The sequence below is a fragment of the Hibiscus syriacus genome, unplaced genomic scaffold (assembly GCF_006381635.1).
Source record: "Hibiscus syriacus cultivar Baekdansim isolate YM2019G1 unplaced genomic scaffold, ASM638163v2 tig00111543_pilon, whole genome shotgun sequence".
Taxonomy (NCBI): domain Eukaryota; kingdom Viridiplantae; phylum Streptophyta; class Magnoliopsida; order Malvales; family Malvaceae; genus Hibiscus; species Hibiscus syriacus.
The window spans coordinates 671,924-744,012 of NW_024063116.1; the positions used below are offsets into that span (position 1 = coordinate 671,924).

General features: G+C 33.8%; 2 protein-coding genes across 2 annotated transcripts; one reads left to right on the forward strand and one right to left on the reverse strand.

The window, feature by feature from the left end:
• Window positions 1-31,914: 31,914 nt before the first annotated feature.
• LOC120164815 (indole-3-acetic acid-induced protein ARG7-like) lies at window positions 31,915-32,444 on the forward strand. Its single transcript, XM_039174465.1, has one exon. It carries the CDS (start codon window positions 31,973-31,975, stop codon window positions 32,423-32,425), a length of 453 nt encoding a protein of 150 aa, XP_039030396.1. The 5' UTR covers window positions 31,915-31,972; the 3' UTR covers window positions 32,426-32,444.
• A 31,498-nt stretch (window positions 32,445-63,942) lies between these two features.
• On the reverse strand, window positions 63,943-64,378 carry LOC120164837 (auxin-responsive protein SAUR50-like). Its single transcript, XM_039174485.1, has one exon. The coding sequence runs from the start codon at window positions 64,336-64,338 to the stop codon at window positions 64,021-64,023; it is 318 nt and encodes a 105-aa protein (XP_039030416.1). The 5' UTR covers window positions 64,339-64,378; the 3' UTR covers window positions 63,943-64,020.
• Between the last annotated feature and the right edge of the window lie 7,711 nt (window positions 64,379-72,089).

Genomic DNA, 72,089 nt, shown 5'->3' on the forward strand with positions numbered 1-72,089 from the left:
TAGTTGTCAGCAGCTATGTGCCCTACAATTCGATCCAACTTGTTCACTGGTATATCCTCAGGCACAAACGTTTGATTTAGCACTCTCAGTAAAGCATTCCGATGTACCTCTGAATTTATTAACAAATCCAGAATCGAAATCCGTGCTTGTTGCTTGTGTAGCTGCTCAACTACACTATACTCACTATGTTTTAGAAACTTCAAGAATTCTTGAGCTTGTGTTTCTGTTACCGGCTTATTGATCATTGGTGGGAGTTCATCATCAAATATCTTTTGCGGTACCACCACAGTTTTTCCTTTTGCCTTCACTTTGTCCATTTCTTTTGACATCTCAGGAGAATAACACCTCCCACTTCTTGTGAAGTGCCCGACTTTATTCACTATTCCAGTCATCAAGTTGCCTACTGGTGCTTCACCTTCAACTACCTTTATTTTCTCTAGCGAACCAGATTCTCTTATTAATGAAACATTGGCAGTGTAATTCCAAGGCACCTTGCGGGTGTCTTTAAACGAAAATGGTGAAGGAGCTGTGATTACAACTTTTGGCGTTGACGACCCAGAATTCATTGCTGATGATTTCACAGTGATGACTACTGGCTTGTTTGTTTTGTGAACGGGCTCAGAATTTTCTGTCATGAAGACGTCTTTTTCTCTTTTTTCCTTATCTTCCTCAAAGAACTCTACCTCCTTATTATCCATCAATCTTTGTAGTAACCCCCTAAATTCAGGGAAAAGCTGAATTTCATGCCCTTCTTCTTGGTGATATTCACAATAGTGTTCACACTTATTGGTCTTTGGCTTAAGATCTTGTCGAATCATGCCAGCCTGATAGAGTTGTTGGAATACCCAACTGAAGGGAGATTTGATTTCATGAATGTTTGTCTTTGCTTTCCTCCTATTCTCCTCATGGATGGTATTTATCCCTTTACCTCCATGATTCGGTAGTGGGTGTGTTGATGCATCTGGTGAATCAAATTGTAATCCTCCTGTGTTAATCAGATTCTGCACTATCTTTTTGAATGCATAACAATTCTCTATAGAATGGCCAGCAATTCCATCGTGGTAATCACAATGCGCATTTGCGTCATACCAATGAGGGTATGGTGGTTGAAGAGGGGTCAAACGGTAGGGGCGTACCACATCTGCCTTGAATAACGAGGCGTATATCTCTGAATAGGGTACGGGTAATGGTGTGAAGGACACCTTCTCTCTCTCCTTACGAGGTCCCCTGAAATCATTTCTGGTGGTGTTCATGTCATTCCTCTCAGCCCTTGATTGGGTTATTGTGACACTATTTGCAGTATTCTTATGGTAGACATTTGCACTGTTAACTTCATTTTCCTTTTTTCGGTATACAGGTTTTTTTGAGCTAGACCCTTCAACTACTTCAATCTTGCCACTTCTTATAGCATTTTCGATGAGCTCACCAGAGATGATCAAATCAGCAAAATTTTTGGTGGCATTTCCAAGCAAATGCCCCAAATACGGAGCTCTCAAAGTATTGACAAAAATTACAGTAGCCTCCTTTTCGAGTAAAGGGGGTTTGACCTGTGCAGCAACATCACGCCACCTTTGAGCATATTGTCGGAAAGTTTCATTGCTTCTTTTTTCCATATTTTGAAGAGTCCACCGATCAGGAATTATATCTGTAACATGGCGATACTGTTCTAGGAATGCTTTTGCCAAGTCCTTCCATGATTTGATATGAGCCCTAGTTAATTGGTTATACCACTTAGCGGCAGAACCTGTCAAACTGTCTTGAAAACAGTGAATCAACAGTTTTTCATCGTTCACATGGCCAGCCATCCTCCGGCAAAACATGGTTATATGAGATGAAGGACAAGTGGTTCCATTGTATTTTTCAAACTCGGGAACCTTGAACTTTATAGGGATAATCAGATCTGGGACCAAACTCAGCTCTCTGGCGTCAGACCCATAGAACGGTTCAATCATTTCTACTGATTTTACCATTTCTTCCAATTTCTTCAACTGTTGAGTTATTTGTTCATTGGCTTTTTCCTTTTCAACTAACTCATTTAGATCTGGAGTTAAGTGTTCAGTAACAGGCTGATAATTGTTTGGGAATGCAGATCCCATGTGGTGTTGCTGATTCTCATTGCTGACATATACATGAGGTCGTGCTTCTTGAGGTACCGAAGGGTGAGCAGAGATGTGTACAGGTGTGAAACCAGGAGGAGGACCAGATTCTGGTGTAAACCTTGGTAGGTGCTGGGGATCAGAAGTAAACCCCGCAGGATGTGATGCCCCTGGTTCAAACCCTGGAGGATATGATAAATCTTGCTCGGATGACGTTATTTGGCCATCCGTGATCCTTCTACCTATAGCATGTTTCTTAAACATTTCTTCCATCCTTTGTAGTAGACCAGTTTGCGAATTTGTTATCTCTGCTTCCATCTTATTTAATCTCTCTCTCATTTCTTCTTGAGCTTGTTTTTGTTCTTGCTCAAGTTGAATCATTCTAGCTTCCATTTTCTTAGTTGTATTCCGAGTACCGTACGGGTGTGAGTTGAGTGCCAGAATAACTACAATGATTGAAAATTATATTTTACATTATTTTGGGTGTTTTAATGAATGAATGCATGTATTAATGCAAAATATTTAAAATAAATGCAATGCAGAATGAATGTATGTAAAAGGTATTGATCTCAAAAAGTTAATTATCATAGAACAACTTCCATTGGAACACAAAGTTTTTATTACACAATAGTTCACTTCTACAGATACGGCCTAGCCATCCGATTAAGTTCGACAACTTCTTTAATCAACCAAGACATCTTCTTCCCAAACTCAGAAACCGGATTGATGTGATGCTCGATGACCTTTGCTTCGACAGCTAATTCCCCAATGTATCTGGCAACTTCACTCATCTGTATTATAGCCTCGACTACCATGTTGCTTCTATCTGCACTCTGTTCTTCATAAAAATCATTCGATGTTTGCCACTGTTCAATAGTTCCTTGGAGATTTCCTTCTAGCTCAGTGATTCGTACTTGACAACTTTGCAGTGTGCTTTCCAGGCTTCGAATTCGATTTCGCAGTAAGGCATTCTCTTCATAACTTTCCTGAAGGTTACTTGGTCCCATGATAATCCTTCCTCGGAACAAGGATTCTTCGAGTTGCAGGATATAATCACTGGATTTTGTGATTTTAGCCCGACATTGAGCCAGATCCTCTTCAAGTCTTGTTTTTGTTTCCTGCATCCTTCGATTAAGACTCTGTATTTGTACATTTTTATCTCCACACCTTTTTATCCAGCTGTTGATTGACTCTTGTCTTGCTTCGAGCCTAGTATTGAAGTGTTTCTTTTGTAGTTCCCACCTATTTCTTTTAATATCAAATTCTTTGATTTTTTGTCCTCTAATATCAAGTTCGACAAGCATATTATTTATTTCAGTTTCAAATCCCCTGATCGTGATAGTCTTCTTAGCTTCTAGCTCTTTGACTCGATCTTTCTCCCTTTTTAGTTCTTCCATAGCTTTGCGACTCTCGGCCTTGTATCTTATGATCCGCTCCCTCTTATCAAGCTCAAGCTCTTCTATTTTTTCTTTTCCTTTCTCCAAGCTCTTGAGTAGACGATCATTTTTTTCCTTCAGATCTCTATTTCGATGTTTCTCTGCGTTTAACTTTTTGGTTAACTGGGCTGATGCTCTACTTAACCCAATTGTTATCCTAGATTTTTGCAGCTTGTAGTAACCCTTCTTCAGATTTTTCAACTCCGAATCTACTTTTTCTTTTCTCTTTCTTAGCATTGCAAATTGTGCGGCATGAAAGTCAACATCAATACTCAACATGAATTTGTCTTGTCGAATCTCTTCTAGTTCTTTCGACCAACCTTCTTTCTCAGCTTCGAATTCTGCTCTTAACATCTCTATCTCCGATGGGACTATCTGAATTCGTTCCTCCATAGTTATATCCTTACTTTGGTCAGGTAGAGGAATATTTTCATTCTTTCTTATAGACCTCCATTCCTCATAATTTGGCGTCAACATTACCTTGGCTGCATCGGCTCTAGTACAGAAAGTCTTCTTCCATCCTCTAACTGCATTCGAGATGTTTTTCTTGTAATTGTTCCCGTAGAATACAAACTCAGATGAGTGCAATCCAGCAGTGACTGGGATAAATTGATGGCCACCATATTGCCTCATAACCAAAAGTGGTGCGTACCCAATTGCTCCCCATAAACCGAGCAACATCACCCAATTATAGTCACCGCACTTATATAGGAACTCACTTTGTATTTGCCAAGGGGCACGCCAAACGATATCCTTGTCTTGTATATTCTTAAGGGCATCTATCCACATGTCTTTAGTGACTCCTTTTGGCCAATCTTTCTCTATAAATTCTCTCAAAGGCGAGTAACTTGTACTAAACCGATGATATGAAATTTTTTCAATTTTCCAGAAGTGGCTACGGATCCAGACATATAGTAATTGCGCGCATCCTGAAAATCGACCACCTCCAAGCCTTCGACAAGCATTCAAGGATCGAAAAGTCTCTGCTAAAATTACAGGAGCAGGGTTGACCTTTTTTTGTAATTGCTCGAATAAATCCACAACTGCAGCCTCAATAAATCCCAAGGCCTTCGGGAAAATGACTAAGCCATAAATACCCAGTGCAAAGAGGTCAAATCACACCTTCTCGTCAGGATGACTTTGAATGATTCCTTTAATAACAATCCAAGAAATGCCTTCACTTTCACCTTTTTGTTTGGTACGAGCAACCACCCATTCCTCACGCACTCCTGCGATTTTGGCTAATTTGATTCTGAAGGGTTGAGTTTTGATGGACTTGGAATAAATCCGATTCTCTTGAGCATCCTCTATGCGCAACAAGGCAATATATTCTTCGATGGTAGGAACCATGTCTTCTTTATTGAAAGTGAAACAGTTGTACCCTGGATTCCAAAATTGAATCAAGGCTCGGACCAACTCATCATCTATATCAATATATAACAGATAGGAAATATCCCCATAACACTGGTAAAACTGTCGCTTCTTACTCGACTCCCATTTTTCCCAAATGTCTCGTAAGTCCTGGATGTCATTTCTTTTAAGAGAAACGGAAGCATAACCCGCTAAATCTGACATGTGATCAGCTAGCAAACTGTCCCCTTCCAATCTTTGCAATGCTTCAGCCCACTGTCGTACCTCAGAGTTTTGAACTACTTGATTTAAATACTTTTCGTCCATTATTGAAAGCTTTCCAATTTGACGATTAACTAAAGATCAACACCCTTAATCTTGAATGATGCAATGCAGATAACAAAAAAACACAAAAAAATGAAAATGAATTAGTACAAGTAAGAAAATTGAATACAAATAAAAATGTCATTTAAAGATGAATATAACATCTACCCCGTCATGATATCTACCCAAACATGTTATATACCCACAATGATTTTTCAAGAAATTAATCCTAACCACATGGTATCTAGTTCGCATGCTGTTATTAAACAATATTTAAAGCAAAAAAGAAAAAGTTCAGAAACGCTCCTCCTTTGTGTACACCTATTTTGGGTACCTACTGACAGACATAGGTTCGATATATCTATACCTCAGGTGATCGTTCTACGGTTCACTATATGCGTGGTTGCGTTTCTAACAGAAAAAGGTACTCGAATTGTCCTTGATGTTAGTGCCCCCTTGGGCTACCAAACCCTCAATCCTCACCCATTATAGGCTTAAACGGATTGAGTTCAATTCGAGAGGATACATTCCCTTATGTCTATGCGGAGAATAAATTCTCACGAAAACATAAGGTATATGAATCCCGAAGGTTACTTGCTAGGCCTGCACGGAGAATAAATTCTCACGAAGGCGTCGCTTTCGCCCCCACTTAGAAAGGTTCGGAGCTCGGGTATAGAGCTTATGTTATGCAAATGCTCGTGACGTGTGTGAGGAGGAACATTCAACCCTTTGACTCAATAGGAAAATGACACCATTCGACAAAACTTTGGACAAATCTGAAAACCAAGATAAAAATGTTAGTAAGACAATAATAAAATGAAGCAATTAAAAACTTCAATAAAAGGATCATAAGTTAACTAAAGACTTGAACTCATAATTTTCACCACAACAACAATGAGTAAGTGACTTACAGACTGACTCTCTAAAAAATCCCCAGCAGAGTCGCCAAGCTGTCGTAACCGTTTCCCGGCGGGACAATCGTTAAATTGTTTTAAAAACAGTTACGACTTTTAATTTTGGAAAATGGGGTGATTTTGGATTAATTTGAATTAAATTGAAAAGAGTCGCCATCAACCTTTGGGTTAGGTAGGTCGAATACCTAAAAACGTCTTTTAAAAATAATTTTAAGAAAAATCATTTTTTTAAGACAAAAGTTGGTATGCGTTTTCCAAAGATTCGATTAAAATGGGTTCGGGAGTCGGTTACGTGTGGGGAAGGATTAGCACCCCCACAGCGCCCAAAATTGGTACTGTGTCGCTTACACGTTGTCGTAAATGGTGGAAATTCTGAATCAAATATCAAGTTAAAATATGATCCATTTATTGGAATTTAATTAATTTACTTCAAATTAATAACTTAAAGAAAAAAATAAAATAAGTAGTTAAACTTATAAGAATTAAAATGCAACAAATCAAAAACTTGAAGTCTAAATTGCAATTAAACGAAATTAAAACAATGACTAAAACATGTAATAATGTCGAGTTATGCACATAAAGATATCATACAAAAATTAATTAAATAAAACAAATGATTATTTAACTCATGAAAATTACCATGACATTCTAAAAATTATATACATTTATTTAGATATAAACTATATCTTATATATGATTACTATAAATAAGTTTTAAACGTTTGAACCATAACTAATACTCAATATTAAAATATAAAGATTTAATTCGATGTAGAATACACAAGTATATGTAAGTTACTATATGAATTTATATTAACTATCTTACAAATATGTACGCATATTATGAATAAGTAATGGAACATTATACTTATTAAATAAATGATAACTATACTTATTAAATAAATGATATAAAGAATATAAAAGTAAATACAAGTATACATCTAATATAATAAAAATATATTAAAATTGATCATGCATGGGCTAATTAAATATATACTCTAATAATTTAATATATATATATATATATATATATCCAGCTAAGCTATACGTTAAACAAATAAAATATGCCTATTCTTCCTAAGACATGTTAAACAAATATATATATATATATGAACAAAAAAAAAATCAGTTTCCAAGACACATTAAATAAATATATATATATATATGAACAAAAATCAGTTTCCAAGACACATTAAATAAAAATATATATATACGTTTAACAAATATCCAACTAAGCTATATGTTAAACAAATAAATAATGGCTATTCTTCCTAAGACACATTAAACAAATATATATGTATATGAACAAAGAATCAGTTTCCAAGACATGTTAAACAAATATATATATATGAACAAAAAATCAGTTTCCAAGACATGTTAAACAAATATATATATATGAACAAAAAATCAGTTTCCAAGACATGTTAAACAAATATATATATATGAACAAAAAATCAGTTTCCAAGACACATTATAATATATATATATATATATATATATATATAGTTTAACAAATATCCAACTAAACTATATGTTAAACAAATAAATAATGGCTATTCTTCCTAAAACACATTAAACAAATATATATGTATATGAACAAAGAATCTAAACAAGCAAAACCAAACAAGCAAATACATCCAAAATGGAATGAATGCTTTCAAAATAATGGTGGACCTCGTATAGTGGTGAAATTAAATAATTGATTCTTGATATCAAGTATTTAAAAATGTGTGCCACTAAAACTAAAAAAATAGCCTAGGTGCTCATCTCAAGGTTTTAAAAATTAAATATGCACAACATAGATGAAATTTAAATATTGATGAAAAATATACCGATTATATTAAAAAAATATGTATAATATAATATGGTCGAATTGAAACAAATAATATTTTAATAATAACATGACTAAAATAGGATATTTAAAATTTAGTGGTTAAATTGAACATAACCAAAAATATTATAACAATATAAATCAATGACTAAGATACAATAATTACGAACATTATAACTAAAGTCAATAATAATATAACATATAATAGTGTGACTAAAATATAAATATTAAAAATAAAATACTTAAAACAAAATAAACATAACTTTAATTTATGACTTGAAAATAAGGATACAAATGCATAAGGACTAAAAAGAAACATGCAGAAAATTAAAAATCAAATGTATAAACAAACAGAAACTAATTACATTACCAGTTAGGACTGAAATTGAATTCAGATAAAGCATGGAGAAAAAATTAGAAATACAAAAATATTGATCTAAGGACTATAATATATAAAACTGAAATGTTAAAACTCAAAATAAGATAAATAAGACTTCCTTTAATGACTATAAGGTATGGATACAAATCAACAGGGATTAAACGTGTGGTTATTCCATAAGCTAGGTGTATGGAACCTTACTATCCAAAACAGTACAGTATCCTTGTGTATTTTCCCATTTGCTAAATCCCTAGGCCACATTCTTTTTCCTCTTTACTTCCCCTCTTGCCGTTTTACACTCTAGCTCATCACTTTACCTTTCTTTCTCTTTCTAGCAGACAAGGCACAAGATGGAATTCACCATGGCCTTTGTCATAGGATCCGTTGAGGAGTTAAACGACACTCCCTACTCCCTACTCTTTCGGGGTTTTTCTTTTCGATTTAAGGTAAGCTTTTCGAATGGATTTTTTTCAGTATTTTCTCACAGTTTTTTTCTTCTTTTTTTTTCCTTGTACTCTCCCCTCTCTAATTATTTTTCATATTATTTTCTGTTATTTGTGGGCAACTAAGTTATATTCGAAAACAATAAAAATGTATATCTATGTTGGTTTTTTTTAATATATATATATATTTCCATACCCTAAGAGAATCGAAAAGAAATTTTACTCAACCTAATCGAACATGCAAGGATTTAAAGTGAACAAATCAAAAGAAAAATGCATTAAAAATGATGAAAATAATAGGAAAAATAGTAAATAATTGATACCCTTGTTATTGCTTGAATATAGAGTTTACAGTGTGTCGTTTGCCAGGATTTTCCCCAATCCCTCTTTCAATCTTTTTTTTTATTCGAATGCTCTCTGATATCTCCCCCTCCTTCTTCCTTTTCCTTTTTTTTTCTAATCCTCTGCCTATTTTATGGTTGATATCTCCACCTAATCTTAATGGATGCATCTGCATTTTCTTCGTTTATGGTAGGATATTGACAGGTTAGGTATGATTTAGGTGATATGCTTTTGACTTTGCTGATATTATTTGTTTGTTTTTGCTGTTCAGTGGCCAACATGGTGATGATGATGTTTCAACTTGCTCAGAGGTGACTAGCCTTAGTGACTCGTCGGTGGAGAGGCTTGGTACTGTTATTGATCTGGGTCTGTTGGGTTGCTTATAATTGGACCACATTTGGCCTGCACAACAATATAAATACACTTAATAATACTAATAATAATAATAATAATAATAATAATTTAATAATATTTTTTAACTTTGATAAAAAAAATGGGTGTCTACACAAACTTACAATTCTTTGAATATCATTTGAATTAAGAAACTCTATGAATGGTTCAAAGTTACGGATCTTTGACAAAGTAACATGTTTTAAAACAAGGACCTTGACCTTACCCAGAATATACCCTCAAACACCGTACTCTGCTCTTACAATTAACCAATACAACATTTTCCTTTCATAAGGTACGAACAACATGGGGCATCATTTGCATATGACAATTACTATGTTTTTTATTTCAGATGTTCAATGACGACGATGATCTTTACAAATGAAAGAGTCGAGTGGTGAATCTAGTTTAGGTCAATTGCTTGAAAATTGAACTCTAAAGATGAACTTTTTGACTTTCAACAAACACCTAGGCTATAACAGGTTCTTCTTGACAATCTTAAGAAATTAAATCCGTAAAGCTGAGCTATTCCATTAAGGCAATTGGTTATAGAGGAAACTTGAAAGCCCTGGTCTTATGAGTAGATTACGTTCAAACCATGACATTGCTCGGACACTTGGCAATTCGGTGTTTGCTCCACTGCTCTTGTCAGGTTGAAGACTCTGTGATGAAATGAACCCTTCAGTGGACTTGATAAAACTGATTATAATGTTAAGTGGTCCCTCTAAAGCAATTTGCTAAACGCCCCGGCTTTATGGATCCAGCTTGCCAGATAACGGAAAATTAAATCAAATTTATCTAAGCAAGAAATTTTTGGTAATGTTGGACTAAGGGAGTTAAGGAACACCTATTATAGTCGACTACACACGAGCACTCAAGAATTTCATTTTTTAGATCGATATTTTTTGCACTGCCTACAAAGCTTGAACAAATGGAAGATTTCAGAGGACCGAAATAAAAGGTATAGTAATTGATCATGCTAGTTGTGTCATTTTGTCCGCACCCAAATGAAATGCCAAAGCATATTTCGATATTTAAAAAAATGACATTTTGGGTTACCAAAACCTTAGAAAGGAGGCCAACCTAAAGCCAACTCATCCATTTGAACATTTGTCAAAGATTTGTAACTCTGAAAGCATTAAAAGAGCTCTTGATTCCTTTGATATTTTTTGAACTCACATTTACAATTTGATTCAATTGCGAACAATATTTTACAACATTTTTATCATTTCTCTCTCCTAAAACAAGAAAAAAGAGAAAAACATTTTCAAGCAGAACAGTCTCATATATGAAAGGTCTGTAAAGCCAAAGCTCGGGAAGCAAAAGCACGATCCATTCCAAGGACCAGATTGACAGGCCAAACATGAGACTCCGTCCAAGAAATAACACATAATTCATTCATGTTGCATGCATCTTAGACATACTTAGGTGCATCACATTCGTCATTTTGGCATACATGATTTTTTGCAGCTTTTAGAATCAGGTTTCAACTTTAGGATGAAGGATACTCGATTCACAAGCGCCTTTGAAGAATGATGGTGGTTGCTTAACTCAGCAGTGAGAAGCTACACCTCAACCGACTTGACATATCTACAGATCTCAGAACCAATTTCAGATAGGTTCGAGAATCAATTCAGACCAAATCCAGTTCAACAACTCAACAAAGAACAACATATTTCAAGTTAATGTCTTCAAGCCAGATTTCAATTCCACGACGGAAGATATTCGGCTGACAGAATTCATCAGTGGGCTTTCCCGTAAAAGGGGAGTCATTCAAAGATTGTCTCATTTGGTTCAGACTCGCTCAGAGGAACCACATGAAGAACTACGACCGGCGTAGACCTGTGAAGGGAATCCATTTTCTTAGACAACATTTACAGCATAACTCAAGACTAGAAGGGTTATATGCCAACATAGACCTTCGAGTTTGACTACGCTCAGCTCCAAGGCATATCATTTGCAGCATAACTTAAGTCGAGAAGGGTTATCTGCCAACCAAAGACCTTCGAGTTCGACCACGCTCAGCTCCAAGGCATATCATTTGCAGTACAACTTAAGTCTAGAAGGGTTGTCTGCCAATAAAAGACCTTTGAGTTTGACTACGCTCAGCTCCGAGGCACATCATTTGCAGCATAGCTTAAGTCGAGAAGGGCTATCTGCCAAAGACCTTCGAGTTCGATTACACTCAGCTTCGAGGGCATATCATTTGCAGCATAACTTAAGTCTAGAAGGGTTGTCAGCCAACAAAAGACCTTTGAGTTCGACTACGCTCAGCTCCGAGGCACATCATTTGCAGCATAGCTTAAGTCGAGAAGGGCTATCTGCCAAAGACCTTCAAGTTTTTTACACTTAGCTTCGAGGGCATATCATTTGCAGCATAACTTAAGTCTAGAAGGGTTGTCTGCCAACAAAAGACCTTCGAGTTCGATTACACTCAGCTTCGAGGGCACATCATTTGCAACATAACTTAAGTCGAGAAGGGTTATCTGCCAACCAAAGACCTTCGAGTTTGACTACGCTCAGCACCAAGGCATATCATTTGCAGTACAACTTAAGTCTAGAAGGGTTGTCTGCCAACAAAAGACCTTCGAGTTCGACTACGCTCAGCTCCAAGGCATATCATTTACAGTACAACTTAAGTCTAGAAGGGTTGTCTGCCAACAAAAGACCTTTGAGTTCGACTAGGCTCAGCTCCGAGGCACATCATTTGCAGCATAGCTTAAGTCGAGAAGGGCTATCTGCTAAAAGAGTTCGATTACACTCAGCTCTGAGGCACATCATTTGCAGCATAGCTTAAGTCGAGAAGGGCTACCTGCCAAAGACTCTCGAGTTCGATTACACTCAGCTTCGAGGGCACATCATTTACAGCATAACTCAAGGCTAGAAGGGTTATCTGTGACCAAAAGACCTTCGAGTTCGACTACGCTCAGCTCCAAGGCATATCATTTGCAACATAACTTAAGTCGAGAAGGGTTACCTACCAACCGAAGACCTTCGAGTTCGATTACATTCAGCTCAAAGGCAAAACAAATTTGTAGCATAGCTTAAGTCGAGAAGGGCTATCTGCCAACCGAAGACCTTCGAGTTCGATTACACTCAGCTCAGAGGCAAACCAAGTTTACAGAATAGCTCAAGGCAAGAAGGGCTATCTGTCAAAAAAATTGTCGAGTTCGATTCCAATCAGCTTGATGACACCTCAATCACATTGATGTTCGGCTGCAATCGAGGTTTTCAAAGTCAAGAAGAACACCTGGGTTAACCATGCCTTAGTGACAAAAAACCGCTTTCCGACAGCATAGCTTAAGTCGAGAAAAGCCATATGTCGACGAGGACCTTTCGAGTTCGATTTCATTCAGCTAAGGGCCTATCAATCACATGGTGGAGTCAAAGAACTACTTTACAGTCGAATTTTTTAACCAAGGTCTTTAAACCGAGAAGAAGACCGAAATTGACTACAATTGGGCAACAAGAAGCCGCATCCTGATTCAAATTCCGAACTACGGCTTCAATTCCATATCATTTCAAGATGGACTCGACTTCGCGACGAATGAGCCATCCGCAACTCAATTCGACAATGAGTCATTCTTCAACTCCACCGAACGAAAATTTGTGTCTTTTTATCTTTGTCCTATTTTTCGTTCCACGAAAAATGACAAAGAGAGGCAGTTGTAGACACTCATTTTCGTCCATATTTATTTTTATTTTATTTTTTGTCATTTTTATTGTATTTTATTTAGATATATATATATATATATATATATATATATATATATATATAATTTTGAAAACATTTTGAAAAATATATAGTATATAGTTTTTAAAACATTTTTGAAAACATATATATATTATATAGTTTTTAAAACATTTTGAAAAAAATATATTATATAGTTTTTAAAACATTTTGAAAACATATATATATTATATAATTTTTAAAACATTTTAAAAACATATATATGTTATATAATTTTTAAAACGTGTTTGAAAATATAAATATAATATATGGTTTTTAAAACAATTTTTGAAAATATATATAATATATAGTTTTAAAAATTATTTTTTTAACATATATATTATATAGTTTTAAAAATATTTTTCATTGTATTTATTTATTTATTATTATTATTTCATTTTTTTTATATTTATTACTTATTATTATTTTTTCTCCTTTTTCTCGTTTAGGTCCAGGGTCCAATCCAACATGTCCAAAGCGTCCGAGTCCAGCATCAGCTAGGCGGGCCTGAGCCAGCCCAAGACCATTAGGGTTTGAAAAACCCTAACATAACCAGTCAATAGGTCAACGGCGCCACAAGGGAGCAAACCAACGGCCAACGCGTTTTTCGGCCGCACCAACGGGACTAAACCATCCCGAGGCGACCGATGTAACATGCACGAGATCTCGGTCAACAAACAATACGATCCCGAGATCGTCGGGACTCACAACGGTTGGTGGGGGTTATAAAAACCCACGACCAACACAGTACAAGGGACAGAGAGAACGCAGGAAAATTACCAACGAGCCAAACATAAAACCCATCACAACATCACAACCGGAGATCAGTGAATCAACGAGAACAGAAACAGCAAACCAAACGGCCAGAAGTCGAAACACAAACAACCCAAAAACAGAGCCAACACAAACCACAAGCAAAGCACGAAAACAAGAACACGGGAAGGCGAAGAGTTTTCTCCAAAGAGGGTGAGAACCGAAGTTCTTTCTTCATATCTACATCTATCGGGGCTAATTTTGGTGATTTGGGGTTTAGTTTTGGGTTCAAGGGGTCACGGGGTCATTTGGTGAGGTTTTGGCATTTTCCAGCCGCCACGGGTGGCAGCCGGAGCGATTTCCGGCCTTCGGGGAGGGGAGAAGAGCTTGAGAGCGTTTCTCTCGTTTTGAGAGATAAGATTTCTGGAAAATGAGAGAAATGAAATGAAAATGGGTGTTTTAGGCTATTTATATACCAGGGACTGTCTTGTAATTAGAGTATAGTTTAATCATCTCCGCCGTCCCCCAAGGTTTGAAGTGCATTTCATTTCAGTCATCGTATGCAATTTGGCCACGAAATTTTCAATTGATTCAATTTGGTCCCCATTCATATTTTACATTATTTGCAATTTAACCCCTAATTTCTTATTTTACTTTATTATCATCATTTTTTTATTATTAGTATTATTTATTTTTACTTCATATCGTTTCCATTTTATTACTGTTAAAATATTTTTTTGGCCTTTTATTTTTATTAACTTATTTTTCCATCTAACATTATTTTCTTTTTTTAGTAGTAATCTCAATCGGTCAAAGGTAAGTAATCTGAATCGATTTTTAAATTTTAATTTAAGTTTCTAATTTTTCACAATTAAAGACAACCGACGAATTAATTGGTACCGAAAGGGCGGTTCAAGGGTGCTAATCCTTCATTGACCGTAACCGACTCCCGAACCCGACATTTTTCTGGTAAAATACAGATCAGGTAAGATGGTGTCCGACCTATCTAAATTCGTTTTAAAATGGTCGGTGGCGACCCTAATTCATTTAATCCAAGTCGAAGTCCAATTCTGGGGCCCAACCGAAAGACGGTTCAGACACGAACAAAAAACAAGTTCACTTCAACATGCTTAAACTTAGAGTGCACAACAGAATTAGATGAAACAATCACAAAACTAGAGTTTTCACACCATAGCACAGGTCAACCTTCAGGAACAACATGAAGTTCCTTTAGCAAGGACTCAAGCCAAATAACCTCTATAGTAGAACAAGTCACACTCCTATACTCAGACTCTATTGTGGACCGAGAAACGGCATGCTACTTCCTAGAGGCCCATGAGACAAGATTACAACCTAAATAAACATAAAACCCTAAAGTAGATTGGTGATCATCCACATCACACCCAAGTCAGCATCTATAAAACCTGTGATATCCAAACGAGTATTATTAGCAAAATATAAACCCTAATTCAGTATCCCTCGAAGGTACCTCAATATCCTCCTAACAGATTAAAAATGAGCATCAAGAGGCTTCTGCGAAAATTGACACACCATGTTAACAGCAAACGCAATGTCAGAACATGTAATAATAATATATTGCAAAGCCTCAACTATACTACAATACTCGGTAGGATTCAGAATAAGATCCCCACTAGTTTTAGAAAGTTTGTAACTAGACACCATTAAAGTAGGGAGACTATTGGCCTTGTCTGTACCACACTTGTACAACAGATCTTTAATATACTTCATATGACTAATAAAAATTCCATCATAAGTATACTCAACCTGAATACCCAAAAAAATAGCTTAATGTTCCAAGTTCTTTCAGTGGAAAAACTTTGCTCAAATCAGAAATCATAGCTTGAACTTTATCACTATTGCTACTAGCGACAATAATGTTATCCACATACACCAAATGATAAACAAGTTAACTACTTATCTTCTGAACAAACAAAGAAGAGTCAAACATAGATAAAATAAAACACTAGAAACAAGATAACCACAAAGCTTTTCAAACCAATCTCTAGGAGCTTTCTTAAGCCCATAGATGACATTGTTTAGCTTACTGACAACAATCCTCTTGTCACCTTGCTCGTAACCGGAAGGTTGTGTCATGTACAACTCTTCAGTTAGATCCCCATTAAGAAAAGCATTATTAATGTCTACCTGTTGTAGATCCCACTTCCTCGTCACAACAATTGACAACATAGTCCAGATTGTGGCTAGCTTCACCACAGGACTAAAAGTCTCATGATAGTCGCATCATATCTACTGTAAGTACCTTTTAGCTACTAGACGAGCCTTGTAACAAGCAATTGTTCCATCAGGATTCTTCTTAACTTTAAAAATCCATTTGTACCCAACAGACATTCGGTGAGCAGTTAATTCAAAAAGGGTCTATATACCATTCTTGACAAGGACATCATACTCTCCTTGAGCAATCTCCTTCCATAGAGGCGACTGAAAAGCTTCATCAATGGTACTCGGTTCACAAACATCACATGGATGCTTGGTGGTAATAAACACTTTTCACTTTCTGATGTCATTCTTACTCCTGGTGACCATAGAATGATGATTCACCAATGCTTCATCAGGAACATCACCAAAGGTAGATGGAAGTAACTCATCCTGGCTTAGATAAATACCAACAAAGCCCTCAAGGTTGTTTGATTTATCCTTTTACAAACGACTTCTGCCACCACAAAACTCCTTTAAAACACATGGTAAACAGTCAGGTGAACCAAGTAACAAAGACAAGTTATCACTCACATTGGGTAACCCTTCAGGAGAAACAACGACACCATCAAAGCCACTAACACAACACTGCATATCATCCACATGAAGTTCGGGCAACTCTTCATGAGATTCAGGAAGATTCTCTAGAAAAGCACCAGCATGCATTATAGGGGAAGACTCTTCAACCACTACCGAAGACACTATATTATCCTGATATGTAGGAAGAGAAGAAACAACACCAAGGGGAAAGACAACCGAGGCACCTTCAACAGCAGCCTTGAAAACTCTAAAATTTCCAGCATTGGGAAAAACACCATCAAAAACCACATGCCTAGAAATAAAAATAAACCTTGTATCATCAAGGAGCTTATATCCCTTATAAGACATTGTAACCAAGAAAAACATACATCTTTAACCAAAATTCCAACTTGTGTTGGTTAAAAGTCTACAAATATGGATAACACGCACATATAAACACTTTGTTAAATGAATAGTCAGGTGTGAAACCAAACAAAACTTCATGAGGAGACTTAGAACCAAGAACAGCAGTAGGTAACCAATTGATGAGAAATTCAACTGTAATAAACACATGGCTCCAAAAAGAAATAGAAAGCTTAAGCCAACAACGTAAGCCCCATTTCCATAATGTGTCTATGTTTGTGCTCAACCTTACCATTCTAATTAGAAGTATGCGAACATGACAGATGATGTTGAATACCTGATGCTACAAAATTATTACAAATGTAAGAGCACATGTCGTAAACTAAGTAATAAAGTGGAAACTTCAAAAGTTTCGAGTGTAGAACCCATAAAGAGAAAGGAATTATAGTTTAGAATTTATGATTCTTTGCAAAAGATAATTTTGGAATGAAATAGTGATAGGTTTATAACAAAGATAAAAATTCATAATATTAAAGATAAGAAATGCAGTAGCAATCAGAAGAGCAAACAGACCACTGGACCAATGAATATTGTTGTCATCTAGCAGTTTCTAATATGATTATGTTGTGGCAATACAGTTATGTGTCGTGCAAAGATTAATACATTAATCCCCTTTCAGGAATTAAACACTTAACCAATAGAAATTAATTTTCACTAACTTCATTAATCAAGCCATTAACAAAGCAACGACAATTGATAGCATTCATCTCCGTATACTCCGTATACTTAAACTTACTTTCGCAAATATTGATGTTGTATATAAGAAGCATGCAACTTCAATGATTTGTATATCTAAATTAAACCAAGATTGACATACATAAAGATATTTCTATTTATAAAAACATCAAGTTCAAGCACATAAAAGTATCATTTCAAGCAAAGATCATAAAACAAACATTTCATCCAACACTTTATGTTCAAAATCAAACAACACTACAAAAATTAAAACATTCAAATTAAATAAAGTTTCTTCCATCTTTCAAGTAAAGACTCTAAGAATCTTGAACCCAAATGGTCATTGTTGCTATACAACGTTGCTGCTGCTACACTCCTCGATGAATTCAAACCTCCATGGTTGATGGAGGAAAGAAGAAAATAAAATGGAAAATGAAGAAAGTTTAAAGACGGTTTGTGAAAAGTGTGACGGTTGCCTTATTTATAATCCACAAAGGTCAAAGCATCTACTAATAGGAAAAATATATATTTTTTCCTATATTTTCCAGCCATTTTACAATTGTATTGAATAATTGTCTGATTCTAGAATTTTCTTATAATTTTCCACTGAGTCATCAATTACTGTATATTCATCTCAGCAATCCAATACAACATTGTCTCATAGAAATGTCTACAACATCGATAATATCACATTATCAATGTACCAAATTACAACAAAATATCATAAAATAACCCAAAAGATATAAAATCAATCCCAATGTGCAAATGATGCAAAATATGATAAAATAAACCTAAAATGATCCTAAAGTTCAAGCTTAACCTAGGTAAAAAGATCCTAAAATATAGCTCTTTTAGAGAGTTACAAATACCCTTCGAAATAAGAAAGGACATCTAAGAAAACTCTCCACCTCCATCAGTTTGCAAGACTTTAATCTGATAACCAAACTGAACTTCAACCAACTTAGAAAAATTCACAAAACACTAAAATACCTCAAACTTACGCTTAAGTAAATATAACCATGTATGCCTATTATACACATCAATGAATGAAACATAATAACAATACCCATTAGAAGCAAACAGGGCAGGTCCCCACACATCAGACACAATTAAGTTAAAACGGATGAGTATACTGAGTTTTTGAAATACTAAAATATAGCTTATGAGATTTACCCTATAAACAAGAATGATCAACAAGAGGCATCTTATTATCAGAAATAGAAACATTACAAGAATTTAGAAGTTTTAAAGTCACTTAAGGTAGGGTAACCTAGATGCTGATGCCACAAAGCAAGGAACCCTTGAGTTTGAGACACAACGTTGCTATCAATAGAACCTCCACCAGCCAACACATTTAGAAGCTGAACATGAAAAACATACAAACCATCAAAAGTGCGCTTCCCCTAGAGCAAAATAACTTGAGTGCGAGAATCCTTCACAAAGCACTCATGAAAGTGAAACTCAAAAACTATAGCATTGTAACGAGTCAATTGAGACATAGAAAGCAAATTTTTCTTAATAGAAGGAACAAAAAGTAAATTGCCTAACCTCAAATCCCTAGAACCAGTGGGTAAAGACCCATAATCAATATGAGAAATACATACCTCTTCGTCATAACCCATGAGAAGAGAATTATTACATGTATACAGAGATTTATATTAAAAAATCGAATGATCATTGGTGAAATAATGAGTGTCCATAGTCAGGGTACATATAAACTTCATTATTCATGGATGAAATCATGGTCGTAGGAAACTCAAACAAAGGCAACTGAGAAGAACCATCAAAGAATTGAGGAGTTTGAGAATAAGAAACAATAGGATGAGAAAATGAAACAGTAGAAAAATGAGGTAACCCTGGTGTGGCATAAAAGGACCTCAGAGAAGACACCGTATTAAAAGATGTTTTTTTAGTATTTGGAACACCATTAATGAAACCATGAGAAGTGGAAAGCCATTGAAGGAAGGTTGTTCAAACGATGCCATCGGTTGTTGAAAATACAAATGACTATCAGTGGAGAAAGGCATAGTATAAGCTGAATGAACACCAAGCCCATAACCACCAACCAGAGACAACCCACTGGAACCAAAAGAATTAAACACATGGGTTAAGGCTTAAGGAGAAAGTGACTGGGTTGTAAACGAAAAATTGGAGACCAACTGACTAGATCCACAACCACGACTGCCACTACCAGTACGAGAACCAACACCATTGTTCCCTAAGTCATCATATTTTGATGAAGCCCCTTGAAAATATGATCAAATTAGTAGTAACACTTCAGCACAAGATGCCCATATTTCTCATAGAGTTGACATTGGGGATGATTATTGAAGTTGTCTCGTCCCATACCATGACCATAGTTTCCACCACCATGAGAACTCTGAGAGGAATATTGAGAATTAGAGGAAAACGATGACTAATCCTCAACCAGAGAATCCTCAATCGACTTTGCTGTGTTACTCTGAGCAATATTCAACTGAATCAAGAGATTCTTAGTGAAAAACTGCTAATGTCGAGCCTCGTAGTCCAACAACATTTCTATCAAACTCGAAAGAGTTGCTTACTTATTCGAAGAAAAGGCTACAACTGACTCGAATTCAACGTGTAACCTAACAAGAACAATGATGATTTGCTCTTGCTCAGAGATAATTATGACTACCGTAGCTAAATTATCACAGATCTTCTTGAACTTAACCAGATACTCATTCACGGTTAATTCACGCTTTTTTGAGAATGAAGAGTACAATGAAATGTAAAAACCTTCGCTGAGGACTGGGCACCAAACAAGTGAGAGATAGCCTTTCAGATCTCAACAGCAGTCGTGAGACCAATCAAGTGATGTAGAACATCAGAGGAAACCATGGATAAGATTCACGACACAAGCAATTTATCCTAATACTGATGAAACAAGAAAATTGGGTTCTCAATTAGAAGACCATTAGTCGTAGTCACAAACTGATCTAAAGTAACGAAATCATCAGAAAGAAAATGAAACAAGCTATAACAATCGATTATAAGAAAAATTTGATGTTTCCACAAGATAAAATTCCTTTTAGCAAGCTTGAGAGTGTCAATCTTAGGAAGATGTTGAATATTAGAAAGCTACTTTAAGCTTTAAAAAAGAATGAATATTATTCTTTTGCTTATCTTTTCAATACACCGACTAATGACTTTTATAGCACCTTTACAACTAACTCTAACTACTTTGCTAACAATTTCAACTTCTTAACTAATCTTGCTGAGCTGCTCCAATATTCCCTCTGCTTTTTTCTCCTTCGTTAACAAGACAACACACACACTTTGGTTTTGAAGATTTCGAACGCAACTTTGTTAACAAGGTAACACACACTTTGGTTCTGAAGATTTCGAACGCAACTTTAGTCAGAGGTTTTGTGAACCCATCTGCCACTTGATAACTGGCTGGAACATAGCTGACATGCAGCACTTTGGCAGCGACTTTTTTCCTAATGAAATGAACATCCATGTTCACGTGTTTAGACTGTGTATGATGAACCAGATTCATGCTCATCGCAATGGCACTTGTATTATCACACCAGATAACTGGTTCTTCACGTTGCTTCAAACCCAGACTCACTAGTAGTGCACTGATCCAGGTGACTTCTGCTACTGCGTCTACAACACCACAGTATTCTGCTTCAATGGTCGATTTTGAAATCATTTTCTGCTTCTTCGAGCTCCAAACCACATGACACTTTCCAAGAAACACAGTATGACCAGAGATTGACCTGCGATCACCTACATCACCTCCTAGTCTGCATCAGCAAAAGCAACAACCTTCAATCTTGCTTCATCAGCCAAGAACGTGAGACCATAGTTTAAAGTACCTGCAAAATATCAAAGTATAAGCTTAACTCGCTACCATGTGAGATTCACAAGGCGCATGCATGTGCTGAGCAGCCTTATTCACGCAGAATACAATGTCAGGTCGAGTGTGGCACACATACAGTAGTGCACCAACCAGGCTCCTATACTCACGAGCATTAGACAGTAATGGACTTGTGTCATGAACCAGTTTCGATGATCCTATCATTGGAGTAGCAGCTGGATTAGCATTCAACATATTTGCTCTTTCCAGTAACTCAAGAATATACTTCCATTGTGAAAGAACCAGCTTGCCACTACTTCTTGTCACCTCAATACCAAGGAAAAAATTCAGCTCACCTAAGTCTTTAAGTGAGAAATCTTCTTGCAAGTATTGAATCACTCTCTCAATGTCAGCCTTACACTCACCAGTAATGATTATGTCGTCCACATAGACCAATACAAACGTATAACAATGATTCATATACTTGACAAAGAGCGACACATTCGTTAACGATTCAACAAATCCCATTCGTACAAGGCTGTCCTTAAGCTTATCATGCCAATTTCTGGGTGCCTGGCGAAGCCCATATAGAGCTTTGTGTAGCTTACACACTAGAGGTGATCCATCAACATCTAATTCTTCAAATCCCAAAGGCTGCTGCATGAATACTTCTTCAGACAATTCTCCATTCAAGAATGCATTATTCACATTAACTTGACGCATAGACTAATTTTTAGTAACAACAAGCGAGATGACAACATTCAATGTGACAAATTTTACAATTGGACTGAATGTATCTTTAAAATCATATCTAGGGACCTGTGAATACCCCTTTGCAACCAACCATGCTTTATATCATTGTACAGACCCATCTGGATTCTTTTTTATTTTAAATATCCACTTAAACCCAACTATATCGTGTCCTTTGGGCAAGGGAACAAGAGACCAAGTCTTGTTATCTTGTAGTGCGTCAAGTTCTGCATGAATAGTTGTGTTCCAACTAGGAGATTGAAGTGCAGCTCGAACAATGGTTGGTATTACATCATCAAAGAAACTTGTGTACACCTTTGGTTTAAAGACACCACACTTGCTACGTGTAAGCATTGGATGTATGTTTTCAACACTCTCACCACCACCATGCTGCTTTTGAATAGGTATTGATGTATTGGCTAACTCTTGAATAGGCATTAATGTACTAGCTACAATTTTATTAGAGCCATTTTGAACCGGACTAGATAAGTAGGGAGCAGAAGCTTCACTACTGCTATTCGAGCTCGAACTCATTGCCCTCGATGCTTCCTCATTACCAGCAGATGAATCGGCTTCAATTGGTACTAATCCTTCACTACCAGAGCTATGTCTCATATTCAACAAGGTAGAACCTTCATGTCCTCTGAATTTTTCCACATCTGTAACTACCTCTAGAGACCGAGGCTGCTAGCTAGCTCTTGAAACTGAAGTTCATGTTCGAGTAGCACATGTAAAAAGAAAACTTAACTCATTAAATACCACATGTCATGACACATACACACGACCATCAGGTGCGAGGCATTGAAATCCCTTCTGATGAGGGTTGTATCTAAGAAAGGTACATGGCTGGGACCGAAATTCAAGTTTATGTTTTAAGAAAGGTCGCAAATGTGGAAAACACTGGAAACCGAACACCTTCAGCATCTCATATTCTAGTTTCTTGCCAAAAACCTTCTCAAAAGGTGACATTCCTTGCAGCACCTTTGTTGGCAACCTATTAATCAGATGTACTGTAGTAACAACTGCATATGACCAAAATCGAATTGTCATGGATGCTTGAACAATAAGTACAAGTGCGAGCTCGATGATATGTCGATGCTTGGGTTCTACCACACCATTTTGTTTTGAAGTGTGTGGGCATGTGACACGATGCAAAATGCCTTCTTTGAGCCGGTAACTTGACAAGCACCTATACTCATCACCCCAGTCGATTTAGACTGATTTAATAGACAAATTAAATTGATTCTTGACCATCTGCTGGAACAAACCAAATACAGAAATAGCTTCTGCCTTATCTTTCAACAGGTACAGCCACGAATGCCTAGTGCATGGATCAACAAAATTGGCATAATATTTAAAACCATTTGAAATAACTGGTGCATGCCCCCATAGGTCTGTAAACACAAGCTGAAATGGGGTATCATACACAGTACTTGAATCATGAAAAGGTAACTTGTGGCTTTTTCCCCATGTGACAAGCAACGCAAGTTTTATTTATTGCACTTGAAATTTTTACATTCAACTCTTTACAAACTTTGGCTAAACTATCATGTGAAGGATGTCCCAATCATCGATGCCAAAGTTCATAGGTGTCAAAAGGTGCAGACATGGAGTTTGCTTCTATAGCCATGTGAGCTTCCAGTTTCGAATCAATAGTGAACGAGTATAAACCACCATCTTTTTTTCCCACGAAGCAAGAAAGCACCAGAGTCTTCATCACGAACACAACACTCATGTGCATGAAACTCAAAGAATGCATTATTATCCCTAGCAAGCTTTGACACAGACAATAGATTATTGGTTATTCTTTTGCAAGTTTTAAAAGTTGGGGGACCTAAATGAAAGCTTTAGAAAAGTTCAATGGCCATTACTATACTTTACCCTTACATTAATTATAACTGATAGCAATATGAGTTGCGTTGATTTTAAATAGTTTATAATTTTTATTTATTTGGATGAAGAGTTATAATCAACTAAATTTAAATGTATTGAAATCAATGAATAATGTTCGAGACCAAAAATATAAGAATTTAATTTGACTTTTGCTTAATTACATGAAACTAACATACAATGAAGAGCTATAAGAATATAATACATCCTTCTGCAAGTTACCATTCATAGCTCGATTGATCACTCTCATGAATTCATCCCAAACATCAAGTTCCCACTGAAATAAGAGTCTTCTGATCTCAATATTCCACGACCATGTTCCATTTGAGAAAGAGCAGAAATCTGCAACTTTTTCAGACTTCTTGATAGTCACACTAAAGATCTTCGGAAACGCTTCCCTTAGCAAAGGAATCTCAGTCCAAAAATCTTCTCAAAAATCAACAAATTTGCCATCTCCACAACACACCTAATAATGTTTCTATGAGTTGTAAACGAGTAATGAACTTTCTGCTTTTTTCCCCCTGTTTCTCATATAAACTTCTCATTATTTGTTAATTAAAAGAAGTTGCATATTCATATTTTTTAACTACCTGGAATAATTTTGATAGTTAATATAGAAAATGAATCTATGTGAAAATGACATTGGGAATGTTAGCCGACGGGGTAGCATTAGCATTAAAAGCTTAGGTTCCACAATAATCTATAGAAAGATCAATTTCAAGGTGAAAAAAATCATAATTTAAGAACTTCAATAATTAAAGTAATTAAGCACCATTAATTTATTAAAGTTTATTTCTGAAAAGAGGTTGGCAGTGGCACCATCCTATTTATATGAAATTCAACTAATTTTGATTTCAGCAAACGAGGAATTGCTGTCCCGATAGCGATAGGAGAAGATGCGGGAGAGTATAAAGAATGATAATTTAATTTAAGGTTAAAGAATTATAGTAAATAAATATAATAAAAAATGTTATAAAAAATATAATATTTTTATTAAGCGTAATTTAAAATATTAGTTTTTTAAAAAATATTTTCGATTGAACTAATAAGAAGATTATTGTACGATAGAACTACTCAAAAGATGTGGATCAAACATAGCCAAAAAAGTAAATTTAATTTATATTTTTTTCAAAAAATTGGAGGAAAACAAAAGTCTACTTTTACTTATATTTAAACTGATAAAGATCTAAAATGCAATTAAACCAAAAACTTTGGAAGGGACAAGAACCCGACCCACGTCCCCGATTGAATATTTACATTTTTTGAATAATTCAAATAAAAATATATAAATTTATTTAGAAAACCCAAAATTATATTAATGCGTAAATTACGTACTTATTAAAAAATATAAATTTAAATATTATTATTCATATGATATTTAAATCTGTAAAAATATTATATATCGAATATTCAAATTAAAACCTGTTAAAAGTTGGACGATCAAGCTCTATATATCGTCATAAATAAATACATTTTTCATTTTGTAATCTAAATTTGCATATCTAAATCCACATAAGTAATACAATTTCAATATTAAATATTCCTATCTACTGCGAATCCGTGACACACAGTAATTTTATTATTTGAATTGATAAATCATCTTAATTCACAACATACCAATCTGCAAAAATAAAAAATAAAAAAAATCTTATATTTGTAATGAATTATTTGATATTCAAGTTCATCGTAGTTAAGGTTTTTTTTTATTATTATTCATGTTGATTTTATAAATTATGTTTGGAATTGATGACTTATGACCTACTATCCTCTTATGAGTAACGACATTATTTATTATCATGATAACGATATTATTCACATTATTTTATAAATTATTTGATGATACCAAAAGTTGCTTGACCTGCCACTCAACATTAATTTACAATGCCAAAATTTTAATTAGAATCTAAACTCAAATTAATTCAATATAATAGGCATAAGTGGTCAAATCAACTAACGTTAAGTTAATTTGATTAAATAGATTAAACTCTTAAATAATCTGTATTGATTAAAAAACTTAATTTAAAAATAGAACTTACCAAATTAATCGAATTGTATCCCCTAATTTAGGGAGGAATAAAGAAAGGGAAGGAAGGGGCATCCCTGCACGTGGGTCATGGTCAGATGTGGAGAACACAAAATCGTTGCTTTTAGGAGAGAGCTGTATTTATTTATTTATTTATTTAAATGTTCGGGCAAACAAAAGCATCTTCAATTGTTCTAAACCCACAGCCCCTTTCCGACTTTTGCATGTGGTGGGTTTTAATTTAGTATGTATTTTCAACTTTTGCATGCTCTCTCGCTGCAATTAATAAATTGATAAACTTTGTATTTACTCACTCAACTATCATTATAGTTTCGTTTTAGTCACTTAATTATTATTTTTTAAAATCATATTTAAAGTTTCGTTTTGATCACACACTTTAAAAAATTAAAAGTAATATTGACTAGTTATCATAAGATAATGTTACGTCATCTTTAAAAAAGATTATCGCAATTCACATCATTAGTTCTATTTATTTTATAATAAAAAAATGACCTAAATGAACCCAAAATATAACACTGGGTGCGTTTGGTTCACGGAATGTAAGATTACTAGTGGGAATAAAAGATTACCAGGGAATAAGATTACTGGGAATGTTACATTACTGTGTTTGGTTGATTTGGCAGGAATGTAAGATTACAATGTTTGGTTGAAGTAATAAAATATTACTGGAATATATATTTTACCAAATTATCCTTGGTCTATATTTTTTAACAAGTGAAATTCTAAATATTTAAATAAAAATTATTTATATAAAAATTATATTTGTTGATAATATATTACTTGAGTATTTAAATATATCATGTATTATTTTAATTTTAATTAATATTAAATTTTACATAATTGATGTAAAAATATATTAAAATTTTACATCAACATTTAACTAAACATTTACATTGTGGAAACTAGCTTCGGTTCATGTTGACACATTCACTGGGAGGTTTTTATTTCCATTTATTTTTTATTTGTGTTTAAGAAGTTTTAATTTCTTCTATTTTATTTTCTCATGTTCGATTTTGTCTCAAATTGTTATTTTGCGTAACAATCTTAAGACAAAGTAAATTCTTTCTTTCTCTTTAATTTTATAAAGATATTTCAATCATTATTATTTTTCATTTCATTCTCGTATTAATGAATTTTTCCAACAATCTTAAGACATGTTATTATCTCATTCTTCTACCTTTCTTAATCCGAGATAATTCAGAAATTGTGAGAAAATGGAAATAACAAATAAATGTGTCTCGAGATTTATCATGTTGTCTTAACAAGTTTGTTAAAATCTCAAAGTGGACAAACCTATCTAATAGAAATTATCGTGAATGTAACTTTGGTTACCTTTTTTATCGACAAAAGTCAAATTTTATTAATAAAGACCAATCTAGTTCAAAGCCTCATTAAAAACCTCTATAAACCTAATCAGAGGAAAAGAGTACTTTGAACCAGAGCATAAGAAAACACACTAATATGCTAACTACCTAAAGCATATAACATCCAAGCAACAAGAGAATAAAACTTAACTAAACTATATAGGAATTACAATCTGGGATTTTAAACCCAAATCACTAGCAACCCTAACTAAACTACATAGAAATTACAATCTAGGATTTTAAACCCAAATCACTAGCAACCCTTAAACATCTTGGACACACACAAGGACAACAACTCTAAACAGGACACATCACCAGCAACAAGCAAAAACAAACTAATATAACACCACCTGTACGCTAATTATCAGTCAAAACCAGCATAACAACATCACACCAAGACCACACTATGGTAGAGGCAAACTAATTTGCAATAGCGAAAACTACAAGTAAATAACATCTTGAACAACATAACAAACAATAATCTGAATAACTTTAAAACCTTTTATCTAGCAGAGAGCAACCACAAAGAGCCTTACACCTCGTGACTTCAAAACAACAAGATTCCAAGGTATTAAAAATACTTATAAAGATGACCACACTTTACACACATGAAAGCAGAGACCTCGAAAGCTTCATCTTAGACAGTATTAATCAGGATTTTATTTCGACGGAAGTCATTTTTGTCACTGCACCACATGTTCAGTTGAAGTTTCAAGTCTTAGTCTCATCCCCCAAGCTTATGAGAGCTCAGTCCTCGAACAACCCTACCCTGGTTAACTAATCTACCAAACCTTTTTGATCTTGTACCCCGAACAATTATGATGCATTCCTTCAATTCCATCAGATTCATAGCTAAGATGTAAACAACCAAGATCTATAAATCACTCTTTTTCGACATCATATCGGTTATCCAAACCAAATATATATCCGTATTTGATGTGATCAAATTTTTGTACAATCAAAGCCTACACTCAACCATTAACCAGAAAAGAGAACAAAGGAATTGCACTCAACCCAAAATGATTCTCCTAGAAAAATACAGTACAACTAACACTCCAAATGTCAAAAGCCGCACAAACCCCTGACATTTCAATCACCTGAAATATAATTTAACTTGAAAGAAAAACATCCAATATATACCTAAAATAACAAACACAAAAACATGGAGAAAAGTAACAGGATAGACAATTAATAGCCACATTCCAATTTTCAGTACCTCTGGGGCCATCCAATATGGTGTTCCAACAACTTAGTGTGTGTTAACATCAGCCTCATTTAGTTTTGTTGCAACACCAAAATCTGCAAGTTTCACCAGACCCTAAAAAGAGAAATTAATTCAAGGGTAAGTTTTGGGGGAAACCAAGAGAGTCCACACTCCACACCTAGTGGCACAACTATCAAAACCAATCTGAACACAAAATTGTGAAGATAAAACATAATGAATCTGTAGAATCTAGGACCCTGAGGCGGGGCAATAAAATATGGCCCAAAATTCAGCATTCTGCAGATGTTTCACTCAAGGAAAGTAAAGTAATTCAATTTCATTTATCTTAGCATATTTTTCAGCACATAAGTAGCCAAAGTTAAAGGAAACGTATGAATTCAAATTCAACTTGTCTAGATAGCCCAATATTAAGGAGGCCAAATGGTATATCTGTCACCATGCTCAATTTATCACAATATAATCACTAAAAAATGACCCTGAAATAGTAAATAAAACTCACTAAGGATATAGAAATAGTTGTTAGGTTACCTCTTTAGTCGTCAGAATATTAGCACCTTTAGTATCCCGATGGATAACACCTTGTTCATGTAGATAAACCAAACCTTCTAAAACCTTATTAACAAGCAGCATACTCAATGATACTTTACAGCAAAATGAAGCAATAAATGCAGAAATAAAAACAAACCTGAGCAATATAAACGACCACCAAAGATTCTGGAAACGGCCCAAATTTATTTGGCTTGATAATGTTTGCAAGTGAACCATTTTCCACATGCATATGGAAATGTAAAAACAGTAACTACAAGTTCTTAACAGTTCAGAGAATACTCCAATCACAATGTAAGATTACTTACTTAAGAATTATGTGCAGGTGAGTAAAAAAAAAACAAAGTTCAAACCTTAAAACTTCCCAAACCATAACTAATCCCAGAAAAATTACCCACAAAGTTACCCATAACCTTGGTAGCAAATCAAAAACCAGAAAACTTTCACACTCAAAGCCAAGAACCTTCCTTCGCAAGATGATCAATCAAAATAAAACCATCGAAATCGAGGCCAACCGTCTTATCAAGCTTACATTAGTACAAACCTTAACAATTTAGTTTCAAGTACTGTGTATTGGCAATGACCTTAGAAGCAAAATACAACTCCACCAAAACGAACATCAGATTTACAAATTGATTCAGTGTAGCATGGGATAAACTATCCTTGAGCTCTTTACCCCATTGAAACACCTTTAATAGCAAACAAAACATCAAAACATACAGCCAAAATTACAAAAAAAAAACGCCTGCACAACCCCTCGTCCCCCTCTAATCGAGCTTACTATTATATTCTAGTAGAGTCAAATCCTTAACTACCTCAAGTTCATTTCCAATTACCTGAATCCCCATCTTTTTACCCAATTCCAGCGTCTCTACTGCCTCCCTCTTAGCAGCTTTCTACATAATCTTGATCTCGTAATCTGATTCAGACCGACTGGACAGTTCGGAGGATTCCAAATTTAAGCCCTTCAACTTACTTTTCTTTATATCAAGTAAGGAGCCAAATTTCCTTCTTCTTTGTCTTCTACCATTCACGTTTTTAAGTTTTGATAAAAAATGACAGGGTGTTTCCTCCAAACTACGCTCAGCATTCTCCTCATCACAATTTTCTTTCGGTCATAACCAAATGGGAGAAGTGTACTTTAGACAACGGAGACGGGAATAAGTAAATACCTAAGAGAGATGGGGGTATGACATTCCCGGGAAAGTAGGAAAAAAATACCTCTGTTGGTGTTCATTCTTTCCCTGTACTTGGGAATGTACTCCATCCAAACATGGGTATGTTTACCCGGAAAAAAAAGATTACTAGCAGGAATGAAATATGACGTAAACCAAACGGGACCTATATATAATTTTACCCGTTAATAAATTACTTGCTTATTTTATAAAGACATTATTGACCTACTGATTAAGCATGCCTCTCCCAATATTTTTTTATATTCACTTCATGATTTATATTTAAAGTTTATAATTTTTTTCTTCTAAACAATAGATTTCTAAAACTTGAATTTATTTTATTATAATACAAAATTCTTCAACTTTTTTTTATCAAAGTAATAAATTCTAAAAGTTATAATTATATTGTCTCTAGCCCCACCAAACTCATTAAAATGAGAAACAAACATAGAGTCGATTATTGTTTTTGTTAATGACCAATACATTTTTATTTTTTTAAGTTAAATGTTCTTTTTTTAATTTTTTTATTCTCACCTCCATAGTTGTTAGTATTTTATTATCCACAAACTTTAAACTTCTATTGTTTTATCATTTTTCATTATATTATTCAATATCATAGATACAATATTTTTTTCTTTTCATTTAACTATTAATATTTAATTACTTAATTAATTGATTTAAATTAAATATTATAAATTTTTTATTAATCTAATTTATTTGATTTACGATATCATAATTTAAACATCTATCTTTTTATCAAGTGACCCAATTGATAACTATAATTGTCGCATGACATAAATATTTGTACCATTTGTGGAGTTCAATGTATCAGAAACAAGAATTTTTCTTAAAAGATTACATGACATCTATCTCTACATACTACAAATAAAATCATGAAATTTTTTATTTGCATCACTAACTTTGTCCTTCCTTGATTACCATATTATTATTATTATTATTATTATTATTATTATTATTATTATGTAAGGGAAGTTATAACCGTGTATAATTCTAATTTATTTTAAACTTTAAATTTATTTATTATTGTATTAAATCTGTATATTGTTTTTTTTTATGAATTTGTATATGGTTGTTCAAAAGACATTTCGGACATTTTTATGCTTCAGCAACAGTAGACATAACGTTGTAATTAACCCAAACTTTATGGGCACTTTCATATCCTTCCTTCCATAAGATCATCCGCCCTCCCAAATTCTGAAATCCTCTTATAAAGCTGTAATTTTTCTCCGACGCTCCAATAAGGAATAGCAAAGCAAAGGATTCATTTTCCTTCTAAGAGTACCACCGGAAAAATGTCGGCCGGACTTGGAAAAAGCAGCAAAATCCGTCACATTGTGAGGCTGCGAAAAATGCTGCGGCGATGGAGGAACAAAGCTCGCATGTCGGCCAGCCGGATCCCGTCCGATGTCCCGGCGGGACACGTGGCTGTATGTGTGGGGACGAGTTGCAGGAGATTCGTCGTGCGCACGACATACCTGAACCATCCCATCTTTAAGAAACTCCTTATCCAAGCCGAGGAAGAGTACGGGTTCAGTAACCAAGGCCCATTGGCGATCCCCTGCGACGAGACCCTTTTCGAAGAAGTGATCCGGGTTATTTCCCGGTCGGAGTCGGGTCATCCCGCCAAGTTCGTCAAAATTGAGGACTTTAAAGGCAACTGCCACGTGGGAATGGGGAGTAAGCTTCATTTGTGGACCGAATCTCGACCGTTACTTCATGGGTTCGCTGAGAAAACAATATGGTGAATAAAGAAACAGAAGAAAAGGAGAAGCTTTGGTTCTTACCCGGGGTTTTTTACTCAGTTCCGAGTTAGCTAAAGTGAGTAAAATCATACACGGCTAGTTGACCAAGTTGCGGAAGTTTTTTTACTAGTTCTCTTGTTATTACTTACCGTTGTAAAAAGGTAAGTGTTTTTTGTCTTTTTCGTAAGTTGGTTTTTTTTTGGGGGGGGGGGTAAAACGGCGTTGAGCCCACGGGTATTGAGCTCCGGTCATCGGAAGAATGCATGGAGATGGCAGAGAAGGTGGGCGAGTTATCCACCGAGTCGTCCCGGGTTCGAATCAGAGTGACGCAAAACAAAGGGGTGGAGGACTTCTAGACACTTGAAGTGAATGTTGTTAATTAAAAATCACTGCTGTAAATTCTGTGATTTACGGATTGGGTAAGGAAGAATTGTAGAGACATGAAATATATATTGGATGAATAATATTTAACTATTTTCCATTATTCATCGAAGTTTTCATTATTTTAGTAATAATGCAGTGGAGAATTACAAAATACATAATGCTGGCCGTTTTGGGAGTTATAAATGGTACCCACCTTACCCACGTGAAACACTCTCTTTCGCTTACACCCCACAGTTGAAGAATTTATTTTACACTCCTACATTTGTATTATATTTATCAATTTTTAATTAATTTTAACATGCTAAGTATTTATATTATTAAATTTTAAAATGATGATGTAATGACTCATATAATGTTATTTTATGTTATGTTTGATAATTTTTATATATTATTTTATTATTTTTATAGGCTCATTTAATATAAGTTTATTATTGAGAGACAAAATCTTTAATATTGAAGTTAATATGATATATGTCATAATCATTTTGTTAATGTGATACATGTTAAGTCGTTCCTTTGATCATTACTTTGTTGACATAATCTATTTTAATTAAAAAAATTAAAATATTTAAAAATAATGCTCTAAAAAGATTAAGAGTTAAAGTTATTATTTAAACCAACTCTAAGACAAATTTCATCATTATATTATTTATTTTACTTATTAAAGTATAAAGGGTAATTATGAAAGTTTCTTTTTTTCTAGGTAAAAGGTAAGACAAACTAGAGGATTACATCAATGTATTCCTCAAGTATAGGGGCAAGATTCATATATTTTTAGTATTTCTTACTTTTTTTTATTTATAAACAGAAACTTAATAAACGTATATGACAGTGGGTTGCTATGAATAAAAAAAGGGGATGGAATGGAGTTGCAACCAATGTCCGGTGATATAAAGTTAAATCTTTTTCACTTGACCAACAGTTTGTCGGTGGTAATTGGGTTTGGTAAAATGTAAATATTTGGCACTTGCACAACGAAAGAAACAATTATTCCAACTACAAATACAAAATTATGATACCTTTTCTTTTTAATGTTAACTAACATGTTTTCTTTTCACTCAACTTTGCATTTTAGTGGACTTATTGGAATTGAATCTACCGGATGCTCCTTTTTATGCCATATTGATTCTAGTTCAAATAGATTGGATGTGTAAACTCGTTAAAAAAAATAAAGGAATAAAAAGTTTGTATAATAATTAACTCAATGATAATACGAAATAATACAAACGGTACGACCGATCAAACTATACTATGTTAATTATACAACATAAATCACTGGCTCAGGCTGTTTATATGGCATTTTAGAAATACAAGCTCACTATATGTTCACATTCACATTATTTGGCCTTAACTCCCTCAACGTTGCATAAAATCTTGCTCCATAGCAACCCACAACATAAAAAAGACGATGTTTGGTGAAAATGACAAGCTTGCAACTTTAAAACATGTGAAGAATTTGACTTTTGTAATGGGAAAGGGTAATAGGAGGAAAATGGGTGTCGTAATGAGTGTTGGAAATGAAGGACCCAAATAATTGAAAAAGGAATCTTAGGATTAGGGCAGGAAGTAGAAGAGCCAGAGATAGTGGAGCATTATCGCTTTCGAATGAATTTCCAAAGATGGTTTCTTTTCACGATCGGGACCGAGTTTGGCTTTTGATTTGTTCTGTCCATTTCGGTTGTCAAGGACGGTTTGATCCCATTGATGATTTTATAACTCAATCCTCGTAAAAGAAAGACTAGAAACCTATGATTCTCCATGTTAATCATGTTCGTTTCTTTCGTCTTCCTTCTCAATTTCTTTTTACTACAACTTTTAATTGTCGACATGTCACGTGTTTATGGTTCGGTTTTTGATTGAAACAAATGATTTAGTTGAAATTTAATTTAGTTAATCAAACGAGTAATTATATATTAGACCAGTCAACGATTAAATTTTTAAAAAAAATCCGATTATCAGTTAATTCGATTCAAAATCGACTAATGAATTAACTGGAAATATTATGTATTTAATATTAATCAAAGTTTAATCCAAATGAGAAAAGCTACATCTATCGAACAAAAATTAATCTAATTAAATCTTATTTTTGTACGAATTAAGTTACTTTGATGAGTAAGGTCATTTGTGTTCAAGACATGTTTTCTATTTTAAATTTATATTATTTTAAGTTACTTCTATGTCTGCAATCTTACCAAAAACCACCCAAAAATAATTAAATACCAAAATAGTAACCTTTAACTAATATTTATCGATCTAACACTCATTCGTACTATGTTACAATAAGACGTGTTTTACGAAACACACTTTGCACATGTGGTATCCTACTTAGTAAATGCGTGTTTTGCATGAAGCACCTTATACTTATATAACATTAAATATCTGAAATCAAATTAAAATATGACTTTTAATATCTTTAAGTTAATATAAAATTAAAAAAAGATAAAATAATTATAAACAAACTATGCCTTATTCATGAATGCGTTATACAAAGCAATGGTTGTCTGTTTCGAGCATAGTTTCTTCGTATATGTTGCTCTTCATCACCATTCTCATCATTTTATCGACATCAACTTTATCTTATTTTTATCCAACAATCCCATTATGGTGTGTAATCAACAATTTAAAAACTGTGAAAATTGTGAAAAATTACATTGGTGACTAAGATGCATGGGTGATGGTGTTGGTGGTGGAACACCACTCATCAAATATGATTCATACGAAGCAAACGTCTAGTCTATGGGCGTATAATATCCTCCGGGGAGCTCAGCATATAACCCGACTGTAACCCTCTAGCCCCCAAAAAATTTTCGGGCGCGCCATAAGTTCCCAACGCACCCAATGTATTGATCGTTTATCAGCAGAACCCCAGATAAAACTTGCCACCAATTTGTTAAGCTTGGAAGCAATCGACTCCGGAAGTTTGAACAACGAAATATAGTAGACTGGAAGATTAACCATAACTGCTTTTCAATGTTACTCTCCCCCAAACGAAAGCAGATTCCTTTTCTATCCGTCCAACCTATTCTGTATTTTATCGATAATCGACTTCCACAAAGCAACAAAATTCTGATTATGGCCCAACGAAAGGCCGAGATCTGACGTTAGGAATGAGTCAACCTCACATTTGATTGAAGTGGCCCAGCTCGACAAAACCCTGTCATCAATATTCAGGCCAAAAAAGCTTTATCTTTTTCATATCAAGTCCCGAAGTGATCTCAAGATTCTCAAAACTCTCTTTGTATTCACTGTTGATTGTTCCGAGGCTTCCAAGAACAGTACCAAATCATCGGCAAACTGCAAATGAGTCACCTCGACTCCACCAGCTCCAACTAACACCCCTTTCAAAAACCCAGAGTCCACAACTTTACAAATTAGTGCACTGAGCGCTTCCCCCACTATATTGAACAAGAAAAGAGAAAGCGGGCAACCTTGACGTAATCCACTCTTTATGTTGAAAATGCTTGTAGGTGATCCGTTAATCAATACAGAAGTTGAAGCAATAGAAACAGACAAATGAATCCGCTTACGCCATGTTGCTCCAAGTCCTATACATCGTAAAATGAAATCCAAAAAATCTAATCTACCGAATCGTATGCTTTTTTAAAGTTGGCTTTGAACATAACTGCTTCCTTCTTGGAGCATCTCAAGTACTCAATAACCTCGTTAGCTATTAGAGCACAATCCAAATTTTGCTTGCCAGAAATAAACGCAAATTGGTTCTCACCAACAACCTCCTTAATACACTTTGTCAATCTCCGCGACAACACTAGGGCTACAATTTTGTATATGCTTCCAACTAGACTTATTGGTCTAAAGTCGCTCATTTCTTCTGGCGATGGTGATTTAGGGATCAGCAATAAAAAAGAGTGATTGAAGGATCTGTTTGGAAATCTTTCGCTATAAAAAATCTCGAAGAACTTCATCACTTTTCCTTTGAAACGACTCCGGTATTTCTTGAAGAAATCCAAGTTAAAGCCATCAGGACCTGGAGTCTGTGAACCATCCGCCAACTCAATTTGGATTCTTGAAAGAAAATTACTCTCAGATTGGCTAAACGAATGCTTCTTCTCACTGCCCTTATTTTCTTGCACCTTCCCAATTACGTTCCAAGAAAAAATACAACAGTTCATATTAAAAGGATGGAAGCCTACTCACACCTGGTGCAACCTGCTCCCCTTCTCAGCACTTATCAGTCGCTTCTAGCTCACAAATTCTTGCTTTGATAGCTTCTTCGGTCGCGTCAAATTTAACTCCCAATTCAACACCCATCTTGAAGATATCTTCCGCTTCAACAACACTCAAATCCACCCTGGGCATGCTATCGTCGCTCCTGTTGTTATAGCATTTTCCATGTTTATTTGACCGTTCCTTCCTCGTTCTCTTCTTTTTGCTAGTTACCTGGTGATGATTTGAGCAATTTTACTTCCTTTGCTAGGCGTTTTGAGTTTTCTTTTGGGCTTCTATCAGGCTGATTGGAGGCCCAAGCTAATGTTACCTCCAGAGCATAACTCTCTGCTTACACTAGGTTGAGGGGTGGGCAATTGGGCCGTCTGGACATTGGGCCTTCTCAAGGTGATATTCATGAATTCTATTGGCACATCTTGAAGTCTGGACTTACTTGAGATGCACTGTTCTTCTTGAGGATCAGCATGGGATTCAAAAAGTAGTCTAGGAAGATCTTCGTTCAAGACTGGGCTAGGGTCTACCTCAAATGAAATGGGGACCTCGTGGAGACTTCTCGCACAATGACTGGCTGGAATAGCCTGGGTCCCTCACACCATTGTCACTACATCACCTGGACATTCAGGGAAGTATTAAGTGCGATAATTTCAATATACGGTTAAGGAAAATAATCGGTTTTTTTTTTTAATATTTTTGTTAAAAAATTATTGAAAATATTATTATTTCTATCGGTTTTATTATTATTGAACGCTTTACTGGTTTTTAACATATCTGATAAAGTGTTATCTAAAATATTTTTTTTTACCGTCTTTGTTATTATTGGATACTTTACCGAAAATGTTAAAAAATGATATTTTAAATAAAAATAATAATGTTTTAGGTAATTTTTTTTATCGAAAATGTTCAAAAGATAATAACAAAACCAATAATATTATTATTTAACTGTATATTAAGACTGAGACACCATAAAACTCCTCTTAATTAAGGGACTAGTACAATCTTCCAGAAGCCCCCAACATATCATTAGCATCATCACCGGTTTCCAGAAGATTTTGATTATAGTGGTCTGCTCCATACCCCGAGACCTCCCCACTGCCTTGACATACCACAACTTCTAGTGGAGATCCGAAAACCCAATCGTCAACCATCCCCTCCCCATGCATGGTGAACGGAATTGTTCTATCGATGAATTGCTCCTCCTCTTCAAACTCCTCAGTGGAGACCTTCATTTTGCTTCCGTTAACGATGATCACGACCACGGGATAGTAATACGAAATATATTTTAAAAATTAAATAATACAAAATATAAACAAAACCATTTATAACTTATTTTATCATAGTTTAAACCCAATATATTTAGAATGTCTACGACCACTTATCAGCATGTCAGAATTAATATAAAAATTAAAACAAAATAATTAATAATATATTCAAATAATAATGAACTATAAAGATAACAAAAATTAATCTTTAAAAAAGAAAATTATAAGAGAGAGATAACTGCGCAATATAAAAGCAAATAATACATGCTACCAGAGAAAAAAATTAAGAGAAAAAGTCTTTGATTATTTGGAAAAAGTACAGAGTTTTTTAAAACCTTTATTTTTGTATAATCCATATCTTATTCCTCTACATATTCATAACAATGTATTATTGAAAAAAAAATTGATTGAAGTATTTTTTTTCTCAATAATCTGAGATGATTATAGAATATACTGGTAGAGCTAGTAGCTGTTGAGGGTGTCAATTGACACCCAAAATTTTCCAATATTCTTTTTTTTATATATAAATATAATATAAAATTAAGAAAATGACATATCTTTTAAAAAAGTTTTGGCACCGTATGTATTAAGGGCATTCATTCGTTTAATTCAGTCACCGATTGAGCTAAATTTTTATTATTCGAATTAATTGATTTTTCTTTAACCGTTAACCGAATCAAATTGAATAAAGTTTGATTAATTCGATCGATGATCAAATTAATCAAATTTTTTCAATATAATTTTTGGTTAGATTAATTTAAATTTAATATAGATATTTTTTTTATTTTGGTCAACATTTAATTAGATATTAATAATTTAATGAATCTAGTGTGATTAAAAAATAATTGGATCTTAATTCTTAATAGATTTGAGATTAAAATATGTATTTAATATATAAAATATATATAATGTTTAATACTTTTGGCTAAATCTATTAATTCAGTTAATTAATTGATTTCGAATTGAATTAACCATTAAATATTGAAAAATAATAATTGTTCCTTGACTGAACTAATTTAGTGTCATGCCATTTTAACTGAATTAATTCAATTTGGTCGATAAATTCAATTAAAACCGAAAAATGATCACTCTATGTATATTTTCTTTTGATTAATGCTTTAACAACTTTGTAATAATCTTATGTTACTCCAGCTATATTTTATATTAATTTATCAAATTCTAATATTATGCATTAACTTATATGATTTTATTTAAATATCATAATTTAAAATTATGACACTGTATTATGAAATTTCTAACTGTCCCTGATATATATGTTCTGAATTTTTATTATTTAATAATGACACATACTCTACGGATACAACTGCTCGAACCTAAAACTTCTGAGAAATGTAGCACTCATTTTTACCAATAAAGTTGCTCAATGAGTTCTATAAACTATTTGCTAATAAAATGTATTTTCTTATGAATGCTCGTAGCTGATAAGAATATGTCATGTATGAATTCATTCTTCAGTTATGATAAAGCGATCAATGGCATGAACTAATTAACTCGCAGTGTTAAGTCTAAACAACAATCTTAGGTAGAACCAATAAAAGGCTAAGCATGCAATCGTGTTAAGCAAGGACACATGTCTCAGTTTAACACGAATTGGTGTCCATTTTATCCTAGGGATGGACCGAGGTTAGGGATTAGTAAAAATATCCGATTCAAATAATCTAATCTGAATTTTTAGACATCTGATTCGATTTTTTTCAAATAATTCAGATCGAATATTTAATAAAAATAATTAGATAATCATATCGGATTTAGATAGGTCAAATCTCAATTTTTAATTATCCGAATATTAATGGCCTTTAGCCCTAGGCCCAGTAGCTGTCAATGGAGTGTTATTTCAAATAACGTTGCATTTTAATTGAAAAAACCCTAATTATTAAGAAACAATCAAAACTGACAGCATGTTTTGTTGCTGAGAAAATTGAAAAACGAAATGGAAGCTTTTTAAAACCTAAATTGTGTACCATATCGAAAGGCAAGGCATAGAAATCATGTTTGGTTGCTGAACAAATTTAAACCCGAAATGGAATCCCATACAACAAAAAAGTTTAAAGTGAACAAAACCCATTTGACCATATGAGGCAAGATAAAAAATTCAACTCCAGAAAAAGAAATCAATAATGACTACTCAGTTATATTATAAAGACCCCATTGTTTTTCAACAATTAAACAAAGAGGAAGTTATCGAAGAGCTAAAATTTATACTCAAAATAAATTCATGGTGTTATAAAAGGAATCTTTCATTGTTTTTATATAATTTAATTATTTATATATATAATTTTATTAATGATTTAATTTTACTTCTTAAAATTTTATAATTTATCTCATCACGTAAAATCTTGCATCTCCATATCAACAATATAAGAGAAACTCATCCAACAGTATTATCTCCTTCACCGTGATTATCCAGCCCAAATGTTGCATGAGTTTCATGGACTAAAGCTTTGACAAGTGTCTCAAAACACCAACGTCGTCTGTTAGATATTTTTCAATGTTTTGTTTAAATTAACTTTATCGTTTCAAGTTATAATATGATCGATGGACTGGACTGAAGATAAGAAAATCGATATGTAAAAAATCATTCCAAATATATATACATATATATAAGAAACATGTTTTTGAACCTGCGGCATGAATATACCCTACAGCACTGCCAACCTTCCAACATAAAGGGGACTTGCCTTGTCTTGTAACATCTAAAATTCCGACTTGAAAATTTTGAAAAACACTTCTTAGAAAGACAATTCAAAAGCTGTGAAATAATAAAATTGAGGGGAGCAGCCTACACTAAACTATATTGTGATGGCCAGAAGATGAATATCAATTTTATACATATATGGTTCTGCCTCTTGCAATAATTCAAATTTTTTTTCCACAATATCAAAAGTTCGAGTTTTGAAAAAAAATCTAATCTTTTACTACGATGTGGTCCTCATCTTCTAGAACGGTATGCAAAAAATTCCATCTACATTTGCATATCGTCTCTTTTATTACAAAAACTTTGCCTTTAAATGGGTTTTGATTTGATAGTGCGTAGGGTCATAGATCAGATTGGAAATGAAAGTTTAGTTTCAACCATTAAAATCAATCTCTTTGCCTGCACCCAAATAGCAATATTAAAGCAAAATCAAGGTTTAGGAGATTGATTTCAAATCGCGGTCGTATTTTCGGTCATTTCGGAATTACCGTGATTGTGGCCGTCGCGGGTAACTCGGACAGCGGCGAAACCGCTATTTCACGGGTGCTATCACGTTTTCGGACTGTGATTTGAAACCCTGTTTAGGGGTTTATTTATATGCAACATTTCTCATATAATATGATTGAAATCTCTTTTTCTTTTTGTTAGTTTCGAACACTGCTTTTCTTGTACATTTGAATATTAGTTAATCCGTGCATGCAGTTTAAAGGTGATTAATTTGTATATATCAAGATTTAGCATGGGAAAAAGCATTATGCCCTTCAATCATCTAAATATTTAAATCTATCGTGACATTGTAACCACTTGAATTGATGCAGTCACATGGAGTTCTAGCTAGTAACTATATCCAAAACCCTTTCTGTTTTTAGCTTAAGCAATATTCTTATACATACATGTATTTATATGGTTGTATGCTATTGTGACTGATTTTTTTTTGGGGGAAACCTACTAGTCGACCCAGTAGAGTTTATGGTAGAACTCTTCTAACAAGTGGCATTCAAACTTATCATTATTGATTTAATATTTTCATATTTATAATTATTATCGTCTTGATCTAAGTAATTTCTACATCTTTTCAAGGTTTGGAGTATTGCCCAAATTTGAAGATTTTTGGAAGAATTTGAATAAAACATTAAGCTTGAAGAATGAGTGTGAATAAAAGTTTTAGGTCAATTTAGAATGGTATGCAAAAATTCATTCTTTTTAATGATAAAAAAAGATTCGTGGTCGATTACGTTTAGGGAAGGATTAACACCCCTACAACACCCAAAATTGACACTTTTTAATTATAAATTGTCTCTATTATTAGAAATTTAAAAATTCAAATTATATTTAATTTATAATCCTATTTAATTCAAATATTTTTAAGAAAATATATTAAACATAAATAAGATATTTACTTATTTAGAAATATCAGAAAATGACTTCTAGGTGCCTTAAGACAGCTCTTTTATTTGATATTAATAAATATTATAATAATTTAAAAAATTAAATTATAATTTTTTATCATAATATTTAATTTTTAAATACCAGAATAGGACATCCAGTTGTATTAAGACTGCACTTTTCTTTGATATTGAAAAATAAATATATATTAAAATATGATAAAAACATAATTTATGTAAAATCAAATTAAGATTTAATATAAATTATTATTTATTATATATATTTATATGACTATATAATAATAAAAATAATATTTAAATATAAACAAGTAAAATTAAAACATAAATAATCAATAATAAAAATAAAATTAGAACTATATATTTAAAAGCAGTAAAACTTTATAATAAATGAAAATATTTAAAATTAGTGACTAAATTATAATCTAATAAAATTAAATACCTAATTCATAATTAATTATTTAAAATTACAGGGATTAAACATGCTATTTTCCTTATTTTATTAATTTGGTGACTAAAATAAAATTATATAAAATTCGAATATCAGATTAAAATAAATTAAAAATATATACTTCAGGATTAAAATATTAATTATTAAAACTAAAGGACTAAATACGTATTTTATCTAAAATATTTATAATTACGGTTAAGGGCTAAAATATAAATAAATAAAATTTAGAGACCAAATTAAAAGGATTATAAATTTGATTCAGTGACTAAAATATAAAACATATAAAACAGAGGGACTACGGACAGGGTTTAACATTTAAAAATTACACAAATAGCCCTCCCCAAAACGGCGTCGTTCGGGAAGGGCTATTTAAAGCCCGAAACGACTGGCCCGAAGTGCCAGCTCTCTCATTTCTCAGTTTCTCTTCTCTCTCAAACAGAGAGAGAGCCAGAGTTCTCTCTGGCTTCTCTCTAGCTTCCCTCATCGGAGGGAAGCCGGTTACCGGGCGGCAGCCATCTGCCGCCGTAATTCCCACCACCTGCTACCGTTTTCGGTGGTCGGGAAACACCAAAAATTCCCAAACCCTAGATCTAAGTACCCTAAACCCGATTTCACCCTTCTTTTATCCTAAAAAGTTAGGGATTTTCCTAGATCTAAGGAAAATACCTTCGATATTTTTGGTTCTCCAGCGTCGTTTGGGGTTCTCCGGTAAGGTAAACTCTTCCTTCTCTCTTCTCGGTTTGATTGCTGGTTGTTGTGAGTTGGTCTCTATTTTTTCTTTTTTGTATCTTTGCTCTCGGTTTTGGTTGCTCTCTGGTTGTTGTCCTCTTTTCTTCGTAGGTTCAGTGGTGGCTTTATAGCCATCACCGGCGCTTGTCTCGGACTGGGTAAAAGAGTAGAGTTCGGTGAGTCACCGAACTTCCAGTGGTGACTCACCGTTGAAGGCAACGTGTGCGGCTATGGCTTGGCCTTCTGGATCCTTCGGTTGGCGTCGTGGCAGCGTGGTAGCAGAGGCTGGTGAACGGCGATCGCGTGGTCCCTAAGGTATCATTACCCTAGGGTTTGTTCGGGATGAATGTGGGCCGTTGGATCTCTCAGATCCCACGGCTGAGATTGAGGCGACGGCTAGAGCTAGGGTTTAGAAACCCTAGTTAAAACCCCAAATATTTAGGGTTTCTTTTTGGGTCTGGGCTGATTCTGGTTGGGCCTGGGATTTGGGCTTGTGATAATAATAATATTAATAATAAATAATAATAATAATAATAATAATAATAATAATAATAATAATAATAATATAAATAATATTTAAATAAAAAAATGAGTATCTTCAGCTGCCCCTCTTTGCTTATTCTTGTGTTAACAAGAATAGAGCAAAGACGAAAAGATAATAAGTTTTTTTCATTTGACTTTACTTGATTAATATGGAGATGTTGAATAAATTCTTCTCTTTCTTCAGATGAGTTCTTCTCATTATGAACTTTCCGCTGGGGATCATGTTGACCTATTTCCTTCTGTGATAGAGTCATTCAAAAGGTTGAATAAGCTCTTCTCATTATGAACTTCTTCTTTCTTTTTCAGATGAGTTCTTCTCATTATGAACTTTCTCTGGAAAGGTTGATGCTAATATATCTCCTTCTGTGATAAAATTATGCAAAAGGTTGAACAAGCTCTTCTCATTGTGAACTTCTTCTTCTTCAGATGAGTTTTTCTCATTATGAACTTTCTCTGGAAAAGCTGATCCATCAAGTGATGGATTTGAGCAAAAGGTTGAACAAATTCTTCTCATTATGAATTTCTTCTTCTTCAGATGACGAGTTCTTCTCATTATGAACTCTACCTGGCAATGTTGATCCATCAAATGATGAATTTAAACAAAAGGTTGAACAAATTCTTCTCATTATGAACTTCTTCTTCCTTCTTCAGATGAGTTCTTCTTATTATGAACTCGAACTGGTAATGCTGATCCATTGAATGATGAATTCAAGCAAAAAGTTGAACAAGTTCTTCTCATTATGAACTTCTTCTTCATTCTTCAGATGAGTTCTTCTCATTATGAACTCTAACTGGCACTGCTGTTCCACCGAGTGATGAATTTAAGCAAAAAGTTGAACAAGTTCTTCTCATTATGAACTTCTTCTTCCTTCTTCAGATGAGTTCTTCTCATTATGAACTCTAACTGGCACTGTTGTTCCACCGAGTGATGAATTTAAGCAAAAAGTTGAACAAGTTCTTCTCATTATGAACTTCTTCTTCCTTCTTCAGATGAGTTCTTCTCATTATGAACTCGAACTGGAAATGTTGATCCATTGAATGATGGATTTTAATCTTTGCTAAAATCTTTGAAATTCCTGTTAAAATTCAACATGGATAAAATGAATGAAAATGCACCTATTTTTGCAAATGCCTAAATATGATGCATGAATGTTAAATTTATTTGATTTCAAATTGGTGAACTGAGTATTTCTTCAGTTGTGTAGAAACCCAATAAATCTTTCTTCTTCAAATCGGAGAATCTATCATCTTTGAAAAATGTAGATGTAGATATAATGTCACAAAATCCCTTGAGAACAAAACTCAATGGCACATGCTCTTGAAAAGTTTGCACTCATGTAACATGTTGATTCTGATAACTACTCATCTAATTATGAAGTGATCTCTCAAGATGATTTCACAGATATCGATAGTTCTTTTGATTCCGAGAAAATCCTGAATTCTGATTCTGATGAGGAGAGTAAACTGTTATACTTGACGAAAATGGGATACTCAAATGCTATGTCTTCAATAGTCATAGAGATATAATCCTGATTCATCAATTGCAGAGTTGACAGATTTTATATGTGCTGCTCAAATGGCTAAGGCTGCTGATACACTTCTTCTGGTAAAAGATAGGAAGCCATTATGCAATGATCCCAATTACAAGAAAAGGCGAAACTTGGGCTATGATTTTTTTGGAAAGGAATAAGCAGAAGAAGCTTGAAAAGAAGCTTCTTAATGAAGACGATCATGTAGTTCATCTTTCAATTTCAATGATTGGTTCTGGGGTTCCTACCGAACCAGATCAGATAACTCAAAGAACATTTCCAGAAGATGCTATTGGGTCTCCTTATTTCTAATACGAGAACGTGGCACTTGTTTCAGTTAATGTTTGGACTGGAATGTCACAGTACTTATTCGATGTAGAGCCAGAATTTGTAGATTCGAAGCATTTTTGTGCTGTTGCCCAGAAACGAGGCTATATTCATAATCTGCCAATCGAGAACAAATTTCCTCTTATTCCACTTCCAAATAACTCTATGATAATGAAAATTTTCTTACTTTGTATTTCATGCCTTTAAAAGTATTAGCATAAAGTGATATTCAGAAATCTTTAACTTATTTCAAAATTATGTTAATCCCTTTACAAAATAAAAGAATAAGTTGAATTTTCGAAAATAAATCTCAAATAAATTAATTTTAGAGGAAATAAACTTTAGAATTTATTAATAAATAGAATTGTATTCATAGGAATGATAAAAATTCAAATGACTCAACAAATTATTAGCATAAGTATTTCTAAATTAATCAAATTGACATGATTTAGAGTACTGATGTAAGCTTTTGTCTGGAAGATCTCAAACGTTGTCAGAATGCTTGTAGATGTGAACTTCCTCCCAAACTATCAAAATCTTAAGAGGGTCCAATTGCCAGATGCCTAATATCAACATGCATTTGAGCTGCCCTTTCAGGTTTTCAACTCAAATCCTTCATTTGATTACAAGATGCCCTTTACGTGTTTTCATCTTGACCCCCTTTTTTCTCTTTTTTTTTTCTTATTTTATTTTTTCTTTTTTTTTCTTCAAGCATAATATTTCTTGACAAAATCCGAGTTTATTGGATTTTTCAGAATTTGTCCATCCATTTCTGCCAAGATCAACGCTCCTCCGGAAAAAGCCTTTTTTACAACGTATGGCCCTTCCCAATTAGGCATCCATTTCCCACGGAAATCTTTATGTATAGGCAAGATATTTTTTAGTACTAGATCACCCTCTTGGAATTCTCTTGGATGTACTTTCTTGTCATGAGACTTCATCATCCGTTTCTGATACATCTGTCCATGGCAAATAGCTTTCAATCTTTTCTCCTCAATAAGGTTTAACTGATCAAATCTAGCTTGGATCCATTCAGATTCATCCAATTTTGTTTCTCTCAAAATTCAAAGTGATGGAATCTCAACTTCAATTGGTAAGACTACTTCCATCCCATAAACTAAAGAAAAAGGCGTTGCCCCAGTAGATGTTCGAACAGTAGTTCGGTATGCATATAAAGCAAAAGGTAACTTCTCGTGCCAATCTTTGTAAGTTCCAGTGGTCTTTGTAATGATTCTCTTGATGTTCTTATTTGCTGCTTCAACTGCCCCATTCATCTTTGGACGATATACCACTGAGTTTGCATGTTTGATCTTAAACTGTGCACAAAGTTCGGTCATCATTTTGTTGTTCAGGTTCAGAGCATTATCTGTAATGATCCTTTCTGGTAGGCCATACCTGCAAATTATCTATTTCTTTATGAATTTGCAGATTGTGGACCTCTTAATATTGGCATATGAAGCAGCTTCAACCCACTTGGTAAAATAATCAATTGCCACAAGGATGAAACAATGTCCATTCGATGCTTTTGGTGTGATTGCCCCAATGACATCTATTCCCCACATAGAAAATGGCCAGGGTGCTGTCATTACATGTAAAGGAGACGGGGGTACATGAATCCTGTCTGCATATATCTGCATTTATGAAATTTCCTTGCATAATCAATGCAATCTGTGTGCATGGTAGCCCAATAGTATCCATATCTCATTATTTTTCTAGCCATGGAAAGACCATTTGCATGCGTTCCACATATTCCACTGTGTACTTCTTCAATGATGCTTCTGGCTTCGCTGGTATTTAAACATCTCAATAGTATTTGATCATTGCTTGTTCTATACATAGTCTCACCATCAATAAAATATCCAGCAGCCATTCTTCTCAAGGTTCTTTTATCAATTTCAGATGCATTTTGTGGATAACTTTGATTTTTGATATATTGCAGGATATCATGATACCATGGTTTACCATCTACCTCTTCTTCCATAGTATAACAATGTGCAGGAATTTCATATACTTGCATTTTGATTGGCATCATATCAACTTTCTTATTTGCCTGAAACATAGCAGCTAATATAGCCAAAGCATCTGCCATTTGATTTTCTTCTCGAGTGAGATAATTGAAGGTGACTCTCTCAAATTCTTTTACTAATTTGAGGGTAAAATTTTGGTATTCCAACAATTTGGGATCTTTTGTTTCCCATTCACCTCGTAATTGATACACCACTAACGATGAATCTCCATATATCTTGAGACATTTGATTTTTCTTTCTATAGCTGCTTTCAATCCCATGACACAAGCTTCATATTCCGCCATGTTATTGGTGCAAAAGAACTCCAGTCTACTTGTAAAGGGATAATAAATATTTTCTGGAGAAATTAACACTGCCTGATTCCTCGTCCCCAGGCGTTGGATGCTCCGTCAAAGTAAAGCTTCCAAGATGCAGATGCATCATTTGTTCTGACTTCTTCATTCATGGATATGCACAACAAATCTTCATCTGGAAAATTGAAACTCAAAGGCTGATAATCATTCGATACACGACTGGCCAGAAAATCAGCTATGAAACTTCCTTTTATCGTTTTTTGGTTGACATATACAATATCAATCTCGGATAATAACATCTGTCATCTAGCCATTCTGCCAGTCAAAGCTGGTGATTCCATTAAGAATTTCAAAGGATCAAGTTTGGATATCAACCAAGTAGTATGATATAACATGTATTGTCTGAGTCTTCGAGTAGCCCACACCAGGACACAACATAATTTTTGTATTGGTGGATATCAAATTTCACAATCAGTAAATTTTTTGCTCAGATAATAAATAACTTTTTCTTTTTTTTCCAGATTCATCATGCTATCCCAGTACACATCCCATCAAATTTTCAAAGACTGTCAAGTAGAGAATTAACGGTCTATCAAGCATTGGTGATACTAAAATGGGGGCATTGGATAAATATTTCTTAATAATATCCAAAGTTTCTTGACATTCATCATTCCAGACTTCAGGATTGTTCTTTCGAAGTAATTTGAACACTGGATCACATTTGTCAGTTAATTGAGAAATGAACCGAGATATATAATTTAATCTTCCCAAAATGCCTCGAACTTTTTTTTTGTATTGGGTGGTGGAAGGTCTTGAATTGCTTTCACTTTATCTGGATCAATCTTGATTCCTTTTTTGCTGACCACAAATCCCAAAAGTGCATTTAGCGGGGTTGAGCTTTAATTGATACTTCCTCAATCTCTGGAAAAGCTTTCTCAAATTTTGAATATGTTCTTCTTCGGTTCGGGATTTGGCAATCATGTCATCCATGTATACTTCAATCTCTTTGTGCATCATGTCATGAAACAAAGTTACCATGGCTCTTTGATATGTTGCCCCTGCATTTTTCAATCCAAATGGCATTACTTTATAACAGAATGTGCCCCACATGGTTACAAATGTTGTTTTTTCCATGTCTTCAGGATTCATTTTTATCTGATTATATCCTGAAAAGCCATCCATGAATGAAAACCATGCATGTCCTGCAGTATTGTCCACCAAGGTGTCTATGTGGGGTAATGGAAAGCTATCTTTCGGACTAGCTTTGTTGAGATCTCTGTAATCTACACACATTCGAACTTTCCCATTTTTCTTTGGTACTGGAACAATGTTGGCTACCCATTCTGGGTATTTGGCTGCCTGTAGGAAACCTGCATTAATCTGTTTCATCACTTCCTCTTTGATCTGTAACAATATTTCTGGCCTCATTCGCCTTAGCTTTTGTTGGACCGGTTTATATTCTGGATTGATTGGAAGCTTGTGCATCACTATATCTGTACTTAAACCAGGCATATCTTGATAAGACCAGGCGAAGATATCTTTGAACTCTTGAAGGAGATTTATAAATTCTTGTTTTATCTGGATTGTCAGAGTAGTACCAATTTTTACCTCCTTTATTTCTTCATCTGATCCCAGATTCACAGTCTCAATCTCTTCTTTGTGAGGTAAAATTTGTTTATCTTCTTTTTCTACCAGTCTTAATAATTCAGTAGGATCCTCACATTCCAGTTCATCCTCACATTCATTGATTTCCTCCAGACATATGGGCTGCTCTAAATTTATCTCTCGATTAAATTTAGGAATAAACATGCTATTAACATTGTGACACCTGCAAATTTAAGTCGGACATATTTCCGAAAGAATATAGTAAATTTATGAAATAAATGAAAAAATGTAAGAAAATGTAAAGAATGATTGCCATATAAAAATTTTAAAGAAAATTTCTTGTATTTAATATTAGGTGAACTTAACATAATTTCCTTTACAAGATAACAAAAAGTTTTCATACTTTTGGACTAAACATGATGATTAGTTCTGAATATTACTCTGTGTTAATATTTAAAACTACAGGAAGGTCTTCAGTGGTCCAATTGTTGAGTGTTTCTCCAGGAAAACATGGGCGAATTTTATCCAAGTATTTGCCAGTCTTGTTGTCATTCATGATCATGTTGATAAATAATCCATTCATAGCTTCTTCAACTATGCTTTGATCTTTCGTCAATTTTTCTTCTTTAAAGGCCTCAACAAGCTGTTGTTCTACATTAATTGTTCCCCTGATCTGAATGTGGTCTTCAACTGTGGGAAAAACATGTGTTCCCAAAGGATTTCTTCTCCTTTCAACCTTGCCTTTCTGTCTTCACACCTTCTTTTCATCTCTTTGTTCTTTTGCTGAAAATTGGGCTTAAATCCAAGCCCAAAACGATCTTTCTTCATTTTCATACTTACAGGAACTGAACTCCCTTGAAGATTCTTTCCTAAACCTTTCCCAGTTTTAGCTCCAATGCCTAAAGTCTGTCGTACCGTCATCTTGGTGCAATCAGAAAATCTGGGATATGGAATTTTGCTTCCTTCTGCAATAAAGGTTGCATTGACAAATTCAAGATCTCGGAAAGAGCATTCAAGAGCATCATCATTGGTTTCAATATATGGAACATCACTTGTTATAGACGCAATGATTTCTTCTTCAGCTCCTATGCATATTAGTTGTCCATCAACAACGAATTCCAATTTCTGATGTAATGAAAAAGAAACGACTCTTGCAGAATGAATCCATGGCCTCCCTAATAAACAATTATATGTAGGGTGGATGTCCATCACCACAAAGTCAATATTGTATACGACTGGTCCGATTAACAACGGTATTTCCATTTTACCAAGCACCTCTTTTTGAGTGCCATCAAAAGCTCGCACTACATTCTGATAACTTTTCATGTGTGATTTATCCACAGGCATTCTTTGAAGTGTGACTAGAGGCATCAAGTTAAGAGCGGATCCATTGTCAATCAATACTCCTGGCAAAACATGACCATGACAATGTGTGGTGATATTCAAAGCTTTTACTGACCCCATTCTACCTTCAGGTATTTCATCATCCGTGAACGTTATGTAATTATCAGCGGCTATATGTCCCACAATTCTGTCAAGTTTATTGAGGGATATATCTTCGGGGATAAAAGTTTGATTAAGCATTCTCATCAAAGCATTTCTGTATGCTTCTGAATTCATCAATAGATCAAGAATAGAAATTCTCGCTTGTTGTTTATGTAGTTGTTCAACCACACTATACTCACTATGTTTCAGGAATTTCAAAAATTCTTGCGCTTGTTTTTCTGTTACAGGCTCATTGAATGCTGGAGGGGATTCATCATCAAATACCTTTTGGGGTATTACCATGGTTTTTCCTTTTGCTTTCACTTGTTCTGATGCATTGGATGTTTCGAGAGAGTAACATCTCCCACTTCTTGTAAAGAATCCGACTTCACTCACTGCTTCAGACGTCGAATCTAGACTCTGTGTTTTCTCTTCTATTTTTTCTAGAGAAACAGATCCTCCTACCATTGAAACATTGGTAGTATAATTCCAAGGTACCCTGTGGGTATCCTTGTATGGAAATGGTAAAGGAGTTGTGATAACTACTTTCGGCTTTGTTGGTGCAGGAATCACTGTAGATGATTTCACATTAATGATCACAGGATCACTTGTTCTCTGATTAGGTTTAAAATCATCTGATTAGCAAACATCATCTTCTTTTTTTCCTGGTTCTTCTTCAAAGAATTCTATCTCTCTGTTATTCATCAATTTTTGCAACAAATCCCTAAACTCAGGACATAGTTGAATTTCATGCCCCTTCTCTTGATGATATTCACAATAATTCTTGCCTTCATTATGCTTTGGCTTGAATTGTTGTGGAATTATACCGGCTAAAGAGAGTTGTTGAAATATCCAAACAAAAGGAGATTTAATTTTAGAAACGTCAGTTTTTGCTTTCTTTTTGTTCTCTTCCTGAATTGCATTCACGTTTTTATCTCCATGATTTGGCAGCAGATGATTTGATGTAGATTGTGAATTGAATTCCAACTTTCCAATGTTGATCAAATTTTGAACCACCCTTTTGAATGCCAAACAGTTTTCAATAGAATGACCCGTAATTCCTTCATGGTAAACACAATGTGCCTTTACATCATACCATGGAGGGAATGGTGGTTGCATGGGAACCAAAGGATAGGGCCGTATGACATCCGCTTTTAATAGCGAATCATAGATCTTAGCATAGGGTACTGGTAAAGGTATAAAAGACAACCTTTCATTTTCCTTTCGAGATCCTCTAAATCTGCTCGATTAGTGTTTGTTTCTTCTTTCTTAACCCTTGGTTGGGTTATTGTAACACTTTTTGATGAATCCTTGTTGTAAGAGTTTGCATTGTTGACTTCATTCTCTTTTTTTCGGTACATAGGTCTTTTGGAACTAGACCCCTCATTTGATTCAATTTTGCCACTTTTCAAGACATTTTCAATGAGTTCTCCAGAAATGACCAAATCTGCAAAATTTCTGGTTGCATTCCCCATTAGATGATTTAAATAAGGAGCTTTCAATGTATGGACAAATATTATTGTGGCCTCTTTTTCTGACAAAGGTGGTTGAACTTGGGCTGCTGTGTCACGCCATCTCTGAGCATACTGTCTGAACGTTTCGTTATTCTTTTTCTCCAAATTTTAGAGAGTCCATCTATCAGGGACCATGTCTGTTACGTGGCGGTATTGCTCTAGGAATGCTTTAGCTAGATCTTTCCAAGATCTAATGTTGGCTTTGGTCAATTGAGTATACCATTTTAAGGCTGGTCCTGTCAAACTATCTTGAAAGCAATGAATTAACAATTTCTCGTCTTTCACATATCCCGCCATTCTGCGACAAAACATAGTAATGTGGGATGAAGGGCATGTGGTACCGTCATATCTATCAAATTCGGGAACTTTGAACTTGATGGGGAGAATTAGGTCTGGAACCAAACTCAACTCACTAGCGTCAAACCCATAGAATGATTCAGTTATTTCCACGGATTTCATTCGTTCTTCTAAGCTCTTGATTTGTCTGGTCAATTCTTCATTTACTTTTTCTTTCTCATTCAGCTTATTCAAATCTGGGATTAGATGCTCAGTATTAAAATCCCCTATTTTCACATCTGATATAAGTGGATTTTTGCTTGAAGATGCATGATCCACTTGTCGATTTTCATGTGGTTTGGCTTCTTGAAATGCTGATGTGCGGGCATTGATTTGTATAGGTGTAGTACCAGAGTGATAAATTGGTTCTGGTGGGAAACTTAGAGGATACATAGGTTTTTGGTCGAAAGATACAGGATTTTCATGCATTTTTCCAATGATAGCCTGCCTTTTAAACATGTCTTCTATTTTCTGCATCCTGCTGTCTTGTGAGTTTGCAATACTGGCTTCAATTTTCTATAGCTTCATTCTCATTTCTGCTTGTTCTTTATTATGTTGTTCCTCAATACGTTGTATTTTATCCTCCATAATTCTCTTAGTAGCTTGTCTAGTACCGTAGTGATGTTGTATTTCTCTTTTGGCCAGAATAACTGCGATTGAAAAATCTTTTGATATTATTTTTTCAAATTTTAATTAATGAATATTATCTTAATAATAAAAATTATACATAAAGAAAATAATGCAATGAATAATGTATGCAGAATGTATGTATGCAAAAAGGTATTGATCCCAAAAAGTTAACTGTCATAGAACAACTTTCATCGGCATACAAAAGTTTCTTTATAATAGTTCATAACTACAGATAAGGCGTAGCTTTCCTATTAAGCTCTATAATTTCTTTCATTAGCCATGACACATTCTTTCCGAATTTAGAAACCGGATCAACGTGATGCTCAATTATTTTTGCTTCAACAGCTAGTTCCCCAACATATCTAGCAACTTCACTCATTTGTACCATGGCCTCGAATACCATATTACTTCTTTCTTCACTTCTTTCTACATAGAAATCAGTTGATTTTTGCCATTGTTCATTAGTTCCTTCGAGAGTTTGCTCTAACTCAGTGATTCTGACTTGACAATTGTGCAGAGTTTTTTCAAGATCTCTAATGCGTATTCGCAGTGAAGCACTTTCCTCATTACTTTCTTTGAGATCACTAGGTCCTAGACGAACCTTTTCTTGAAATAACGACTCTTCAAGTTGCAAAATGTAAGCATTAAATTCTGAGTTTTTGTTTCTAGACTGATCCAGATCTTCTTCAAGTTTTGTTCGTGCTTCTTGTGTTCTTTGATTAAGCTTCTGGATTTAAACATTCTTGTTTCTGCATCTTTGCATCCAATTGCTAGCCACTTCTTTCTCTACCTCAAGTTTGGTGTTGAAATTCTTTCTTTCCAGCTCCCATTTTTCTTTTTCAACATTGAACTCTTCAATCCTTTGGCCTCTGACTTCAAGTTCGGCAATCAGTTGGTTCATTTCAGATTCAAATCCCTTGAACATGATATTTTTTTCACCTTCAAATTTATCAAAGATGTCATTCTTCATCTCTTCTAAATCTTTGGCTCGATCCATTTCTCTTTGCATTTCATTCATGATCTCGCGATGTTCAGCTTTTTGTTTTATAATTCGCTTTCTTCTGTCAACCTCAAAATCTTCCATTTTTTGCTTTCCTTTCTCAAGGCTTTTGAGTAGACGGCTATTCTTTCCTTTCAGATCTTCAACTCGACTTTTCTCGATGTTCAATTCTCTGGTCCTCTGTACTGTTGATCGGCTCGGTCCTGATGCTTTCCGGGATTTATATAACTCCTGGTAATTTTTCTTTAATGCTCTGAATTCACCATCAACTTTTTCTTTGTTTTCTCTCAACATTGCACATTGTGATGAATGAAAATCAATGTCAACACCCAACATAGCTTTATCTCGTCTCATTTGCTCTAATTCTCTTGACCAATCTTCTCTTTATGCTTCAAACTCAGCTCTCAGGATTTCAATCTCTGATGGAACCACCTTAATGCGATCTTCCATAGAGAAATCCTCATTTTGGTCTGGTAGAGGAATATTTTCATTTTTCCTGACAGATCTCCATTCCTCAAAATCAGGAGTTAACATTTATTTTGCTGCTTTAGCTCGGATACAAAAAGTTGTTTTCCAAGCTGTAAAAGCCTCCATAATATTTCTTTTATAATTTTTGTTGTGGAATGCGAACTCAGACGAATATAATCCAACAGTGACAGGTACAAATTGACAACCTTCATACTGTCTTATGACCAAAAGTGGTGCATATCCGACTCCTCCCCACAATCCGAGCAGCATTATCCAGTTGTAATCACCACATTTGTAAAAGAATTCCCTTTGGATTTGCCACGGGGCTCTCCAAACAATGTCATCGTTTTGCAGATTTCGAAAGGCATTAATCCACATTTCTTTCATAATTTCTTTCGGCCATTCTTGCTCTAGAAATTCTTTTAATGGTGAGTAGTCTGTATTAAAACGCCGGTATGAAACCTTTTCTGTCCTCCAGAAATGGCTACGGATCCAGACATATAATAATTGGGTACACCCTGAGAATCTTCCACCTCCTAGCTTTCTACAAGCATTTAATGATCTGAAAGTCTCTGCTAGAATTGCAGATGCAGGATTAATCTTTTTTGGTAGCTGCTCAAATAAATCTACTACTGAAGCTTCAATATATCCCAATACTTTTGGGAAGATGACCATACCATACATACCCAGAGCAAAGAGATCGAATTGTACTTTTGGGAATGGATGACTCTGAATAAGTTCTTTAATGTTGGTCCAAGCAATGCCTTCGCTTTCGCCCTTTTGTTTTGTACGGGATAACACCCATTCCTCTCGTACTCCGTCAATCTTTGCTAATTTAACTCGAAAAGGTTGAGTTTTAATTGACTTTGAATAAATTCGATTCTCCAAAGCCTCTTCTATATGTAGCAAAGTTGTGTACTCTTCAATAGTAGGGACCAAGTCCTCCTTATTGAGAGTGAAGCAATTGTACCCTGGATTCCATAATTGAATTAGGGCTCGAAGTAAGTCATCATCAACTTCTACATAGAGCAAATATGGGATGTCTCCGTAAGTCTGATAAAACTGCAACTTTTTGTTTGAGTCCCAACTTTCCCAAATGCTTCGCAAATCTTGCATATCATTTCTTTTTAGCGAAACTGGAGCATAACTGGCCAAATCAGATACATAGTCATCTTGCAGACTGTCTCCTCCTTGTCTTTGTAAATCTTCAGCTCACTGTCTTACTTCTGAATTTAGAACTATTTGATTTGAACAATTTTTATCCATAGATGAAGATTTTCCAATGAGACAATTAACACGAGGATAAATGCCTTTTATCCTGTATGATGCTATGCCAACAAAAGAAATAAAAAACACACAAAAAGGAATGAATTAGTTTACATAAAAAAATAATTTAATAATAATGTCTACCTAAATATCTTTATTTAAACATGCTTTCTTCATACTTTAAATAATTTAAAATTCACATGCAATTTAATCAGTAAAAAATAAATAAATAAATTAAAAGGAAAGTTAGAATTCATTTCTCCTGTGTGTACACCTATTTTGGACAAAATTTCGGCATGGCTTCAAATCGGAAGAGTTTCTAGGGTTTATTATATGCAGGGTTTCAGATCTAAGAATAAAGGTACCCGAATTGTCCTTGTTAGTGCCCCCTTGGGCTGTTAACCCTCAATCCTAGTCCATCACAGACTAAAGTGGATCGAGTTCAATTCGAGGGGATACACTTCTCTATGCCTGACACGGAGAACAAATTCTCACGAAGACATAGAGCATATGAACCCCGAAAGTTACTTGCTAGGTCTGACACGGAGAATAAATTCTCACAAAGACGTCGCTTTCACTCCCACTTAAAAGGGACAAACTCAATTATAGAGCTTTATGTTATGCAATGCAAGTGTTGTGTGTGAGGAGAAATGTTCAAACATCTGACAAAAAAAATAAATAAATAATGAAATAAAATACTTGTAAGTAAAATGAAATATAAATATAAATATTATAAAAATAATAAGTATATAAAAAATTTGAAAAGAAAGAATTATAAATTAAATATATGAATTTTAATTTATAATTAATAGAGATAATTTATAATTGATTTTTAAAAGTTTGACCGGTCCCTAGCGGAGTCGCCAAGCTGTCGTAACCGGTTTTCGTCCGGGCACGAAATATTTATTTGGCGGGAAAAGTGATGTGAATAAATGGTTTTTTAAAATAATTTGGGAGTCGCCATCGGCCTTTTGGGTCAGGTAGGTCGAATACCAAAAAAAATATCTTTTAAAAGAGTATTTAAGAAAACATCAGTTAAAAGATAAACTGATATGCGTTTTAACCAAAAATTCATTCTTTTTAATGATAAAAAGGGATTCGTGGTCGGTTACGTTTAGGGAAGGATTAGCACCCCTACAACGCCCAAAATTGATACTTTTTAATTATAAATTGTCTCTATTATTAGAAATTTAAAAATTCAAATTATATTTAATTTATAATCATATTTAATTCAAATATTTTTAAGAAAATATATTAAACATAAATAAGATATTTACTTATTTAGAAATATCAGAAAATGACTTCTAGGTGCCTTAAGACAGCTCTTTTCTTTGATATTAATAAATATTATGATAATTTAAAAAATTAAATTATAATTTTTTTATCATAATATTTAATTTTTAAATACCATAATAGGACATCCAGTTGTATTAAGACTGCAATTTTCTTTGATATTGAAAAATAAATATATATTAAAATATGATAAAAACATAATTTATGTAAAATCAAATTAAGATTTAATATAAATTATTATTTATTATATATATTTATATGACTATATATAATAATAAAAATAATATTTAAATATAAACAAGTAAAATTAAAACGTAAATAATTAATAATAAAAATAAAATTAGAACTATATATTTAAAAGCAGTAAAACTTTATAATAAATGAAAATATTTAAAATTAGTGACTAAATTATAATCTAATAAAATTAAATACCTAATTCGTAATTAATTATTTAAAATTACAGGGATTAAACATGCTATTTTCCTTATTTTATTAATTTGGTGACTAAAATAAAATTATATAAAATTCGAATATCCTAAAAAGTTAGGGATTTTCCCACCGCCGTAATTCCCACCGCCAGCCACCGTTTTCAGTGGTCGAAAAACACCAAAAATTCCCAAATCCTAGATCTAAGTACCCTAAACCCAATTTCACCCTTCTTTTATCCTAAAAAGTTAGGGATTTTCCTAGATCTAAGGAAAATACCTTCGGTATTTTTGGTTCTCCAGCGTCGTTTGGGGTTCTCCGGTAAGGTAAACTCTTCCTTCTCTCTTCTCGGTTTGATTGCTGGTTGTTGTGAGTTGGTCTTTATTTTTTCTTTTTTGTATCTTTGCTCTCGGTTTTGGTTTCTCTCTGGCTGTTGTCCTCTTTTCTTCGCAGGTTCAGTGGTGGCTTTATAGCCATCACCGACGCTTGTCTCGGACTGGGTAAAAGAGTAGAGTTCGGTGAGTCACCGAACTTCCAGTGGTGACTCACCGTTGAAGGCAACGTGTGCGGTTATGGCTTGGCCTTCTGGATCCTTCGGTTGGCGTCGTGGCAGCGTGGTAGCAGAGGCTGGTGAACGGCGGCCGCGTGGTCCCTAGGGTATCATTACCCTAGGGTTTGTTCGGGATGAATGTGGGCCGTTGGATCTCTCAGATCCCACGGCTGAGATTGAGGCGGCGGCTAGAGCTAGGGTTTAGAAACCCTAGCTGAAACTCCAAATGTTTAGGGTTTCCTTTTGGGTCTGGGCCGGTTTTGGTTGGGCCTGGGATTTGGGCTTGTAATAATAATAATATTAATAATAAATAATAATATTAATAATAATAATTATAATAATAATAATAATATAAATAATATTTAAATGAAAAAAAATGAGTATCTTCAGTTATAAAAAAAAAACTATCCTTAATTTGAAGGATTTGGACGTATACGACTGATTCCAATTAGATAAACCTTACTTTTAGGATAAACTACAAAAGAGATAAGATAAAGGCATAACGAAAAAAACAAAAGCATTCTTAAGACTTGGAAGAACAAAGTACATAAAATACCCACAAAATTCACCAATCGTAATTTCCTACTCATAAGATTTGCTCCAACCTGTTAATTTCTAAAAGTCCTAGCTTCTTTCACCTATCATATATACTACTATACATGTGAACATTGTCTTCATTTCATGAACTTTATTCAAGGATGGCCCCTGGCCCGCCATTATTATAATATTTGTTGATGTTTGTACCTAAGAATACTGAAAACCATTTTAAATTTTGAGTTAAACCCATGGCTAGTCAAGCTTATAACCATTTTAAAAATTAAGAAAAAGGATGGAGGAGAACGAGGCTGAAATTGTGTTTGATAATGATGGGTATAATTAATAAAGAAAGTGGGTGATCAAGTAGCTAACTTTGAAACTTGACACCGTAAATCTGGTTTTATGTTGTCGAGAAATCTTAATTAAAGTTAAACGTTGGATTTGATATATACTCTCACGTGTAGACAAAACAAAGTCGTGTGGCTTTGAGTAAAACAAACGGCAATGGTAAAAAAAAAAATCTGTACAGCGAAGGTTTAAGGTAATGTGTAGTAATTTTGAGAACCAAAATTTGCATGTGAGTGAACGATGGGACACGTGTTTTTAAAAACACCACAATCTGATTCAGTGAACGACAAATAACGTAAACTGATTTGGCTTATTTATGTTTGTATTACCCTTCTCGTGTAATTAGGGTTACCTCTAACAGGTGGATGCTATAGGGAGAGCCATTGCCCCATGTTCTTCAACTGTGAACCTTGAAAATACTGCCATGGTCAAACCTAACCTCCAAATTTTCCCAAGAAAAATATTGTCTCCATGCACTAAGGTTTTTTTTTTCTTAGGGTATCTCCAATGCTGCGCCACATTTCAACAATATCTCTAGTGTGGAGAAAAAAACAGCTCCAGCCCTGCGCCACATCTTGCGTTGCAGTAGAGATTTGCTACAGTACTGTGCCACATCTAGTGTGGTACTGTAGCTTGCGCTACATTTTGTTTTTTAATTAAAGTATATTAAATTATAAGATAGATAAAAATATATTAAAATTAGATAAATAATCATACTAATTTTTTTGTAATTTTTCGGATTTTTTTTAATCTTTTCTAATTTTTTTTATATTTCTAAAATTAATATTATAATAGTTAAATATTATGAATAAAGTAAAGTTGATGATAATGTAGAGATAGTGCTAGAGATGAATTATTATTTCATCTCTAGAGTAGAAATAAAAATGCTCTAGAGTAGAGATGAGGACTGGAGATGGCATGAAGTAGATTTGAAAAAAACACATGAACAATATCAACCAAGGTAATCCTTTAAAGGGTTTCTCTTAAATAGTAAATTATGCTATTATTTAATATAATACGCTTTTTCAATATTCAAGATTACTAAACTCAAGATAAAGACAAAGAAAAGGTATTAAAAATGATTTTTAAATGCTCGAGAGGTAAACTTAGAGCAGTTATTGGGAAAAGAAAAAAATAATGATTTATTCTAAATTTAAAAGTGTTTAATAAATTATAGGGTAAAGTATGTAAATAATTCTTGAACTTTTAAGGCGCTTACTTTTTGATCACTCAACTTTTAAAACTTGCAATACAGTCATCGAACTTTTACTTCGTTTTCATTTTTTTCTCTATCATTACCTTCCGTTAGTTAGGGCTGATGTTGCACGTTCACTCTGTTAACCTTCTTCTTGCTCTTCGTTAACTTTCTTCTTCTAACAAAAACACAACATTTAGTAAGGGTGTAACACTCACCTCAGTTCATGCCAAAACATATTGGTTTGGAAAGGTTCCAAAGGAGCAAGAAAGGTATTGCCAAAACAAACCTGTCTTGAAGAGGTGGAAGAAGAGCCATCGAACTTTTTTTCATGTCCAGAAAAAAGAACTGAGGACACAACATGAAGAATGATTAATGGATTTGGATTCCCATGATTAGCCTGAAGCTCCCTTCGAATCCATGGTTCTATTCTTTGCATAATCTTCTTTTTATCAAAAGCATTTCTGTGTACATTCTGAAAGCAATGAGAGAACACGTCAAGATCATATATTAAACTAATCTGCTGGTTCATGTTATCTTGATTCTTCGTTCTTCTTCTAAAGTGCATTTGCCTCGTAAAAACAATTTTAATAAATGAAAATTTTCCAAAAATTGCTAACCTTAAACCATGTAAACATACATGCTGAGAACTAATCCCATGAGATATAGGAACAGCTTGCACTCTTCAATTACACACTGCAAAAAGAAACCCAAAATTTTCCCATCAACCATTTTCTTTTTTTCTTTTTCGATCCCCAAAAATAAAAGAATAATCATATAGCTTAGCTGGTCGGCATAAAGTACCTGGCACGCCATTGAAGCTTCCTTTCAGCGATAACATGAAGTGGCACAGTTCCAGTCGCACAAATGATCGTCGCCAAGGCAATGGCCTCGATCTCATGTAAACGCGGTTAATTTCTCTCATAATTCTTTCAATAACCCCAAACAAACAAATAAAAAAATAACTTAAGTAATCAATTCTTTACTCCATTTAATCAGAAATTCGTTAACAAAAAATCCCACCGTCGACGATCGATTCGATGGATGGAGGTCGAGGAGTAATCGATCTGCAGTCGGAGAGAGCAGGTAATTGGTGTTTGAGGAATCTTGGAGAGGAGAGATCGATTTTGTAGAACCAAGAATTGAAGGTGGAATTACAGAGAGGGCATTTCCTCTTCAAATCGCTCCACTTGCGAATGCAATCCAAGCAGTAAGCGTGGGAACAAATCATCAGAACAACCGTTCCACGGACGTCGATGGTTCTCAGACATATCATGCATGTTTTGCCAATGTTTGCCGGTGAAATTAATTACTCTTCGTATGAATTTCTCAATACTCGATTTCTTTAAAGACAAAGATGATTGGTTTTGATGATGATGATGATGATGATGATGATGATGATGATGATGATGATGATGATGATGATGATGAGGAGGAGGAGGAGGGGGGTTGACTGCCATGTTAGTAATAAAAATGAATAAAAAATTTGATGATTGTATTACAAGTTTTAAAAGTTGAATGACTAAAATATAAATATTCTAAAAATTTGGGGTCTATTTTTATACTTGACCATAGATTATATTATTTTTTAGAATAATCACCAAAGTGGTTTATAGCTTCCAATGACTCAACGCGATCTTCGACTTATAATTTTTTATTTGAGTATTGGAAGTTATCATTAGTTATCAATGATTTTTATAATTTATTATATATTATTCAACCTGGGATAATGTGAACTTATTGCTTTAAAGAAAGGAAATCCCAAAACAGTTAAACCCCATTTTTTCAAATAAGCGAAGCCAATTTGCCACGTAAGGCTCGTAGCGTCCGGTCACTACGGTAATATTTTTATTTTTATTTTGGTTGGATGAGTGGTCCAACTAGTAGATTAGATTAGATAATGGACCGCCAACCATGGAGTGCAGTTTAATGGGGGGATACCCTTAAAAGCATGATCTTCATAAAGATTCTAATCCCATCATGCTCCATTGGACGGATTAGACTTATATTTTTCATTTTCTGATTCAATTCTCAATTTATAAACTTAAAAAAAAATTAATTTTGAGTTGGAATAACTTATCCGCATTTCCAAACTGAATTAACATTTATAGATCTAATCAGTGCCGAGTTGCTGAACACTTAATAATACTGTTCTTTGCAAAATTTTATCCGTTCAATTTTGTGATCAGTTGTTGACGGTTCTGATCATATCATCATCTCCATATACACTAGATTGTCCTGTTTGTGATCACATGGATGGGTAAATTTGCATGGCGGTTTCAACATCTTTTAGTCTGAAAGGAAAACATCAGATTAAAAAAAATGGGTGCAAAAACATTAAAAAACTAATTCACGGACTCCAATGTGTAGCTGCTGCTGATCTTTGCAATATATTGAGCAAAAGAGCTCATTGTAAGTTGGGAATGACCAATGCAACATCGGAAACAACTTTTTAGCTCTTTTCCTTACAAATATACTAACATAACAGAAAAAGGAACAGCCATCTGGTGTTTCAACCAGAATTTACAGTAATCAAAATTTCTAGTTACAAAACCAAAGTTACCCATTGCGTTTTTTAACCCTTTGTTTTCATATTCTTAAGGTTTTTTTGTGTGGTGACATTGCTGGGTTTTGTTTGATGAATGTTTTTACCTTCATCTCTGCCAAAACATTCCAATGAGCTGTCTGGTCGATAACAGTCGTTAACGGCTCAACCGTTGAGTTAACCAGAAACATTTAAAAAAAAAAATGAAAAAGCTAAGAGACAAAACCTTGAAAACTGGTGAACGTGCGCCTACTGAGAACAAATATGCAGAGGAAATTAAAGAAAGAAAAATTAAATGGAAATGGGTACTCCCTTAGTTCTCTCACTGGGTACATTGGTAGTCGACCTCAGTGAGGAAAATTTTCAAACTTTATCAGATTTACAAATCTAAAAAACAACCCAGACAAATTAAATAATATTTCATGGGTTTTGGGTCAGAGTTACATAACAACTCAAGCAAAAAAGAGAGAAAAATGTAATGAGAGAAGCAATGGAGCTGCTTCATCTTCTCCAAAAAAAAGTTGTTTTTTCATGAACCCTAAACCATTGCTTAATCATCTGAGCATGGATGTTAGAGACTGGAAAACAGCTTCGTCACAAGGAATGGTGAGACCCATGTCGTGATCGAACCCGAATTCTTCCTCAGCTAGATGAAGCAAGGTTTGGAACTCGGGTCGGGTCAAGAAAGAAATAGGAACGATGTATCTGCTCCTGTTAGGACCAACGTATACAACGAAATGACCATTTGGGACATCCAAAGGCAGACCTTGTTCATCGTAGCTTTGCTTCTTTCCCAAGCTGGAACATCTCCTCAGGATTTGCTTGAGCACTGCTGTTTGAGGCAGCTTGTTGGATTTCTTGTCGATTGCCATTGTTTTCTCTTGTGGAGGGTAAAAGGGAGAGGTTTGGGGAAGAGAGAGAGATAGAGGAGTTGTGGGTGAAAGAGTGGAGGGGGACTTGAAGGGGTATATATGGCGAAATACTAGAAATTGGAAGAGGAAAAGAAAAGCATGTGGGGGATACTTGTGGGGAATAAGGTGGAAACGGGTCATTCGAATTGGATTTGAGTCCTAAAATTTTGCGTATGGATTAAATTTAGTTTAATTTGTTCGGATAAGATCTAGTTTTAGTGTATGGTGAATTAGATTGGGTAAGGTCAATTTTTGAGTCGGGTCAATTTTTGAATCGATTATTTTTTAGTTTGGATCAATATCATATCGGTTGATTTTTTGATCGGGTCAGTATCGGATCGGGTCAATACCGGATCAGTTGATTTTTGGGCCGGGTTAATACCAGATCAGTTAAATTTCGGGTCAGTCAGTATCAGATTTGTTGTTTTTTTGTTTAGGTCAACTTTTAGATCATGTCAATTCAAGTTGAATTGGTTATGAGTTTAACCAAAATTAAGTATATATAGAATAATTAATATATACTTGTAAATATATGTTTTCTTATTTGTTAATTTTATCATTTATGTTTAGTTTTAATTCTCAATCGTTCAATATTTTGAATTAAATCATCATTTAGAGATGATAAATTGATAATTTGACATAAATATGATTTTATAATACGTATTAGAATTTGTTATCAAAATTTTATATAGATCTCGTATGAAAAGTTTATAATGAGAACTATTTTATAAAGAAATAATTTTTTATTAAAAAATTAATTTTCCAATTATAAATTTAATATTTTTATTAAATTTTAAAAATAATACATAACTTTATTTATTAAGTTTTAGTCGTAACATAAGTAAATTTTATATTATTTTTATTATAAATATAATATTATTTCCTTTATTTTAGTTGTTTTTTTATTTTTATTGTAAATCTAATATTTTTATAATAAGTAAGATAAATAAACTTTATTTATTATTGTCTCTAATCTTACAATTAGATTTTTACTTTTATGTTTCAAACTTTCTATTATTTTATTATAAATATAATATTTTTAATAAATTATCAATTTTATTTAAATTAATTTATTATTCAAAATAACTTTTATCATTTAATAGCTTTTATCAATTTTAATTTGTTTGGGTTGCTTTGATTCGGGTTAATTTCAGTTCGGGTTGCTTTCAGTTCAGGTTAATTTTGGTTCTTGTTGATTTTGAATTCGAAAATTTTTGGATCGGATATGATTCGGATCGAGTATCAGATCAAATTCAATTATCATGTTCGAATTAATATCAGATATTGAATCGAGTAAATCGATTTTAGTAATCGGGTTTGAGTTTTTAAGTTTACCACGTCTAGTGGGGATAAAGGGTTTGGGGGGTGTGGCGTGAACTCACAGTACACGCCTAATGGCAACCTATTGGAGATTACACCGCTTTGTTACCGTACCAAAGGTCTAATATCATCTCCTAGTTGGGTCGGGTTCAACATGCCCGATCATTAACTTGTCCAATTTAAGGGTTTATTTGATAAAAAATTTAGTTATTGTTTAAACAATACGCTCTACAGATACAGTTATTTGAATCTATAACATATAGAAAGAATAGTATTCTCTTTATTAATTGAGTTCACTTAAGCTCCGTTTGGTGTGATTTTTTAAATGCACTTTTAGCTAAAAAATTCAGTTTTATTCGCAAAATCAATGCTAAATGGGTAAAATAAATTACGTTGAAAACGATAGTTTCAAACCAACCGTAAAAGTTATGATGTCTAGCTTTTTCATTTTCAACTTGGGTTTGTAAGTAAATTATAATTTTATCGTTACTAATGTATGAACTCCTCTCAATTAAGTATTTACATTTTATTTTAATAATTTAATATTAACATCCTTAAAAAATAATTTATTTTAATTACTTAAAAATAAAAAAAAATCATGATTTATATATTAAATTATTAATAGTGAGTTATTATAAATATATTTTTATTATAAATATATTTTTATTTGTATTTTTTATTTTTTATAGTTTAAATTAATATATTTATATATAATAATAATAATAATAATAATAATATCTCAAGCAGTTAAATTTTAAACTCACTTTATCTTTTCATATATAATGTTTATAATAGACATTTTATCTTTTAAAGCTCACTTTTTAACAACAATCTCAAACAATCATATTTTAAAAATCACTTTTAAACAAAAATTTTAAAAGTTCTTTTCTTCACCACTTTTAAAAATTATTTTTCAAAATCTTTGTAAAAAATATTTCTTTTTCTTTCTCTTTCATGTTAACAGAAATTCATAAAATATAAAAAATAAAAAATAGTTACCATCAATATCTTAATAAAAATAAAATAATTAATCTTTTCAATTTTATTTGAAATTTTGATGACATGGCAGAAGAGGACAAAACAACTAATATCAGACTTAACGGTGTAGTTATTATTCCGTCATAATAGTCAAATTCACAAAAAAGAAAGTTAACCGAGGACTTAAAGAGACACATTACAAATTTAAGGACTAAAATGACTTTTAATAAATCAAGAATTGACAAAATTAATAGGACGGAAGGAATATGATAATGAAAAGCATATTTTATCAGTCATGTTTTTCTAAGTTCTAAAAAATTAAAACTATAGGAATCAAAATAGTAATTTAGCTCTATAAATCGAAAAAAAACTATTAATATTAATTTATATAGACATAATTGAAGGTTTAGCCTTTATTTATTATTAAGATGAGATTTAAGAGTTAAACAATATTTATCTAATTTTTCTTATATAATCTTTAACTTTTATATATTTACTTAATCTTACTTCGTTAATATTTATTATTAAAATATAAATTAGATTTAAATATTTTAATATTTAAAAAATATGTAGACACTCAACTTTTAAATTATGGATTAAACTTTTGATAAAAAAAATTTAAACAATATAGATGATCAAGAATGACGGTAATCTGAAACTCATACAGAAATTTAGCTCGTAAATTTTTTTTTCCTTTTTCCTCTCTAAGCAAAATTTTATATTAGGAGATAAATTTTTAAATTTTTAAAAATAGAAAAATTTATAAAATTTTAACAAACAAAAACAAATTTTAATAAAAAATAAAAAATATGAGATAATTTTAAATTTTAAGAAGACAACTGTCTCCATTTGCCACTTATCCTCTCTCTGCCTCTATAAATAGGAAGCGACTAATTCCGTTTCGTATTCCTTGTTGCTACCATGTGTCAGTTATCAGCAAAAGGGCTTAGAGTGATATCTATCAATAGGTGGTTTTGGGTCATCATTGGTCTACTTCACTCAACAGATAGTTCTGGATTGTCCGTCCATTGTTATCCCATCTATTAACTACCAGGTCGGTAAATACCGAAAACCTTATTGGTGCACAGCCCTTTAATATTGATGGAACCCTGTCCTGCTGAAACCAAACAATATTTGCCGATGGGTATAACAGTTTCGGAGGTTAAATATATATTCAGTATGTACTGATAGTGTACCACCAAAAGCTGCTGTGAGTTTCACGCCTTCTAAATTTTTGAGCTTTTAATGCTGTGAATCGATTGTCATATATGCAATGGCAGTGATTCACATGCATGTACGTACGTCCTAACTTTTCAAGCTTCTTTTTTCCAGGTTTTTCGAGCCCTTTCGGATCAAATCATTTCATCATCTAATTCATTAGTCAATATTATATGATTTAAGAAAATATAAGAGAATAGAAATAAATAATTTAATCAATCAATAAAATGTACTTGCTCTAAATAAGATTATAAATTCTACGTATTCAAACTTTAATATTTATCAAGATTCAAGATATTAATGAATATTCAACTACTCATATTCATCACGTTTACATTTATATATCAATGAATTAATTGATAAGTTCGGAGAAATTAACCCTCTTCCAGCAGCCACATGCATGGCAGACTATAGTTATCATCTGGTCTATAAAGTGAAGTTACTGTTCCAATGTTGTAGAGTGCTAGAAAGTGAGTCTCGGGCTTACCTTTTCTTGATCATCCTGTAAAGTTAATTGCTAAGAAATATTGAAGGTAAACAGAATAGTGAATCATAATGTGATAAATTTGGAAGTGGTTTTGTTGAAGATGATCTGTTGGAACATATCTTTATATTTTAGGAGTCAGCTGGTTATTTATGGTGGTCCATGTCACACCCCGATTTTCATTGATTTTGATTTAAATTGTTTTTTAATTAATTATGAGGATCAAATCGTAAAAAACTTTGAAAACTTGAGGTCAATTTTCAAAAATTATAGGAAGTTCAGGGACCTAAGATGAAATTATCTCATCAGTCTTTAACTTTAAGAAAAAATATAGGAGTTTGGTGGGATTAAACTCGTGACCTACTAGAAGAAGAAATGACTCCCCAAGCCCTACTATTTAGGTTAGGGCACTGTTCTAATATATTTTATTAAAAATACATTTTATAGTTACTTAGCCTGAATTTTAAATTCCAAAATCATTTCTTTCCCATTGGGAAATGTTTCCCAAACCCGTCGCCCCTCCGTCCACTGATCTCCAACCGACGGTGGAGTGCATCGCCACCACCATTTTGTTCCCCGTCGTCCTCCGATCAAAAGCCCTCTGCCAATTTGTCGAAAGCCGTCGTCGTTCACCGTGAATTGACGATTGTTTGTTCGTCAAAAACTCAAAATTGTCATTTTCTTCTCCTTACGATTTCGGTCACCGCATGCGATTGTAGGCCCCGACACCACCACCATTCGATTCGTCATCCCACGCCGAGCAAAATCTGACTGACCTCTCTCCGTCTAACCCCACTGTTTGTCGTGAATCAACCAAGAAAGCCTCATCGAAAAGCTTCACCCACCGTTGTGGTTTTCACAATTTTCGTGCTGATTTCGACATCCGTTGGCCTCACCGCCGCCGCCATCAGAGTCCCCACTCAGTTCTGACCATAACCCAACATGTATCATTCCCTATCGTCGTCGTTTTCTCTGTCCACCATCGGGGTAAGCTTTGTTTGTTTTTCTATTTAATTTTCATCGAGATTTGGTTGATTTCTGGACTGATCTGAGTTGTTTGTGATGTTTGGTTGCCCTTGTAGTGTTCAATCACTGTCCCTGTCGCCCATCACAAGTACTGTCATGTGCCACCGTTGCGTGTGAGCATCGTTTGATGTTGAGTTTGTGTAAACTGAGTCAACACGGACTGAGTTGACTAAGTCAACACGTCTGAGTCAACCCATTGACTTTGACCCAAAAAGTTAAAATTTCTGAAAGCTACTATTTTATGTTTTTTCTTACATCCTAAGTCTGAATCTGTAGTCTGTTTTTCCAAATTCAAACACGATAAGTTGTTTTTCAGCGTTTTATCTTCCAATTCGAATATTTTTCCTTTTAAGTTTCGTTTCTAACATAATCTTTTTTGTTATGTATCCGATATTTTTTGAGACGTCAAATTTAAGTTTAAGGGAGACCAAATGGAGTTTAATCGGTCGATTGGTGTGGCTCGAAAATCAAGGTAGTACTTTACTACATTTTGAATGATTTATCGTACTCGTTGATAATTGATAATTCCATGAATGAAAATGATCGACCTTATGCTTATTGAGGATTTCTGAAAATAATATTGAATACGATATAAAGGCGGTAAATTGAATAAGACTCGATGCACTCATGTAAGGAACTAGAAGATTAACGAGAAATAATTTTAAGTTCAGTGGTTAATTGGTAATTCAAGTAACCTAAGAATCTGTTAACTCTGATTTCTTCTGTAAAATGGTTAAATACCGAAAATACTTGAAAAAGAAATTATGAAAAAACTCATATTAGGTAAAATTAGAAAAATACCCTTGTGTTGTAAAAAGACGAGAATTGTGCCCAAAGTGGAAATAACCCTAGAAAGCATACTTAGAGTTATGTTCCTAAGTAAACGCCTGAAGACTAAACCAACCAAGGTATCAGTTACGTCTGAATGGTTCGAAATGGTTGAATTATATGATAAGACTGAATCAAAAAGAGAATGACTAGAATAACCGCGAGTACTGAAATGACCAAAATACCCTAATGACCTGGTTTAAGGAAATGTTTGTAGAGAAGTTTTGGGATTTGTTCAGCTCGAGTTGACCCGATATCCTGATAAATCGACACTAATCTGGAATACCATAAATCATCGTTTCACCCTTATTGGATTATATTGCTAAGAATCCACTAGAAATCAAAGTGTCCGAACCTAAATAATGTAATCGCTCTAGTTATATATGAAAATCTTAATTTATTCTAAGGTAAAGGTTCCTAAATACCTATCTGATACACTTGAGATCCTAAATGGTCATGAAGTATCAATCTCTGAATGTATGTTTTAGATCCGATAGCCTCTGTTTAGATTCGATAGAAATTAAACCCTTTTAATAGGGACCTCAATCTTAAAATTCGATCAATTTTGCGTAAGTTCATACTTTCTATTCATGATAATTTCCAAGTGCTTTCGAAAAATATATGATTCTCTAGTGTGTTCCCTATTGGCAAAAATATTTTCTATGATTTATATAATGTACGATTTCTAATATCTGGTTTATGATTTCTGACACAAGGTACAATTAGCTCTTGATTTTTTGATATTACTGTCTACTATCTGATTTGTTTTATTGGGGTACTGGATAGGTTTATGGAGACTTTGAGGTTCAACTAGCTGGTAAATCCTTTTTGTTATGATCATTCATATTGGACTCCTAGATCCTAGGGGTCTAGGGTAAGTCCTTATGGATGCCTATTTTGGGGTACTGCATTTGGTGTACGGTTGGAGAGAAACTCTGTATTTGAAATAAAAACCTAACTTTTTTTCCTGTTTTCTGATATTACTGGTTCTATATGAAATTGTTTTATTAGGGTATTGATTGGGTAGGATTCTAGAGTCTCTAAGGTTTAGTTACCTGGTAAATCCTTTATGTTTTTGATCATTCATATTGGACTCCTAGATCTTAAAGGTTTAAAGTAATTCCTTATGAATAATGTCCTGGAGAATTTCACATGGAGTATTCAGATGGAGGGTACTACAATGATTTTAAAAACTTGTTTTACTGAAATAACTACTACTGTTTTTAAACTATGATTACATTTTATTCTGGTTTTGAAGGAACACACTAGACGTGTTTCAATATCCTGAACCCGATCTTCTGAACCCGATCTTTTGAACATTTCCTCTGAGCTATAAGCTACATGTCTGTTATCCGGAGAAATATCAGTGGAACCTCAGCTCATCATGAAAACATGTAGATGCCTAAACCAATGAGAATATTTTAAATGCTTGTTATTTACCTATATTCTTTCAACATATTTTGTTAGTTCTGTATTACTGAGCTTCCCAAAGATAACTTTTTTACTCACCATTTCAAGTTAAAAGAATAAATTCAGTGCAACTATTGACATCGGTGATAGAGTTTCTTCGACTTTGTTTGTAGAGTACAATACAAGTGTAATTAAGGGGCATGTAGGTCATATTTGATTTTTTTATACTAGGTGTGAAACTTGTATGATTTTAATTATGTTTATTGCATATGAATGGTTTTTTGAACTTGTATATTAATTATAAATTATTTTATGACTTTACATGTTTTAACAAAAAAATTAATTTCTCTTGTATTTTTACTGTAGGTCACTGCGGTGGCCTTAATATGACACCTCAGATCGGATCATGTCACCTGTATCGGTCTAAGGGTATTATATTTAGTGGTAT

What these genes read in the sequence shown, in the direction of transcription:
- LOC120164837 (XM_039174485.1), bottom strand. Translation starts at nt 64,338, where the DNA reads ATGGCAATCGACAAGAAATCCAACAAGCTGCCTCAAACAGCAGTGCTC.
- LOC120164815 (XM_039174465.1), top strand. Translation starts at nt 31,973, where the DNA reads ATGTCGGCCGGACTTGGAAAAAGCAGCAAAATCCGTCACATTGTGAGG.